The sequence below is a fragment of the Hyaena hyaena genome, unplaced genomic scaffold, assembly GCF_003009895.1.
Source record: "Hyaena hyaena isolate Hyena2069 unplaced genomic scaffold, ASM300989v1 scaffold_734, whole genome shotgun sequence".
In the NCBI taxonomy this organism is placed as follows: domain Eukaryota; kingdom Metazoa; phylum Chordata; class Mammalia; order Carnivora; family Hyaenidae; genus Hyaena; species Hyaena hyaena.
Genome location: NW_024081365.1, coordinates 736,920 through 807,748, shown reverse-complemented (window position 1 = coordinate 807,748; position 70,829 = coordinate 736,920). Strand labels below are relative to the sequence as shown.

General features: G+C 45.3%; 3 protein-coding genes across 4 annotated transcripts in view; all 3 read left to right on the top strand.

Annotated features, from left to right (window-relative positions):
- Positions 1-16,005: 16,005 nt before the first annotated feature.
- Positions 16,006-33,778, top strand: GHITM (growth hormone inducible transmembrane protein). 2 transcript variants are annotated; one of them, XM_039218062.1, is made up of 9 exons: positions 16,006-16,118; positions 17,425-17,589; positions 18,565-18,664; positions 20,140-20,251; positions 21,820-21,961; positions 23,573-23,681; positions 29,540-29,728; positions 30,827-30,998; positions 32,335-33,778. In XM_039218062.1, the coding sequence occupies exons 2-9, from the start codon at positions 17,461-17,463 to the stop codon at positions 32,417-32,419; spliced, it is 1,038 nt and encodes a 345-aa protein (XP_039073993.1). In that variant the 5' UTR covers positions 16,006-16,118; positions 17,425-17,460; the 3' UTR covers positions 32,420-33,778. The 2 variants fall into 2 exon arrangements, with proteins under 2 accessions (XP_039073993.1, XP_039073994.1); XM_039218063.1 differs by lacking the exon at positions 16,006-16,118 and adding an exon at positions 16,171-16,536.
- A 9,002-nt stretch (positions 33,779-42,780) lies between these two features.
- CUNH10orf99 (chromosome unknown C10orf99 homolog) lies at positions 42,781-49,679 on the top strand. Its single transcript, XM_039218061.1, has 3 exons — positions 42,781-42,850; positions 44,520-44,609; positions 49,594-49,679. The coding sequence occupies exons 1-3, from the start codon at positions 42,781-42,783 to the stop codon at positions 49,677-49,679; spliced, it is 246 nt and encodes an 81-aa protein (XP_039073992.1).
- A 7,782-nt stretch (positions 49,680-57,461) lies between these two features.
- Positions 57,462-70,829, top strand: part of CDHR1 (cadherin related family member 1) — a 21,156-nt gene continuing 7,788 nt past the window's right edge. Inside the window, exons 1-12 of the mRNA XM_039218070.1 lie at positions 57,462-57,516; positions 58,116-58,211; positions 59,156-59,301; positions 60,274-60,324; positions 61,742-61,831; positions 63,022-63,108; positions 64,275-64,391; positions 65,692-65,835; positions 67,656-67,734; positions 69,093-69,193; positions 70,096-70,299; positions 70,792-70,829. The exon at positions 70,792-70,829 is cut by the window's right edge and continues 115 nt beyond it. Coding sequence (XP_039074001.1) covers positions 57,462-57,516; positions 58,116-58,211; positions 59,156-59,301; positions 60,274-60,324; positions 61,742-61,831; positions 63,022-63,108; positions 64,275-64,391; positions 65,692-65,835; positions 67,656-67,734; positions 69,093-69,193; positions 70,096-70,299; positions 70,792-70,829 — 1,208 coding nt within the window. The remainder of the gene's footprint in view (positions 57,517-58,115; positions 58,212-59,155; positions 59,302-60,273; positions 60,325-61,741; positions 61,832-63,021; positions 63,109-64,274; positions 64,392-65,691; positions 65,836-67,655; positions 67,735-69,092; positions 69,194-70,095; positions 70,300-70,791) is intronic.

Below are 70,829 nucleotides of genomic sequence, written 5' to 3'. Positions count from 1 at the left end.
TGGCAGTCATCACAGAGCCCGACGCGGGGCTCGAACCCACGAACCGCGAGATCATGACCTAAGCGAAAGTCGGACGCTTAACCGACTAAGCCACCCAGGCGCCCCGATTAACCATTTAATTTTAAATAATATAGTAGTCTTCCACTTATTCTATCAGCTTGAGTTGGTTCACTCTTTCCTTTGCAAAATGAGAATATTAATGCCTCATTCATCCCTTCAACTTGCCTCCTTTGACCTTCAGCAACTGCGCTTTTCCAGTACAAGGCTGTCATCATTTATATTCTCTGTCACGACCACAGTCAAGTCTTTTATTCTTTGTATTTATGTTGACTTTAAGAGCTAAAAAACCAATAAACAGCATTTACATTAATATGACTCTAAATATTTTTTTACTGCAAGGCCAAGTATAACGCTAGGATTATGTTTTCTTTTTTACAAGCCCAATGTCACACCACCTGGGGCCATGGAGAGGAGAATGATCCTTGCATCAAGGTGAAATGGGTTCTCTTATATGCTATCAATTGTGTTTAAAATCAATCTTTGCATATTTTATTAAAATTAGGATCACCACAGCTTGTGACCTTATTGTGATTTTGTTTTGGGAGGGAGTCTTAAATTGCCTTTTTTGGAGCCTTCTGCACTCCTGTTTTAAACTGAAATGTTTGTCTCCAGGCCTGTGGCATAGCTCTTATCCTGAATTTGCCTTCACTGCCCTCTTGGACTGGAACCAGTGCTCCCTCTTGCCCTCTGATGGGATTTCTCTCAAGTCCCTCCATTGTTTTCCTAGAGTATATCATCATGAAACTTCTTAAGAAGTGCAATAGGGAAACTGAAGGATACCATAATAATTTGCTTTTCTACTCCTTTTCCTGATTCTATTCTTGCTGGGACAATCTCTTGCACTTTATGTATACAAATAGTGTATGTCCTTCTTGTAAGGAGCAAAGACTTAATGATTTCTTTGGAGTCTTCCAGCACAATAGATAACAGCTAAGAAATGACCAGATAAAGATGCCCAGGTGAAGCAATCCCATTAGTATTCCAAACCACCAGCACTAGACATCTCAACACCAAGATCCCCTGGCTTTAAGGAGTAAGTGACTTGTAGATGACACCTAGACCTTTGCTCTTGTTCTGAACAGTTTCTGGATGCCTGAAAGACACATACTTCAGACCACAATCCTTACTAAAAACCCCAAACCCCAAGCAAAGACAAGACTCATTCTACATTTCTTTCCAAGTCCCCCAGATGCTCTGTCTGTATCTGTAGTCTCCCTATACTTTCAATAAACTCTGCTTTCACTTCTTCCCAGCTCAAATATGATTTCTATCCTGTGAAAGCCAAGGACCCTCTCAACTAGTCCTGCAAGATTCTCCTCTGGGTCCTGGGACCTGGCCTGCCTACGTCAGAAGGAAGGTGATAAGCTTTCTGAATCTATGAACTCCAAAAATGTCTTTATCTTGTTACATACATTACTCAGATTCCCAACAGGAAAAATGAAACTACTACATGCACTAGAAGCATAAGGGCAGTAGGAATTGTACCCTGGTTTCTTCATTCCTTCTGTGCCCTCACTGCTTGAAACCAACCAGAAGCCAATGAAATAGGAGCCTGGAAAATCCATCCTACAAAGCCAGTCCCTTGCAATATAGAGCAGAGCGGAGCAGAGCAAAGGTCAGGAATCCATCCTAGAACAAACTCCTGCCCTCACTCACACTTGATTTGTTTCCTTCCTTGTTATAAAATTCTAGGTCCTCAGTCCTATTCCTTCAGAGCTTTGAAAATGTTACTGCATTGCCATCCAGCATTCAATGTTGTGGATAAGAAGTCTGATTCTTCCATTTTGTGTGGCTTGTCTTCTCTCCTTCCCATCAAGCCACCAGAGAAAGTACAAGTCTCAAGCTTCCTATTCAAAGTAAGATACTCCCCTCAACATCTTTCTCTTCTCCTCTCCCCTCAGCCTTCCAGCCTGCCATACTACTTTGCCTCCAGAACAAAGAGAGCTTGGGGAATAATTCAAATTCCTGGCATTTAGTCCCTGGGATGCCCCAGAAGGATGCATTCTCTTGCCCATACTCCACCAACCCACTCATGACCATGTGAGAGCTTCCTCGTAGGTGTTCAACAAATAAATGAAACTCTCTGGAAATAAGAGACCCTCAGGAATCTCACTTCTCTTCCTTGTTTATCCAGGTGCCATCAGAAACTGAAACCCCCCAGGTTCTCCATCAACATATCCCTGTAATCACCAGGGCCACCTAAATATGATCCTATTTCCTACCATTCCCAATCCTTCTATCATGACCACTGGAATTCATGATGCATAGCCTGTAAAATTCCTTCCTCCTTCTGAAACCCCAGCAACATGTAAATGTAGGCATCAGGCATTACCTCCTTAGATCTCTCACTTACTACCCTATCTCCTACCTAGTACCATCACTCTCCTTAATTTGTTAATGACTCTAATATCTGCTGTTTTAGCATCTTTTTCCTGTTATAACAAATTACCACAAATCCATTGGCTTAAAATGTCAGAAATTTCTTATCTTACAGTTCTAGAGTCTAAAATAATTTCAGCAGGGCTATGTTCCTTCTAGAGGTACTACCTTCCAGAGGGGAAAATTTGTTTCCAGGCCTTTTTCTAACATCTAGAAGCTACCCACATCCTTGGCCCATGACCTCACATCACTTCAAACACTGCGTCCATCATCACATCTCCTGATTCTATCGCCTGACTCTTATAAGGACACTAGTGATTAAATTGTCCCTCCCCCTGTAATCCAAGATAAACTCCTCGTCTGAAGAGCTTTCACTTACTCACACATGCAAAGTCTCTTTTGCCATATATGGTAACATCACTCACAATTCCAGAGATGAGAAACTGGGTGTTTCAGGGAGACATTATTGTGCTTACTACACTACCTTCCCTTCCACCCCTGCTCCTATCACCATTCTTGGAGCATCTTCATCCATTGGAATATCCAGGCAACACCTGGACCTCTCAGCTCCTTGTCACTTTAATCATCTTTTTTTCTGCCATACCTCAGTCACCTGTCACATGCTCATACTCATGACCTTGCCATTACCAATAACCCACTTCCTCCAAAATCTGCATTTCCAATCTTTTTTACTATAATCTTATTCCGTTGAAATTGCCAACTCTAACCACTATTCAAACTCAAAAACTTCCAAGCCATTAACCATAGCAGTTTCTTAGTGCCTCTCATTTTTCTCTCTTATCTGTTCTGACCCAGCCTAGATCCTATGGTCCATCATTACAATCCCTCCCTTGAAGTCTCTTAACGTGTTTGCCATTTTCACCCTCCTATACACTCACCTGAAAAAGCCCATCCCCTGGTTAAATCCAATCAAATGATTTAAATTCTTCTAGAGGTAGGATAACAGGGGAAAGGGCAGGGTCAAGCCTCTGATACTATCTTACAAGACTACACAATAAAATAAATATAAAAGGACCAGCAACTAATAATGTCTGCCCACAATAGAATTCAATAGGCCACCACTGTTATTAAACTATTCTTTGGGCCTACTTTCTGTATTATTGATAAAACAGTATGATGTTGGGGCACCTGGGTGGCTCAGTCAGTTAAGGGTCCACCTCTTGATTTTGGCTCATGTTATGATCTCACCAGTGTGAGAATGAGCCCTGCATAGGGATCCACTCTTAGTGTGGAGCCTCCTTGTGATTCTCTCTCTCCTTCCCTCTCTGCCACTTCCCCACTCCCCCATGCACTTGCTGTCTCTCAAAATAAGTAAATAAGTATTTAAAAGACTGTAATATATAGTATGTATATAATATATTCACATATATTATACATAATATATATGCACACATATATTATATATATATTATATATAATCTTAATAGCTAACAAACTATCTCACCATCTTTATCCTTTTTTAGAAGATCCATGTGGACACCACACATGTGGGTTTCTGATCATATAGCCCAGTACTGAAATATTTGGATCACAGTGCTTTATTATAAGCATGCCACCCTTTCAGTAAACCTAAATAAGTCCTAAAATGGGATTTTTTTTACCTGAAAATATTTTCTTTGTTTTTTCAAAGCCATCAGTGTGTTTGATGCTTAAAACTGACATATAAAATGACATAAAATGAGTGCTTTCTGCCCACAAGCATTTACGCACTAAAAAGACAAGCAAGGCAAAATGTAAAACACAGAAGATAAAAATGAAAATAGTGTTGGGTCTGCTATTTGACAAGAACAGTTTAAGATGTGGCAGGTGAGCTTCATCAGAGACTAATACAAAGTAATTCACATAGAAAAAGATGTATATAATCTATATTTAGAGAATAATGAGCTCAGAACCATCTGTTATAAACCAGTAAAGAAGACATTATAAACTACTAAAATGAGACACTAATCCGAAGTGCTACAGAGGTGGGAGGAGGAGACTAAGACATTTTAAAAAGCAAGTTATAAATAGAATGTAAAGATATCCTAAACCACAGAGTATATGTAATGTATAAAGACCTATTTGGTTCACCTCAAGAAAGATAATTGGAGCTAAAAAAAAAAAAAAAAACCCTACAGAGTGATATCTAAAAACCATAAAGTGAGACTCTCAGTGTTTAACTCTTAATAGCAGTAATAAAAATAATAAAGAGTCATTGTGCATCTATTCAGTTCAGAAACTTCATGTTACATCACTCGATCCTCGTGGGAACCCCATGAGACACATGTTACCATCTGCATCTTGTAGGTGATGTGTTCGGCTGATAGGGCTGCCATTAACAAACGACCACAGACTAGGGAGTGTAAACAACAGAAACTGACTTTCCTACAGTTCTGGAGGCTGGAAGTCCAAGACAAGGAGCCAGAAGGGCGGGTGTCAGGGGAGACCTCTCTTCCTGGCTTATAGATAGCTGCCTTCCCACTGTGTCCTCAGATGAGAATGAATAAAAGTGTCTATTCCTCTTCTCTTATGGACATTAGTCCTATCAGATTAAGGCCACACACTTATGTTAAGACCTCATTTAACATACCTTCATAAAGGCCTTATCTCTAAAGGGGTTAGAGCTTCAACATATGATTTTGGGAGGGTGCAAGTCAGCCTATAACAGATGAGAAAGTCAGGAGCCATTCTCCACCCTTCTCTACCCGACCATGAGCCCTGGAAGGCTAACCTCTGGGATTGCATTGTCCCTGCTCCCTCTGGCTTAGAGCTGGGTTCAGCCATTGGGAGGCACCAGCAGGTAATGAGAGGGTGCCAGGTTGGAGTATTTAACCCCCTGGCTCCTGCCCTGCCATGCTATGGGTTTAATGGTAGTCACAACTCCTGTTTGGTGATCCGTCCCCTATAGCAGCAGTTCTTGCCCCATCCACTATGATCATTTCCTCCCCCTTATCCCTCCAGACCCAAGGTGATAACAGCTTCCCACTGCTGATAATTCCAGTGTGCTTTACTATCCCCATGTGTATGTTATCCCAGTACACACATTTGCAAATAGTGACTTCATTAGACTCTCTTCAATTGTCTCTTTAATGTGCCATCTGTCTCCTACTGGATGCTAATACAGTAAGTGGTACCCAGGAGACAGACTCTCAAAACATGATTCTGAAATCGCTCACATATTTGATGAAAGCACAGATAACCTCTTTTTTTCAGTCATGAGGTAACATCACAATTATTCAAATTAGTGCTGGTAGTGGCAAGGGATGGAGTATGAGTCCAGGGACAGGAGTTGAGAGATAGATATGGTATTTAGTTGCTAAGACAAAAATGTGGCATTTGTTTGTTAAGGTACGTGAGGTCATTATAAATATTGTGGGGGCAGCTGGCTATTTCTGACCATCCTACACAGAGAAGGGGATACTGAAACTTTGAAATCCAAACTCAAGTAATGGGTGTAAAATCAAAATACTACTATGAAAGGAATCTCTAATCTCCTGTAACCACAGAACAGATGTAGTTGAGGATCAAATCCAGGGACCTATTGGAAGGATTATGAAGTTGCAGCATGAATTAACTGGGAAAAACCTACCAAGTCCCTCACACTCAGGTAAGGGCATTGGTGCAGAGAGAATGGTGTGGCAACATTGGGCCAGACACTAATGAGACTGAGAATTTTGAACCCCCAAGTGCCCCTTAATCTTTTTCACTGGTAGCAGTAGACACACACACACACACACACACACACACACACACACACACACATACACCACCTGTCCCTCATTTAAGGAAACCAGCCTTTGCATCACTTAAAAAAAAATAAGATTCAACAACTATACCTAAAGCACTTGACTCACTAGAGATACAGAACCTCATCACCCATGCTACCCCTTATTGGCTCTGGTCCTAAGAGTTAGATTTCAGCATAGTCCAGACACAGCAGTATAAATTGTGCTCCTAGAGAGACATATTACATACCAAAGGAGTGGTGGGATCTCACCAATTGGTGTCATCAGGAGCCTGGTTAGCATGTATAGAAGTGGACATCAAGGGTATTACACTAATGAAAATAAAACATGTGGTTTGATTTTCAATATGGATGCACTTTCCTAAAATTTGGGGTTTGAATGTATTAGTGTAAGGTTATGAAAGTGCCTGTATAGTTTTCTAGTTGGTTGACGCTTAGACGCAACAACAGCCTATAGCTTATAAGTATGAGATGCCAAAATTTCTCTGGCATACTGTAGAACAATGATTTTTAAATTTTAGCATGAATTAATAGAGATCTGGTTAAACAGTTTCCTGGGCCTCTGACCTGCAAATTCTGATCCAATAGGTTGAGAGTAGCCTTGAATTTCATTTTTAATGAGCTCATGGTTGATGTCACTGCTGCCAGCATTGGGACCCGGGACTACACTTTGAGAAACACTACTATAAAGGAATCTGAAGATTCTGGGGGAAAAACAACACTGGAGTAGATCTATTATGCGCAGCTGCTGCACCACCCCTTAGCCATACTCACTGAGCATGCACTGGCAACAGGATAACCAACATCCTTACAGTTTCCATGGTGCCTGACCTCTGTAGGTTGGAGATGACAATTTTGAGATGCCAACATGGAATTGTGCTCCCTGGTCTCAATGGGAATAATGAGATCCCAGTGCACCAGAGGCCAGATTTTGATTCTTAAAATCAAATGATAGGAATGATTACTATAATAAACCTCAAAGACAGAAGAGTAGTCAGAGTATTTTGCCCCAGGTGCACATATGACTAACTAAATGGACCACTCAGTCCTGGGGAATGAGATAAATAAGTAGCCTAATGAAGTGCTGTTCCATAATATGTAAATAGAAAGTTTCTTGGTCTGATAAGCAGACGCCATATTTAAGTTGCCATCACGGAGATTCAAGGATTCCTATGTAATTTCCAGACTAAAACTAGTAAACAGATTCAAAATCTTTGTTTGAGATAGAGACTGGGTCCCTCTAAAGAAACATCTTAAAAGAGCCGTGAACATGGACTATGACTTTCCTTCCATGTCTTCTATGACCACTTGCTAGAGAAACAAAAATACCCAGCCATTCTGAAGGTTATTATACTGCCTCTGAAGTGTCAATAATCCCTGAAGAATCACAACATTGTTGTCATCCACTCTTAAGCAAGAAGACTTATGGAGGTCAGGAGTCTCTCGGTGAGTCCAGTCCATCTATAGACAAATTCTGTGGTTATTGCCCAAGAGCCAGAACATACAGTGAAGAGATTACTTATAACTAGAAGAATCTCCACATTGCTTTCCTGATCATGCAAATTTATGGAAGAAAGGGTCAAGTGGAAACCTCTGGAATATTCTTTGCCAAAATAGTAAACATGAATCGATATGCATTCCCAAAGAAATGCAAAGATTAATGTCACTTCCAAAGATTTGAAAGATGGAAGTGTATATGGGGCGCCTGGGTGGCTCAGTCTGTTAAGCATCCAACTCTTGACTTGGGCTCAGGTCATGATCTCACAGTTTCATGAGTTTGAGACCCACATCGGGCTCTGCACTGACAGTATGGAGCCTGCTTGGGATTCTTTCTCCCTCTCTCTCTGCCACTCCCCTGGTTGCTCTCTATCTCTCTCTCCCAAAATAAGTAAAAAATTAAATTTAAAAAGTAAGTAAATAGAAAGATGAAAGTATGGTAATTTCTTCACATCTCTATTTAACCTGCCAAGATGGCTGGTGCAAAAGTCTTCTAGGTCTTGGAGATGACTGTTAATTATCATAAATTTAATGAGGTGGTGATGTCAAGTGCAAGTGAGGTTCCATATAGGGTATCTTTTTTTTAATTTTTAATCCCCATATAGCTAGCATACAATGTTTTATTATTTTTAGGTGTACAATACAGTGATTCAACAATTCCATACATCACCCAGTGCTCATCATGACAAGTGCACTCTTCAATCCCCATCACCTATTTCCCCCATGCCCCCATCCACTTTCCTTCTGGTAACCATTGGCTTGGTCTCTAGAGTTAAGAGTCTGTTTCTTGGTTTGCATCTCTCTTTTTTGTCTCCTTTGCTTATTCGTTTTGTTTCTTAAATTCCACACATGAGTGAAATCCTATGGTATTTGACTTTCTCTGACTTTTGTCTTAGTATTATACTGTCTAGCTCCACCAAATATAATATCTTTACTAGACCAAACACCAAACACCCTGGTCCCTGGTATGTAACAATTAATGTAGGAAATATTTCCTTTTCTATTTCCATCAACAAAGATCACAAACAAAATTTGCCTTTACTTGATAGGGTGATTAGTCCATCTCAGACCTCACTCAGTAGTATGACAATTTGACTGCTTACTTCTAATATACTCCAGAGCTGCACTGTCCAAATGGCAACTATTAGCCACCTGTGGTTGAGCACTTGATATGTGGCTATTCTGAATGGAGATGTGCTATAAGTATAAAATACACACTAGATTTCAAAGACTTAGTACCAAAAAATGTAAACTATGTCATTAATAATTTTGCATCCTGTATGTTGAAATGATAATATTTTGGATATGTTTGGTTAAATAAGGTTATAAAAATTAATTTTACATGTCTCTTTTTACTTTTTTAATGTGGCTACTAGAAAAATTACAATAACGTATGTGGTTCATAGTATATTTCTAGGCATCTGGGTGGCTCAGTGGGTTGAGCATCTGATTCTTGATTTTGACTCATGTCATGTCCCAGGGTCATAGGATCAAGCCCCACATTGGGCTCCATGCTGAGTGTGAAACCTGCTTGGGATTCTCTCTCTCCCTTTGCCCCTCCCTGGCTCATTCTCTCTCTCTCAAATAAAAAAGAATTAAAAAAAAAAACACACCAGTATATTTCTACTGGGCAGCACTAGGTCATTGAACCTGGTGAACAGAGAGGAGCAAGTACCCAAGATGCCTTAGAAAGATATATGGATGCCAGAGAATAAGAAATAGAACCTGTAAAAGTACAGTGGCTACCATATTGGTCATTTCTAGGAGTCCCAGAGGTTGACTAGGGCTTCAGATTTACATTCTAGAATGAAAGACAAGTTACTGCACCTTCTCCTACCCATTACAAAGAAGCACAACACTTGGTGGGCCTCTGAAATTTGGAGGTAACATATCTTATTTAGATATGTTGCTCATGAGAATATTTAGGTGTATGTTATCTGTAGTTTCCCCTTATAATCCCTTTAACTTCTTCAACATTCCCATTTTTATTTCTGATATTGAAAATTTGGGTCTACTCTGTTTTCTTGGACAGTATGGATAATGCTTTATCAATTTTATTGATCTTTTCTTAAAATCAACTTCCTATTTTATTGATTTTCTCTATTGTTTTCTGGTTTCAATGCCACTGATTTCTGCTCTTTATAATTGCCTTCTCTCTGTTTTTGGGGGGGTTTAATTGCTCATCTTTTACTAATTTCTTAAAGTGGGAGCTCTGATTATGGAGTTGAGACATTTCTTCTCTTCTAATGTAAGTACTCAGTGCCATAAAACTCTCTGAAGCATTGCCTTAGCTGCTCCACGCAAATTTTCTTTTTTTAAAGATATTTATTTATTTTAAAGTAATCTCCACACCCAAACTGGGGCTCAAACTAAAAACCCCAACATCAAGAGTTGCATGCTCTTCTAGCTGAGCCAGCCAGGCACCCCTGCATCACACAAATATTCTACGTTGTATTTTTATTTTAATTCAGTTTAAAAAATATTTTCTATAGTTCTTTAAGGATTCTTCTTTATTCATGTATTATTTAGAGATGTATTATTTAATTTTCAAATATTTGAATATTTCTGTATACACTTCCGTTATTGGTTCCTCACTGAATTCTATTATGGTCAAAGAATATACTTCATATGATTTTAACTCATCTAACTTTGTTAAGATTGTTTTATAGCTTACAACAGGGTCCGTATCTTGGTGAATCTTCCACGTACACTCGAGAGGAATGTGTATTTTGCTATTCTTGGGTGGAGTGTTCTGTAAGCATCAATTAGATTAAATTGATTTTTAATCAGTTAAATTGATTAAATTGTTCAGGTCCTGTAACTTCTCTTGATTTTCTGTCTGTGTCTTCTGTCACTTACTGAAGGGAAAACTTGATGTTTCCAAGTATAACTGAGGATTTGTCTTTTTCAGCTTCCAGTCATATCACTTTTTGCTGCATGTATTTTGAATCTCTGTTTTGTAATAGGGGCACACACATTCAGAAGCCTTATGCCTTTTTGATGAATTTAACCTTTCATCATTATGTAATTATCGTCCATTATCCCTGGTAATTTTCTTTGTTCTGAAGTCTACTTTGTCTAAAATTAAAATAGTTACTTCAGCTTTCTTTTGCTTAATGATTGCAAGGTATTTCTTTTCCCATCATTATTTGTTTAATCTACATTATTTTATTTTAAATAGGTTCCTTCTACATGGCATGGAGTGGGGTCTTCTTTCTTTAAAATCCAACCTGAAAATCTGTATCTTTAATTAGTATATTTAGACCATTTATATCCAGGTTAATAATTGATATGGTTGTATTTAGATCTCTTTTTAATTTGCTGTTTGTTCATCTGTTTTTTTGTTCCTCCATTCCCCCTTCCTTGCCTTCTTTTGAAATATTTGACTTTCTTTTGACATTCCATTTTAATTTATTTCTTGACTCTTCAGCTATATATCCTTATGTGATTTGTTGGTATTGTTTTAGTTTTGTTTTCATTTTTGTTTTGGTGTGGTCACTCTAGGGTTTATAATATATACATACCAAACTTTCATAATTGACTCAAACTTAATATTTACCACTTCAAGCAAAATTAAGAAGACTTGCCACACTATAGATTTCTTGATATAACCCCTTTATGTTAGTATTGTTGTGAATTGTGATTTATAATAAGAAACATACATTTGGTGGCACACAGTTCCTAAAACCCTTGGAATTTCCCAAGTGATAAAGAAACAATAAAGGTGAAAGGGATGCCTTTGTTGTTCATAACAAGCACCTTTCAACTACACCTGAGTTCCCGTTAATGAGGTGGTTTTTAGAAAGCCCCTAGATAACTAAGCCTGGGCGCTGGTTGCCAGGAGAACCAACCATGTGGGTTTTAACAAAGGGTTAAAATTTTCAGCCTAAGCCTCCCACCCCTGTCCTCCAGCGGAGGGTACAGGGGCCAGAGGTTGAATCTATCATCTATGTCCAATGATTTAATCAACCATGCTTATGTAATGAAGCCTCCATAAAAACCCAAAAGGGCAGAGTTTAGGGAGCTTCTCAGTTGGTGAACACGTGGACGTGCCAAAAGGGAAGCACACCCAGAGAAAGCATGGAAATTCCATGCCCCTTCTCTCATTCCTTCCCTTATGCATCTCTTCGGTCTAGCTGTTCCTGAGTTATATCCTTTTACAATGAGACAGTAATACAGTAATTACACTGTTCTCCTGAGTTCCATAAGCCACCCTAGCAGATTAATCAAACCTGAGGAGGAGGTTATGGGAACCTCCAGTTTACATGTTTAATGACTTTCCAATGTTTGACTTGAGTCACTGTGACACAGCAATACTTCCTGCCCTTGGATTCTGTGACATGTCTCCCCACTGAGAATGCTTGTTCTAGACCCAGATCTACCATTACCTTGTTACGTTTTCTTAAACCATTGTCATTTGAGTCTTAGTGCCTTTTTTGCAACCTGACCAGAAAGTGTGAGATTATTCTCAAGACTCCTCCAATGTTCCGCCCTTTACCAGATACTATGCATTAACGAACTTGCTCTTTTGGCATTCACATATAACATTTGGTTGCATCTCTGTGAGGGGTTTACATTGAAAAATTCCTCGTAAAATAAGTACAAAAATGAACTACATTTTTTCCTTAATCTGTTATCAATATTGCTTTTGAGCCCCCAGTCAGCCTAAAGTGGATAGCTTCATTTATTCCATTCTGGCAAGCTCAGGACAGTCTGACAATCTATCAGTCATATTTAAGACTTCTCACAATCAGTTGCCTTGTGGTTCAAAGCCCTGTGTCCTCTTCTGTGCCCCCCCACCCCTACCCCGGCTTAGAAACATTACATAAAACAAGAGGAAACAAGTGTGGCCTGCTTTCTCTTCCTCCACTCTACTTTCTGGTCAATGTCCCAGGTCCCAGGTAGTGCCTTCAGCAGGACCCAGAGGAGGACGCAGTTCCTTCTTGACAATAACTTCATTCTTCTTCAGTTGAGGTTGGCACTGTTTGGTCTCTCACCCAGGAGTCAGATCCTGGCTCTGCTGTTTAGCACACATCATGGCCTGTTGGTGTCCATTTGAGTGTCTTACCCATGCATATTTCTGGTGACTCCCTCACTACTGGGCAATGTCTTGAAGGGTGCAATTGAGCTGGCTGACACTCACAACTATATTCTTAGGTTTTTCCAGGTCTCAGAGGTTCTAGGAATCTCCGACACAGCAAATTTTAAATGCAAGGAAAAACAAGGAGGGGAAGATATTGACTCCTTCCCATTTGCTTTATTTTATGCCACTTAATAAATACCAGCTAACAGCTGGTCCCCCATGTTCACAAACATCTCCAACCTTTCAGGAAGGAGCACCTTCCCTTTTTTGGGAGACACAGTGAGCACATAAGACCCCATTGAGGAGAACAGCGGTAAAGCCCTCCCAAACTCCCTTTTCAACTCTGTTTCATCAATCCCATATCTTCTTTTTTTTTTTAATTTTTTAAATGTTTTATTTATTTCCAGGAGAGAGAGAGAGAGAGAGAGAGAGAGAGAGACAGCGTGAGCAGGGGAGGGTCAGAGAGAGAGGGAGTCACAGACTGAAACAGGCTCCAGGCTCTGAGCTGGCAGTCAGCACAGAGCCCGACGCGGGGCTCGAACACGAACCGCGAGATCATGACCTAAGCGAAAGTCGGACGCTTAACCGACTAAGCCACCCAGGCGCCCCATCAATCCCATATCTTCTGATGGAAAAGTTTAGTGAGGCAAGGCAGGGGAATTTATTTTAACTAAACAGAAATAAAATAATGTTCTTTAGTCCTTGGCGCTGATTTCGCTCATCTATAACCCAGCACTTTTCACTTAGTGAGCAGGCAGATAAAGAACCAGTCATCAGCCTTTAATAAACATTGTGGTGGACATACAGCATTAGGAGTCATGATTCATGTCTTTTTGTTTTTCTGTCCTATGCTCCAAGGCCTTAGAAGCAGAGCACTTACAATTTAACACTTCATACTGATGCCAGCAGGTCAGGTCCAGGGACCCAGAGGGAGAGGGGGTCCTGCAGAACCAGCCAAGAGGATCCTTGGCTTTGTATAGGATGGAAATAAAATGTGAGCCAGCAGGAAGTGAGAGCAGTGTTTAGGGAAGATATAGAGAGCAGATATAGATGGAGTGTCTAAGAGACTCCGAAAGGAAAGGAACATGAGTCTCGTCTTTGTTCCAGGTCTTGGAGTTTTCACTGAGGATGATGGTCTGGCATACATGTCCCCTCAGGCATCCAGGAACTGGTTAGAACAAAGAAAAAGGCCCAAGATTTATTCCTTGGAGCCAGGGGGCCTTGGCATCTAGGTGTCTAGTGCCAGTGGTTTGGAATGTGCTTTTTCCATTCACTCTGACCTGATCCTTCCTTAGATATTATCTATTCTAAAGAAATTATTAACTCTTTGTCCCTTACAAGAAGGACATTATGAGGCATGTGAGGTAAGGGTGCAGGTTCTAGCAAGACCAGAAGCAGGGGAAGGAGCAAAAAACAGACTTTCATGGAGTCCTTCAGTTTCCCTGTCTCAATACTGACTTTTATTTACCTACTTCCTCCACATCTGTAACTCTTTCTGTATCCTACCTCTAAATTAATGGTGTAATTATCCACCCAGTTTCACTCAATTCAGAACACTGGCATTAACCTGGGTGCCTCCCTCATCTTTATCAGCTATATTCAATCTGTCATTAAATCCTGTAAATTCCTCCTTAGTCATATATCTCTGTCATAAACCCCTTCTCTGTCCCTCTACTATCTTAATCCCAGCCTTCAACACCTTTTGCTTAAAGAATTGCAATAAATTCCTAATTAGTTTCCAGTCAATGAAATCTCTCCCTACCCTACACTGAGCATATCTTTCCAATGATGTGACCAATTAACTCTCTTTTTTCAAAACATTTGACACCTCTGGAAACAATGCAAGTCCCATAGTGGACAGAATATGCAATCAGAAATTTATTTCCTTCGCAGATCACAAGCTTTCATTAATAAGAATCTTATAAATCACTTAAAAAGGCATGTTGTTTATTCAGGTACCGTGCTATGAATCCTTTCCCTTTGCTGATAACAGAAGCTTGTTGGGAGAAAAAATACGTACTAAGGGAGCTAAACAAAGAATCCATTTGCTAGCTAATCAAATTGGGTGAAGATCTAAAGATTAAATTGATCTTGCTTGACCCGTTCACTATCGTGACAGATTTCTCTACAGTATTTTCCTGCCATTTCCAGAGTGAAGAAAAATTGTGTGCTGCCAAACCATTTTATTAACCACATAAAATGTAAACCTTTGTTTGTCAAGATTCACATGGTTAGTGGATTATCATAAATCACAATTAACAATGGCTTAGAATATAAGGCTCATGAATTTTACACGTTGTTAATCATTTTTACCTAAAATAGCACCCCTCCAAGGCTTCATTTTTCTCCATAGTACCTACCACCAAACATTTTCTCTATTTTTTTGTCGCCACCAGGAAGTAAATGCCTTAAGGGCAAGGACTTTGTTTTGCCCAAATAACAGTATTAGTTGTGTTTTGCTCATTTGTAAATATCCCTTGTTCAGTGCTTGGTACAAAGTGAGCCTCAGCAAATATTTGTGTAATGGATAAAAGGAAGTGAAAGAAAAACAAAACCTCTGTCGTGTAGCGGAGAAATGGCTTTTCACTTCACAAATTACGAGTAATGAACACAGTTTAACAGTCCTCAGGACAAGGTAAGAGATGGAGGCTATTATTAGCCCTGTTCTACACGTAGGTATACACTGCGCTTGAAAATGTGCCGTGGGGAGGTCACAGAGCAGAGGTAGGAAAAAAACCTGCGGAAATCTAGCCCGGTGACCTTGGATGATTTATACCCTCTCCTAGATTCAGGAGCCAATTTTAGGTGTCAGATCCAAGAAACCGATTTGCTCCCCTTTGTAACTACCACGTTTGGTACGGTATTCATCTCGAGACACATTCTTGAGAAGGCGAAAGAAAAGCGACATGAGGAAAGAAAGGGGCGACGGAACAATTTTTAATTCTCACACAATTCTTTTTCAATTTTTACGTAACTTTTGTAACTATCACTAAGGAAAGTGTTGAGACAAATAAGAAGACTAGCTCCGCCGTCCACAGCTAACAAGCAAAACGACTTCGCTGCCCACACCCAAAATGGACGCTGACTGTGACGCCCCCAACAATTCTCTACTGGCCCCGCCCCTCTAGCTCGGAACCCCTCCTCCGTACCGTGCCCGCCCTTCCGTCAGGGATCCGCTCGTGATTGGGTGCCCCTAGTGTTTGGCGCGTCTCCGGATGTTGCGTCACGCAGGAAGTAGGGGAGAGTGCGCGCGCACAGACAGTAAGGAGCGGGCGAGAGGCGAGGGAGGTGTGCGCGTTTGCGTTTCGCCGGCCCGGAAGGGTAACTGCGCGGTTGAGGTGACCGGGGACTGAGGTATGGCTACTCCGGGCCAACTGTGGCAGCGCAGATCCACTGTAATGACGGCCAGCCTGGCGGGGCGTCTGGGTGCATCCGAGGAGAGCTGAAGGCGGCGTCGGCGGCGCTGGCTGCGTCACAGCCTGGCGGCGCGTTGGAGTCCCCGTTCTGTGGGTGAACGGGGCTGACGGCTGCAGGGCCTCGCCCCCGCTGGCCTCTGCTGCCTGGGCCGCGCGGTGCTGAATCACCCTGCGGCCGAGCCGCACGGACACCGCTCTCTCAGATAAGGGGGCGCTTTAAGGGTTGTGCGTTGACTCTGGGAGACTGCAGGCTTGCTGCCGAGTTCCAAACCGAATTTCGTCTAGAGAGCTTGGGTGAACTTTCTCGGGACCAGGCGCTCGAGGGCATCAACACTTACGGAAGCGTTTAGGGTTGGGTCGGTGATACCTTATCTATAGTTAAGTCACAGGAGTCTCTCAGGGCAAACTGTTTTGAGGCCGTTTCTAGCTTGTGGCAGAAGCAGGATTTTAACGTTGTTCTGTGACGCGACGTGGTGGCCACTCGGCTGGGACTCTTTCCCAGACCCTGTGCCGATGACTGAGGGAAACAGCAACAACATACTGAGATGATGTAACGACGTGAAAGTACTAGAAGGACTCGGTATTTTCCCGGTGTTGCACACCCCCTTACAGATTCAGTGGCAAAGCTGGGTCCCATTCTTGGAGATTGAGTATTAGGACCAGAGTTAAGACCCAGGATCTACGTTTTAAGATACATCCCAGGTGGTTTCAGTACCTTGAATATTTTTATCACATTTTGAAGTAATGTTTGGCGTGTTCACCAAAAATTTATGAGTCATTACTGTTGACGTCTTGATGCCTTACAGTGCAGTATAACCTTGAAGAGTTAATTCATCTCTTCCTTGGATGACATTTTTCTTTTGCTCAGAACTTGTACAGCTTTGCTATAAATTTTCCCATTGAATGCTGGTATAAATCTTAAAACCACATCCATAAAAGCCATCACACATCCTGTAATCGTGTTAAGAAATTAACATTCACTTTGCGTTAGATACATAACTTATACAGTCTTACACCCTATTCAAACTGGGATTTAATTCTCTTTTGGTGATCCATCCCATACCGGATTCTCTGGGATAGATTTCTTGAAATAACAAAGAATACGCAGAGAATTCATCATTACCATTTAAAGCGGTCATGATTCCATTTTTCTCCTAAAATATGATTGGCCCTTTCATATTTCAGTACTTCTATGTTATTCCCTCACTTAGCTAATGGGTTCTCTTTTGTCTGTGTCTAACTAGCATTTCCAATCTGCTTGGTAAACCTGGTGCACCACCATGCTGGCCGCACGACTTGTGTGTCTCCGGACACTACCTTCCAGAGTTTTCCAACCAGCTTTCACCAAGGCCTCCCCTGTTGTGAAGAATTCCATCGCGAAGCATCAATGGCTCTTAACACCCAGCAGGGTAAAGATAATCTGAATGCTTTTATGTTGTATCTCTTTGTGCCCTAGGACCTTTTTTTTTTTTTTTTTTGACAGTATGAAGTTCATCTACCATTAGTGATGCACTGAAACAGTTAGCCCTGATAATGCCCCAAATCAACTCTTTCTCCCCATTAGTTTTGTACCGTTTTGTTACTCCTTACCATGTGTGAAAGACCTCTTAGAATTTTCTCTTACAGCTTTTGAAGTTTCATTTAGAGAATTTAGAGTGATTTGTGAAAGATTGAAAGCTCTATGGCACAAGAGATTGTGGAGGCTGTAGTTAAAAGCTGAAGAGCCCAGGAGTATTACTAGTTGGCCAGTAGTAGCTAAAAATGTTACTAAAAATGTCATTTCAGCTTTTGATTAGAGAGTGGTAAAATCCTTTAGGTTAGAGTCCTTTTATAATAGATTTATCCTTCATCATTCAAATTAGAAGTATATATTTTGAAATGTGAGGTAGATAAGGAAACATATACAACCTAAAAGAGACAGCTGTTTTCCTCTTAACTGTCCCTGTTGAAAAGAGCTAAAATAGAGGTAGCAGTCATCCCTCCCTTTGGTTTTGTGTTCAGCAAAGGTAACTTTCTTGAGCCTCATTCCCCAGATTTTAAAAAATGCAGCTAATACATATTGAATGCAAATTTTTTTAAAGTTAGTGCTTGAAATATAATTCTAGAGATACATATCTGTAGTTTATGAAATAAACAATTATTCTGAAACTTTAAAACTAAAGTTGTAAACTAAGACATGGATTGCTTCAAAGATAGACCACAGGTAGGGTCTATTGCATTTAATTTTATAGATTGGCTAACATACCTTTATACTGAAAGTACATACATAGAAAGTACCAAATTAGTATGGAATTTTCTAATGCAGTGAGATTTCATTTTATTTTATTTGGTAACATTCTGTTTTGGTGTGTTTCTACTGTGTGTCTTTTTTTCGTGTATATCAGGAATATGCCACCAAGACCAGAGTTGGGATCCGGCGTGGGAAAACTGGCCAAGAACTTAAGGAGGCAGCACTGGAACCATCAATGGAAAAAATATTCAAAAGTAGGCAGTAGTCTAGTTTTTGAACTGGAGTATGAGAATACATTTTTAAGTCCACGAACAGCCTCTTAAACATATATACAGATTTATGTGTATGAGCATTTTCTGGGAAGAAAGGCAATCAGTTATTGTTCAGGATCTTATGACCCAAAAAAGATTAATATTTCACACTGAGTCCATTGGTTTCTATTCATATTTCTTCTAGAGAAAATGTTACCTTAAACATTTTTTAAAAAGGATTGATAGTTAATATGCTATGGTACAAAAATATATAATCTGTTAAGGAAGTTCATTTGAAGTTGCATAGAATCTTCATTCAAGTATATTATATTTGTGTATGTTTCAAGTCGAGAAAATCACTAAACCAGATACTAATAAAAGCCTAGATGTTCAAGAAGAGTCCTCTTAATTGATTATTCATATATGGCCTCCCTAGAAACCAAACCTAACAGTCAGTTTGGATTTCAGCTTTGCAAGTTTAACCACATTGTTAATCTACCGACATATAGTCAAAGAATATTCTTGCTTATTAACAACTTTACAAAATGTCAATATATTATAATGGGAAAGAGCTGTAATCAGTGTCTTTAGGGCATTTCTTTCTGATGAGTAAGTTTGTCATGAAAATCAAATTATATGAATCCTACAGCTACAGCATAGTAAAAATATTCTTAATGAATTTATACTTAAGGCGGTGAGATGCTCTTTATGAGTACCTTCAGCCAATTATGATAAGCTGTTTATTTCTCTTGCTCTTACTTTAGAGCACCCTCTCCCTTGATTCTGCTGCATAAACACTGATTACATTTTTTGGTTCCTTTTTCTTTCTCTGTTACACATCATCCTTGTGAATAGCACTTTAGACACAGTGTGGTATGACTATTAACATTTTTTTTTTTTAATTTTTAAAAAATTTATTTCTGAGACAGCGTGAGCAGAGGAGGGCCAGGGAAAGAGGGAGACACAGAATCTGAAGCAGGCTCCAGGCTCTGAGCTAGCTGTCAGCACAGAGCCCGACTCAGGGCTCGAACCCACAAACTGTGAGATCATGACCTGAGCCAAAGTCGGACGCTCAACCGACTGAGCCACCCAGGCCTCTTAACGTTTCTTTTTCATCTTTCTAAGAATATCTTGAGAACATACCCCAGATTCTTATGAGTAAAATACTATGCATTACAGAAGTATTCCCATATCCACAGGTATACTGCCTCCTTAAAGTTCATTGGAGTGAAATTAAAGGCCAGTCAATCTGATCTTTTTGTATTATTACATGTAGGTTTTAGCATTGTCCTTTTTCACTGGTCCCCTAATTTTAAGGCCATTTCTATGCCTCCATATGTTCTAATTATGGTTGTTACAAAGGAGTATGGTATATAGTTTGATTTTCCTCCTATAAATATTAGAAAGGGCTTACAATCCCACAGTTTAATTTAGTCAAGATATGACTATTAATGTGCAGTACCTTCTGTGCTCTGCAGTTGATCAGATGGGAAGATGGTTTATTGCTGGAGGGGCTGCTGTTGGTCTTGGAGCGTTGTGCTACTATGGCTTGGGAATGTCTAATGAGATTGGAGCTATTGAAAAGGCTGTGTAAGTAAATTGTTCCCAAACATTCTAATCTTAGAGGTTCCAATTTGGTTTTCATCCTTCTCTTTTGCCACTTTTGGAATGTTTTATATCTGATCTTCCAACTGTGAATGAAATGAATAAAAATAAAATCTTTTGGGATCTGTTCAGACTTCAGTCAAAATCTTTTGCCAAGGTTATGTGTGTTTAGGCAAGGAGATTTTGTGTTTCTTTGTGTGCCAAGTGCTTATGTTTTATGTTTCTTAAGCTATTTATTTTGAGAGATGATGAGAGTCCAAGTTGGGAAAGGTCTGAAAGAGAGGGAGAGAGAATTCCAGCACAGAGGCCGAAGTGGGGCTCCATCTCACGAATCGTGACCTTAGCCAAAATCAAAAGTCTGAGCCACCCGGGCCCCAAAGTTCTTATGTTTTATATCACTTAATTTTCATGATAGCTCTAATTTATGCATCATTATTTCCATGATAAATGAAGTGAATAAGATTAGAGCAGTAAATTCTGCACAGCAAAGGCAACAATCCATAAAACAGGCAACCGATGGAATGGGAAAAGATAGTTGCAAATGACATATCAGATAAAGGGCTAGTATCCAAAATCTATAAGGAACTCACCAAACTCCACACCCGAAAAACGAACAACCCAGTAAAGAAATGGGCAGAAGATACAAACAGACCCTTCTCCAAAGAGGACATCCAGATGGCAAACAGACACATGAAAGGATGCTCAGCATCCTTCCTCATCAGGAAAATACACATCAAAATCACACTGAGGTACCACCTCACGCTGGTCAGAGTGGCTAAAATGAGCAAATCAGAGGACTCTAGAGGCTGGTGAGGATGTGGAGAAACGGGCACCCTCCTACACTGTTGGTGGGAATGTAAACTGGTGCAGCCCCTCTGGAAAACAGTGTGGAGGTTCCTCAAAAAATTAACAATAGAACTCCCCTATGACCCAGCAATAGCACTGCTAGGAGTTTACCCATGGGATACAGGAGTGCTGATGCAGGGGGCACATGTACCCCAATGTTCATTGCAGCACTCAACAATAGTCACAACATGGAAACAGCCTAAGTGTCCATCAACAGACGAATGGATCAAAAAGATGTGGTTTATCTATACGATGGAATACTATATGGCAATGAGAAAGAATGAAATCTGGCCATGTGTAGCAACATGGATGGAACTTGAGGGTGTTAATGCTGAGTGAAATAAGGCAGAGAAGGACAGATCCATATGTTTGCACATATAGGAAGATTAGGAACTTAACGGAGGACTGTAGGGGGTGGGGGGAATAGTGGGGGAGAGGGAGGGAGGCAAACCATGAGAGACTCTTGAATGCTGAGTACAAACTGAGGACTGATGGGGTAGGGGGAGGGGAAGGAGGGTGATGGGCATGGAGGAGGGCACTTGTGGGGATGAGCACTGGGTGTTATGGAAACCAACTTGACAATAAACTATTAAAAAAAAGATTAGAGCAGTAAATTGATATTTCCTAAAGTGTCCCAGCAAATAAGTGATTGAACCAAAATTTATATCCATGTTTCTATAAATAAAACCATGTTGTGTTTCTTACAGAATTTGGCCTCAGTATGTGAAAGATAGAATTCATTCTACCTATATGTACTTAGCAGGAAGTATTGGTTTAACAGCTTTATCCGCCCTGGCACTGAGCAGAACTCCTGTGCTCATGAACTTCATGATGAGAGGCTCTTGGGTGGTAAGTCAACTTATTTTTGTTTTCCATTTCCACTAAATACCAAAAGATTAGGCAAAAAATGTTGATGGAGTGGGGTGGATTAAATGGAAAGAATCCCTTACTATATTGACAAGTTGTTCAAATCTGTGAATTAATAGTGCAGCTGAGACAAAGTAGGAAGTACATTCTGAGGTAAATCAGCTATCATTCTTTTTTGAGTATGTATTTAAATTCTGGCAAAGGGATTGAAAACCAAACATACAGGAATATCCTACTTACCTAGCGGCAGATATCAAACAGCTTGTATTTTGTTGAAAAAAGAAAAAAAGATGGGTCAAATGCAAAGCCATCTTAAAAGTCAGAAAATATTTATCGCTAACATTTTGAACTTTTCTGACCCTCTGTTGGGTTTTACACAACATTCAGTGAGTGTTTCTTGAGCACTTGTTTTGCTGGATACAAAAAAAGAAAAAATCATTTCAAAAGTGGTAGCTATTTTTCTAATGTCTGGTTGAAGAGATGATCTTGAGTAAGTGGTAAAGGATGTGCAAGGAAAAGTAGACAAAGTGTAAAATCAGTTGAAAGACTGTTTTTGTCTTGGACTAGTAGGGAAGTTCCATGAAAGACACATTGATTTCATCAGAACTGTTGGAGGCTACCATTTTTTATTTAGGAGAGAACAAAGGTAGTCTAGGTTTACAGAACAGCTTGAGCAAAAGGAAAAAGGTAGTCATTAAAACCGGCTTCACAATAGTACCAGAGTGCTCGTGCTCACTCGCTCTCTCTCTCTCTCTCTCTCAAACGTTAAAAAGAAAACATCAGAGTGGACTTCAAGTATTTGAGGTCTAGATGTGAAGAAGACACAATCAGACAGGTTTTGGTTGCTACATGAGGAAAATGCATGAGCAGTCAGAGGCAATTTCAGGTACTGGAACAGCAGAAAATATGAGTTCTAAGAACTCAAATGGAAGAGACAAGAAGCAAGCATACCAGCTGGGCTTTTAAAGTTCTGAAATAAAGGATTATGAGAATGTGAGCTATGAGTTTGAGACTGGAAGGGAACTGGGGATGGGACAGTTCATATCATACAGATTTCCAAATCTGTGATGTTTTCACTGTACTTTCTAAAGGATTCATAAATAGGTTTTGTTAGGCCTCTGTCTAGGAAGAATAAAAGTTCTAAAAGATGATGGTATCAATCAAAGCTCAGTGTACTCACTTGGAGGTATCTGCAAAACTTTGTGTGACAGTAGGGGGCACTCTTGTCTCCTCCTAGGATCGGTTCATTATCCTTAAACTTTTTTTTTTTTTTTTTTAATTTTTTAATGTTCATTTATTTTTGAGAGTGACAGTGCAAGTGGGGGAGAGCAGAGAGAGAGGGAGACACAGAATCTGAAGCAAGCTCCAGGCTCTGAGCTGTCAGCACAGAGCCCTACATGGGGCTCAAATCCACAAACTGAGATTATGACGTGAGCTGAAGTTGGATGCTTAACCGATTAAGCCACCCAGGTGCCCCTATCCTTAATCTTTTTAAACAAAGTTTATTGGAGGGACTAGCTTAACTTGGAACTTAAGGGTTTTTCCTTTGTTCTTGTATATAAGGATTGGTTTTTCTTAATATGTGTATTTCAGACAATTGGTGCAACCCTTGCAGCCATGATCGGAGCTGGAATGCTGGTACAATCAATACCATATGACCAGAGCCCAGGCCCAAAGCATCTTGCTTGGTTACTACATTCTGGTATGTTCCAGTTTTAAATTTTTATTAAACAACCTTCACTATCTTTTTGGTGGTTCTTTATAATTGTGAATGACTTGTGCATAATTTAATAAAGACTCATGTTTAGAAAATACTTAACAGTTTTTTGTACTTAATACTGGTGATATTATTGCCAGATCTCTACTTTGAAAAGTTATGATTCAGATAACTAAGATCATGGAAATCCCCAATATTACGCTTGACCTCCTGTGACAGTCTAATCTATGTAGAGATATCCTTATGTATTTTGTCTAATACTGGAAGCGTTTCAAACCTGATACATATTACTTGAGAATTGTTCTTGCGTATCTTGAGAAAAATTTTAAAATGAGGTTGGAGAAGGAAAGGCGAGGTAAGTCACAAGAAAGAATAGGAATACAGGATTTTGTAATGGAGCATTGGAAGAAAGAAAACAGTAAAAAAGATCTTCGGAAATGCACTTTGTCTCTGATGCGGTTAACTGGGTCATTATTTATTTATTTATTTATTTATTTATTTTTTTTAATGTTTTTTATTTATTTCTAGGAGAGAGAGAGAGACAGCGTGAGCAGGGGAGGGTCAGAGAGAGAGGGAGTCACAGACTGAAACAGGCTCCAGGCTCTGAGCTGGCAGTCAGCACAGAGCCCGACGCGGGGCTCGAACCCACGAACCGCGAGATCATGACCTAAGCGAAAGTCGGACGCTTAACCGACTAAGCCACCCAGGCGCCCCTGGGTCATTATTTAGATAGGTCTGAGCACAGAGTTACTGTGAACAGGGCAAAGACTGTCCACCCCCTGGTATTGCAGGACAGGTTTCATATCCTTTTAGGTATGTTCTGACCTCTCCCTCCATTATGGAGACACAGATATTTTAAAGTTTAGATAAAGTGTTTTCCGTATCTTTGGGTTGACTAAAGAATGAACTAGATCGTCTTTAAAGTGCTTCTTAGATACATGTTCTCTACTGCAAACCAATGCAAATTTTATTTTTTCTATATGTTTTTTTAAGTATAGACATTAAACAATGTTATAGTAGTTGCAGGTGTACAACATGATGATTCCAGTTCTCTGTACATTATGCTATACTCCCCACAGTGTAGCTACCATCTGTCATCATTCAGCACTATTACAGTGTCACTGACTATATTCCCTTGCTGTGCCTTTTACTCCTGTGACTTACTCGGTAACTGGAAGCCGGTATCTCCCACTCACTTTCATCCATTTTGCCCTTCCTGCAGCCTCTCCTCTGGCAACGGTCCGTTCTCCTTTAATGGATCTGGTTCTGCTTTTATTTTTTTATTCACTTAAGACAAATTTTATGAGCATTTCCTTGAAACTTCCATGGAAACAGGCTCTGAAATGTTTCTAACATGGGTTAGTAAGTGGAAATTGGATTTTTGGGACCCAGTATGACAAATTTCTGGTCCAAACTATGTCATTTGTATTCTTATGTGCTGTTTTTATTTTGGTAAACATAAGACAGCATAGCTTCGCTTTGGTTTTCAACTCTCTTCCATTAGGTCTGAGGTTATTCAACCATTGATAATCTCTATGGAGTTTTATAAGTTAAATCCCTTGTGATTGAGGGAGATAGTCCATTATCTTCTAGTACTAATAAGCTGCTTTAAAAATATTTTTATCTAAAATATAATACATCTACTTCTATAAACTTTATTGTCTCTTGAGTGCTATCTGTAAATATTTAAGGCTTACTCAGCTTTGGGACAACTGCATATCACAATAGTATACAGAGCTTTTTGGGTTTTTTGAAGTATGAAGTGTGTATCCTTTCATTAAAACTCCTCTGAGTTTAGTATTTACATTACATTTATAATTCTCTGGATTGTGGTATCTTGTCCAGTGAATGGAGTTTTGCACACGTTTCCGATTTTAGACACTTGAGTTCCTTGAGAAAACAGATTCAGTGTTTTTATCTCTGGTAAATGATAGATACTTAATGACTTTTTGAATTAAAATAGTCATGTAGTTTCAATTTGAGCTTAAAATTAAGGGCTTTCTATCTGGGTTGCTTAGAAAAACTTTTAATCTGATATTATTGTAGTATATAAATTACATGAATGAGGTATTTTATGTGTTGGAGGGGGCCTCCAAGACTACCCATTTATTCAGTATTTTTTTTAGGAGTCATAGGACTCAGCATAAGTTGTACTCAGAGCTAAAGACAACAAAAGAACACATGACAGAATCTGGAGAAAGCCATCCATAGGTTTTCAGTGCTCCCTCCTTCCTTTGAGGGGACACAGCAAGGATGTGTAAAGTGCAGTAACGTGCAGTATTTCTGCCCAGGGAAGCACATTAGAGACTTGGTGCCCATGGGCTTTATTAAGGGCTAATCATGTAGGCACCCTCCTAACAACTACCAAAATACAAATTTCCAGAAGGAAAACAGACTTTCAGCATAACTCATTGTTTGCACAAGTAGTCTAACCCTGTCAGAGAATGCTTCAAGTGCCAAATTCTTAAATATCAGCCAAGGATCAGCCCTGCATACAAGTCTACATGAAGATAACCTTAGGCCTTCCATGTTAAACCTTCCCTACACAACATGAATGCCAATTTTTGTTTTATACTTGATACATATTTATGTATTTTAAGCTGTGCAGGAAGGCATTAGTATTTCTGTTTTGTGGATGAGGAAGTTGAAGCTATTTGAGGTCCACATGCCAAAAAGTGTTTTATTTCTTCAAGTCTAGCCCTCTATCTACTTTTTTTTTTTTTTTTAAGTTTATTTATTTTGACAGCACATGAGCAGGGGAGGGCTAGAGAGAGAGGGAGAGAGAAAGGATCTGGAACGAACTCAGTGCTGATAACAGAAACCCTGATGTGGGGCTCAAACACATGAACTATGAAATCTTGACCTGAGCTGAAGTCCGACATTTAATCAGCTGAGCCACCCAGGCACCCCATGTCCACTCTTTCATAAAACTGGAATGATTGAGATGAGACCTGAAGAAAGCTTGGATGACCCAAAGTCAACCCCTCACAGAATGAAAGGGACATCAGAGTTGGCTTTTGGCTAATTTTAACATACCAGTGCATTCCATTTTCATTTTTCATCCAGATGTTTAGCACTGTGTGGATACAGTCTTAATCCAGTCTATTGATACTAGGCAGGGATTACTGAAATGATCATTGGAAAATTATTCTAATTGTGTTTTCCCCCCAGCTTTATCAGGATATAATTGGCACATAACTGTAAATTTTCAGATGTACAACTGGTTGATTTGATACATTTATGTATTGCATAATGATTACCATCATACCATAAGTTAACACCTCCATCCCATATATACCATTTCTTTTTTGTGGTGAGAGAACATTTAAGATCTGGTCTCTTAACAGCATTCAGGTAGGTGATAGAGTAATAGCTGTAATTTTCATGTTGTACATTAGGTACCCAAATTTTTCTTACAACTGGAAGTTTGTACCCTTTGACCAGTATCACCCCTTTTCCCCTACCCTGTTACCCCTGGTAACCACCACTCTACACTCCTGTTTCTCTGAGTTTGACTTTATTTTATATTGCACATAGAAGTGAGACCATATGGTATTTGTTCTTAGTTCACTTAGTATCATGTTCTCAGGGTCTATTCATGTTGTCAGAAATGGCAAGATACCATTTTTACAGCTGAATACTACTCCATTGTGTATGTATACCACATCATCTTTATCTGTTCACCCTTTGAAGGACAATATGGTTTTTTTTGCATCTTGGGGATTCTAAGTAATGCTGCAGTGAACATGCGAGTACAGACATCTGCATGAGATCCTGATTTCACTTCCTTTGGTTATAAATCCAGAAGTGGGATTGCTGATTCACATGATAGTTATAGTTTTAACTTTTTAAGGAACCTCCATACTTCTTTTCCATAGTGGCTATAGCAGTTCGGTGAATGCTAGTTTTTGTTCACACTAATAATGTTGAGCTGTCTTTGTTAGTTTTGTGATTGATATGTCCTTAAGCAGCAGACATCTATTACTTTTTATAATTTTTATGAGAAAGTATCATTGAAAAAATCTCCAAATAAACGTAAAAGTTTTGCTAATGCTACAGGAAGGCTGGACCACAGCTGTCCATCAGATAACCAGGCCTTAGAGAAGAGACTCACCAAAGAGCCAGACGGTGGGGAACAGACCTTTGGAGGGACCTCCCTAGAGCTGACAAAATGTCCTGGAGGACCAGACCCCCAAAGGCCTGAAACTTAGGGGCTACTATTCTGAAAAGGCCAAGAATCAGGTGCCCACACTCAGAGGACCCAGATATTGAAGATAAGTCTCCCAGAGGGCTAGAACACACAAGCCTTGCCAAAGAGCTAGGCCACGAGACTTGGATCTCTCAGAGGACCATGGCATCTAGGATGAGACCTTGGCACAGCATGGTGGCCAGGATCTCTGGAAGACTAAGCCACCAGGGGCCAGACCCCCAGTGATAAAAGGTCCAGAGATAGAACCTCCAGTGAACCTAACCATGCAGAATGGAAAAACCAAAGAAGCGTGTAATGGCCATCGAGGCCACCGGAGAAACTGTCGTTGACAGGTCAGCCCACACAGGAGAAGACCACTGGAGAGCCAGGCCATGGAAAACAGGACCACCAGGCTAGACCCTGGGGACTCCAGGCAGGATCAGGTTCCACAGGGGAGTGCTGTAAAAGTATGGTGAGGGAGGCACAGCCTCATTCTTGCTTGCTGGTACCAGCTCTACCTCCTGCTCCTGGCTGTTGGTGGCCAGTGGGGTCAAAAGAACCTGGAGCAAAGAGCTGGCACCAGTATAGGGAAATGAAGAGGAAGGACACTTTTTCATCCTCCACCTGTGCCTTAATCCAAATTTTGGGACAGGGAGTTACCTGGGGCAAGTAAAGTGGAGAGCATGATGGAGAATAAGGGTTTTTTGTCGGCTCTGCAAAAAAAAATATATATATATATATATTTTATATATATTTATTTTTTTTACTAAAAATTTTGCTGTTAGTGGCAAAACTTATGGGAATCCTAAAAAAATGTCATAGAGGAATTTTTATTCAGTATCTTTCTTACAGCAAAAGATATTTTTAATTGTTCATTATCATGGGATAATATCTAATTACTTGATCTAGAAATGTTACTTTCACAGAAGGAACACACTGCTGAAATTTTAATTTCTGAGTTAAACTCTGCACATTTACTGTGTAAGAAGAGGGTAACTTGTTCTACTGAGCACTGAAATAATGCCTTATCTGAGATTTATTTTTTTTAATTAAGGAGTTCTGTTCACCTTTGCTGGTTAAATTATTGGTGCCTTTCACTGTAATTTTTCTGAACTTGTTTATAAATATCTGACAACTAAAATTACTGTTTACAAACTGAGATAACCTTCCCTATTACACAAGGAAACAGCAGTGTCTATCCTTGAAGTTCCTGCATCTTAAGATTAGCGTCATTGTATGCGTTCTCTCGTTTTACTTTATTCCCTTTTGGCAGCAGCAGGTTTGACCTTGAGTTACTCATTTTAAGCATTTTTGTCTCAATTCTTTCATATACGAATGTTGTTATGAACAGTACCAGTAGGCTCACATAAAGATAATGAACAACATAGAATTTGATAAAGTTATTAAAGCTCCAAATTTATGTGTGTGGTTTTGAGTTGAGACTGTTTAACTAGGCATAGTGTTGTGATTTTGAATTTAGACAGCCACAGTTTTGGGGTGTGGAATTTGGGGATAGTATCGCCTAATTAAGGGAGAGACATTGTAGTCCTGTTGTTTAACAGTAAGGTACATGATGTTCAGATGGCGTGTTAGAAGTGGCATTTTCTTTCCGGTTATTATTTAGTCAATACTTAACTACTTGCTCTTTCTCCAGGTGTGATGGGTGCAGTGGTGGCTCCATTGACGATATTAGGGGGGCCTCTTCTCATCAGAGCTGCATGGTACACGGCAGGCATCGTGGGAGGCCTCTCCACTGTGGCCATGTGCGCACCTAGTGAGAAGTTTCTGAACATGGGAGCGCCCCTGGGAGTGGGCCTGGGTGTCGTCTTTGTATCATCACTGGGTGAGCCTCTGTGCTTTGACTTCTTGGTATCCTAAAACCATTGATGTCCTATCCTAATGGAGGGAACTTATTGAGAGTTATTTTTAAAAAAATTTTTAGGGGCGCCTGAGTGGCTTAGTCGGTTAAGCGTCCAACTTTCGCTTAGGTCATGATCTCGCGGTTCGTGGGTTCGAGCCCCGCGTCGGGCTCTGTGCTGACTGCCAGCTCAGAGCCTGGAGCCTATTTCAGAGTCTGTGACTCCCTCTCTCTGACTCTTCCCTGCTCACACTGTCTTTCTCTCTCCTAGAAAGAAATTAAAAAAAAATATTAAAAAAAATTTTTTTTAATGTTTGTTTATTTTTGAGACAGCATGAGTGGGGGGAGGGGCAAAGAGAGAGGGAGACACACAATCTGAAGCAGGCTTCAGGCTCTGAGCTGTCAGCACAGAGCCCAACCGACACAAAGCTCAAACTCGTCAACTGCGAGGTCATGACCTGAGCCGAAGTCAGACGCTCAACTAACTGAGCCACCCAGGCCCAAGAGTTACTTTTAAAAGTTTAAAAAGAGAAACACTTTTAGACGGTATGTTTTTATTTAGCATCATGGTAAACTATTATTTTTGGTTTTACAAAATGTACCTAAAATAGGAAAGTTGGTCTGGAGAACATGAAAATTTCTCTTGATGCAAGAATTTTTCGGGGCTCCTGGGTGGCTTGGTCGGTTAAGCATCCGACTTTCGCTTAGGTCATGATCTCGCGGTTCGTGGGTTCGAGCCCCTCTTCGGGCTTTGTTTTTTTTTTTTTCTTAGTTTTTTGTTTTTTTTTCAGTCTGTTTCTCCCTCTCTCTCTGACCCTCCCCTGTTCACGCTGTCTCTCTCTCTCTCCTAGAAATAAAAAAAAAAACATTAAAAAAAAAAAAAAAAGAATTTTTCTGTAATGTGGGCCAGTGACCCATTACAGGAATAAGTATCATGGATTTGGAGCTGGATATGCATAAAATTACTCAGTGCATATAGTCAGTCCTTTTCCTATCTGTGCAGGACACTACACTTTTTTTTAAAGAAATGTCAATCATATATCGAGTTAGAAAAGAGTTCTTTTTTGCTTTTTTTCCTCCTAGGATCTATGTTTCTTCCACCCACCACTGTGGCTGGTGCCACTCTGTACTCAGTGGCAATTTATGGTGGACTAGTTCTTTTCAGCATGTTTCTTCTGTATGATACACAGAAAGTAATCAAGCGTGCAGAAATAGTGCCACCGTATGGAGTCCAAAAATATGATCCCATCAATTCGTAAGTAGTCTTCAGTGTCTTGTCCTTGTCACATAGGACATTTGTGTATGGTCTGTTTTATGGTCGTACTAGTTTTCTAGGGCTGTTGTAACAAATATTACAAACCAAATGGTTCAAACCATAGAAATTTACACTCTTGTAGTTCTGCAGGCCAGAAGTCTGAAATCAAGATGTCATCAGGGTTGATGCCTTCTGAGGGCTCTAAGAGAGTCATCCATCCTCTCTTCTAGATTCCAGTTTTGGCCAGCAATCCTCAGCATTCCTGGGCTTGTAGATACATCACTGCAGTCTCTCCCTCTGTCTTCACATGGCATTCTTCCTGAATATCTGTCTCCTCTTATAGGACACCAGTCATTTTGGGTGGAAGCCCACCCCATTCCAGTATTAACCTCATCTTCTCTCCTCTCTTGATTACATTTGCAAAGACCCTATTTCCAAGTAAGGGCACATTTACAGTACAGGGATTAGGATGTCAGCGTATCTTTTGAATTGAACCCACAGTAATGGTATCTTTTGAATTGAACCCACAGTAATGGGTTTGTCAAATTTTACAGTTTCTGTTGCTCTTTAGTCTATTTTATCTCTTTAGTAAACTATGTATCCACAGAACATTTGATTATATCGTAACTAAGTTTAATACTTAGGTATTCATTTAAGTTCAAATATTTACCTATTTTTGTTAATTAGCTTTGTGGTGCAATTGTTTTATAATAACACTTTTTTTTCCCTTTTCTTGGCCTCTCCACCAAAGTAGGTTATTTTATTTAAACAACTTTGTTAAGTTTCATGTTGTCTATCACATTTTTCAAAGTAATTTGTTTTTTGTTTCTTTCAAACTAAAATTTAGTGGTTTTTTAAAAAAATGCTTCTATAACACAGATTTGTAACAGTTTTCTTTGGTTGGTGGTGGGGGGTTGCCTTGAGGGGGCATACTATATTTGAAAATGCCAGACTTGTGTCTAACACATTTTTGTGAAGGTGTTACTTTAGTTTTGTTTTAATTATTTCATGGTCTCCCAGAGAGTTTTTGCAAGATATGATACTCATAAGAGAGGACCAGAGGGTAGAATGATGATTTTTAAAGCTGCCTTTTAGCATTTCAGAGATTAATCTTCCAAAGAACATCTTGACTGTTGTCTGAGCCTTCCTTAGTTGGCATATTCTTTTTTTGATTTCCATTGCATATGCCGTACCTATGACAGGTAGTATCAGGTAGTATTGCTTTTTCTTTTCTAGATTAAGAAATAGTTCTTTTATGGTTGTTATTAGAATTACATCATCTGTAAAAAAAAAAAAAATTACATCATCTGTAATAGGCTGTAATTTTCTTTTCCAGGATGCTGAGAATCTACATGGATACGTTAAATATATTTATGCGAGTTGCCAGTATTCTAGCAACTGGAGGCAACAGGAAGAAGTGAAGTGACTCAGCTTCTGACCTCCCCAGTACCTTGGGTATCTTGCTGGTTTAATAGGGGCAGGTGACCACTAAATAGTTTGTACAAGCAGCTTTCATTGATGTGTAGAAGATAAGACTTGTCAGCAGGTTTCAGATGTTACAGTGATGTGATGTTTCAGGTCTGCTTTTTCTTCTGAAGAATAAATTCAGTTGCTCTCTTCCAACTAAGCACACACATTTCCAATTCTCAAGTGTGAGTAATTCTAAAAAGTTTTAATGAATGTGAAAACTAAGGTTTGTGTTGTGAGGATTTAACTGTTCTGTTTTAAAATTTATTTAAGTGAAAATTAGCAAACTTTGTTTTGCTGCATATTTTTTGAAATGCAGAAATATTAACAAGTAATGTCGTAAGTGACATAGAGGTTTGGTAAAGGGACCAAAGAGAGGCAAAGGATCACCTTCAGTCTTTCTTTGAATACTTAGCACTTTTGTCATTGGTGGTGAGCCAGTGAGTGGGGTCTGGCTCTTTGGAAACAAACAAACCATTACTGTTTTCACATTCATCTGTTGAACTTATCAAAAGCATTGAGCATAAACAAAGATATAGGTGATTCATTCTCCCAATGTTCTTTCTTTCTTAGTGATATCTTTACAATGTAGAAGTGGTTGTGTTTGGCTTTTCATTGTTTGACATTGTTAGGACAGTCCAGAATGTTAATCATGTGGAGAATTCCTGATACGTAGCTATATATGTTTCAGTATTACCTTTAAACCTTATAGAGCAAAATATCCTTAAAACTCCTCTCAGGATAAAACATTCAAAGCATGAGAACTGTTGGATTTTAAAATATACAAACATGGCATTCCTAATTGCTAAAAATTTTTTTGCGTATTTATTGAAATGTTTAAGAGAATACATGCTTGCCTTTCTTGACCTCTTCAGGCTTTAAAGCTTTTATCAGAAAAACCTGTTTGTGGCTTGCATAAGATTATGAAAGCAGTTTCCCCCCCAAGACTTGGTTTCTTGCATTCCTCTCAGACTAAGCACTAAAAATTCAGGAGGGCATATAGCTAGTCTTTCTTCATCAACTGTATAAATCAAAACTATGATGGGCAAAGTGCTTCATTAGAGTTTGCCCCAGCAGAGTTTTCCTTCTCTCCTGCATGGACGATAAGTTGACTCTATTGTGGTATTTGTAAGTTTTTTGATACAGAAGAGTTATTTTTGGAAGTTCATAATGAATGAAATAAGTGTGTATGATTATTGAAATGATTGGTGTTTTTGACAAATATTTATTACAGTAATCCAGAAGTAACTATTCTGACCACCTCAAATTACATAGAATGCTTATTTCTGAAGTAATAAAGATTCCAGACAGGTGGTGATTGGTCTGTAATTTTTCTAGCTGAACCATATACATACTATTTGAGTAGAGGACTTATTTCATGCACTATCTTACTGACCCTAGTATGTAGAGTACAGTGTGATTATGACCACAACACTTATAGCCACACTGCCTTTATTTTAACCCCCCACCTCTTCCTCTTATTTCTTATGTGACCTTGGGCAAATTACTTACTCTCTCTGTTTCAGTTTTCTTATCTCTAAAATGAAGATGGTTTAACAGAACCTCTCTCCTAGGATTGAGGTAAAATGTGTGGGCATTTGGCACTATATATGCTTCTGCTGCTGGTTAAGGGGGTCAGGGTAGGGGTTGTCCTGAGAAAAATCTTAAGTGCCAGACTTCTGTTTCTTTCCCTTTTTTATTTTAGTCTCTGTACAATGTCCATGTGATCTTAAAGGTCTTGCTATTTTCAGTCACATTTTAGAATCCAAAGTTTACATCCCTATGTTTGGATGGTATCACACAAAACAAAATGCTATCATTTCAACAGTGGGTATCGGGCAGAAACTTATTTAGAAAAATAAGGTGTGTGGGTTTTATGTTTAGTCTTTGTTTTTAATTTATTTTATTTTTTAGTTATGCCACTTTTTCTGACTTTGCTAAGACAAGGAAGACTGCAGTATAAAAAGTGAGTTCTATAAAATGTGAATACTTATAAAATAAAAATATTATAATTTAAAGCGATTAAAAAAAAAAATCACTAGTTGCTAGGCTCCATTAACATGCCATCAGGGTCTTTACTTCACATCCCTCACAGGGAAGAGTGAAGACCTGCACATGGATAGGCTTTAGGCAAAAAAGAAAAATACCTGTTCTAAAACACCCCTGAAGTGTTAGAGGATAATTGAGGTATATATTTGAAAATAATCACAGTGGAGGTGGCTCAGTTGGTTAAACATCCCGAGTCTTGATTTTGACTCAGACCATGATCTCACAGTGCAAGAAATAGCATGGAGCCTGCCTTGGATTCTCTCTCTCTCTTCTCTGCCCCTCCTCCCTCCAAATAAATAAAAAAGTAATCATCATCACAGAGTGCCTGAGTGGCTCAAGTGTGTTAAGCATCTGACATCAGCTCATGTCATGATCTCATTGTTTGTGAGTTTGAGTCCTGTATCATCAGGTGGGCTTGAGCCCCCCTTCTTTCTCTCTGTCTTCCCCTTCCCCTCCCTCTCCCCTCCTCCTTGGTCACTTGCACCCTTTCTCAAAACAAATAATAAATAAAGGCCCTTTTGGTTTGCTTAGAACGGTATCATAAACATTCAGTCAGAAAACAGGACTGTGGTGGGGCACCTGGTTAGCTCAATTGATTACGCATCTGACTCTCGATTTCAGCTCAGGTCATGATGTCACAGTTCATGAGCCTTATACTGACAGCATGGAGCCTGCTTGGAATTCCCTCTCTTGTCTACCCCTCTCCAACTTGGACACTCATGCTGCACTCTCTGTTTCAAAATACTAAAAGCAACAATGACAACAACAACAACATGGGTGTGGCAGGTACCATGCTGCCTGAACCCAGGGAAAACAATCATGGTCCATTAGGATGAGGATTCTAAGAAGTGAACAAAGTTTTACGTTTCTAAGGTGTGCCAGAAGGAATTCTTCCAAGACTAAACAATTGTTTCAGCCCACGGTAAAGGCAGTGAGGCTGTTTGACACAGCCTGAGTATGGTGGAGGAAGAGCAGGGAAGCATGGCAAGAAACAGGTCTCTTGAAGCCTGATTTCCCACTTAACAACAGGTGCATGTTCTGAGCTAGGACCTTGAACCCTTGAATGTTTTATGTGTACTTGAAAATATTAGAATGTGGGAAGAAAGGCAGGCATATTTCCTTTAAAATTGTTCATCTGGACAGAGGGTGTGTGTCCATGTTTGTGTCATTCCAGTACCTTGGGAGGGTCCGATATGCTGTTAATTGCCAGTGATTTAATTGTTTACTTATTGTATGCTAAGTCCTTTGCATAAATCAGAACATTATTTTGAGCTAGATACTTGGCTATCCCCATTTTGCTGAGGAGTAACCTGAAGCCCACAAAAGTACGATGTTTGCGTAAGGTCATATAGCTGAAAAGAAGGGGTAGAGCCGAACATCTTAGTCAGTCAAGCTGGAAAGTTCGATGGATACCCCAGAGCTGAAATCCTATTTGAGAATCAGATGTGCTTTACAAATTAAATAGGTTGAGATTTTGCTAAAAATGCCTAAGAGTGTTAAGAATTTTAATGTTTATCAAAAAAGATTGGGTCCAATATCTGAAGAATAAATGGCAATCATGTTTTTCTTCCCCAGATCCTGTTTCTTACATCTATGTAGTACCAGAAACTCCTTTTCTCAATTGCTTGGTCAAACGATTTTTTTAAGGTCAATACGATCAGCAAGATGGAGTCCTCCCTAAATACACTCAGTTTAGCTAGCAGTCAGAATGGAAGCCATTTTCCAGGAAAAGATGAAAGCTATGACTTGGAAGACCTGACCTTTTATGAAGGAGTTCAGGAAGCTGGAGAAAGTTCCCCCAGTATTAACACTTGAAAACTAAGGAGCATATTGTGCCAGAAGCAAAGATGAAATCAATTAGAGGAGGAAGAGGGATTATGTGGGCCATTCTAGCCAGTTAGTCTGAGAGCCGCTTTGCACGGCCTCTCCCCTTCTGCCTCAGTATTTTATTCGGCCTCATTCAGTGCTTCCTCACTGGTGGGGTGTCAGTTCTCCTAAGGGGCCACTGAGTCTCAGGTGATGGGGGTCTGTATCAGCCTCATTGGATCTAGAAATAGAGAATTGATATTTTCTAGCAGGACCAAATTGACACTCATGCTCACACATGAGCGCACAAGTTTAGGAACAGGTTTTGGAAATTTAAGACAAATGCTTTCCACTGAGTGCTTTGTAGAAGTTGCCTGGTCACATAGATGAGACACATGTATGCCCTAGAGTGGTTTTACATAGCATCACCTAGCTTCATGAAACAAGGTTCATGTGATAATTTCATAGGAAGGGTGTTCTATGTCTTAATTTTTATTTGCTCATTAGTCATGTTATCTCAATTCCAAGAGGCGTTTTACATTTCATTTCTAAATTTCATGGGTTTTTTGGAAAACTAAATTATTTTAAAATCAGTGGAATTTTAGAATTAAGCGTATGTTTTTTTCCAGTAGGTTTTCCCATTTCTAATAATTCATTGTCCTGTAAGAACAGGTAACTGAAGGATTATCTTTCCATAATTGTAGCAACTTTTACTGATGATTTAGAGGGAATCTTCCACAAGAGGATACAAACTAGCCCCACCCAGTTATGTAAGTCATACAGGTTGAATGGACTGATTTCCCAGCAATGCAGAAATGATTCCAAAGCAGGAGGACCAATGAGAATTGAGAAAGCATTAGTGGTTTGATGTGCTCTGACTTCATAAAGGAGAGTAAGGGATTTGATAGATTTGTTCAAATTGCTACTCTGAAGGAATTAACTCCGCACCAACCGTGGGGCGAAACAAAGATGAATGAGAAACTTTCTGCCTTGGCGTTGTAGCTGGGCTTGAAAATCTGATGGACAGAAGCAGTGGGTAGTAGCCAGGAGAGATCCGATAGTGAGAGAAGGCCACTGCGCCTGCTGACCTTTGAGCAGTGGATGTTGGAGGCAGAAGGTCTCCAGTGGGGAATTCACGGCCCAAACACGTCACTTTTCTAAGACATTAAGTCAACAGAGCCCTCCATTAGGTTCCATGTACTTAAAATGTGAGAAATAGCAACAAACAAATGACCCAAGGTAATTGTGAAGTCATTATCTAGAAACTACAAAAGCATTATCCAGACTAATTGCTACAGGAGTTCAGAGAAAAGGGGGCAGTTGTGTGAGTGCCCACAGGAATGTAGGGGTCCACACACACCAGCACAGAGCGTTGGTGCCTGGAGGAGGCCCTTCGCTTCCGAGGGAAGGGTGATGTTTGCGCAGCCCCGTCATGCAGCATCATGGGAGAGAATTGATATTGAATTGACAAATGCTTCCCTACTTACTGGGAACCCAGCCTTCTCTGCTCGCATACCAAACATGTTTGTGACTCTACAAACCCCTTACCGAACTGGGTGCCTCAGAAAAGATGACAGTATGATCACCTTCATTTAAGTAGAAGAGTCATGTACAAAGAAGTTGGAGAAATCATGACAAGATTTTCACTTTTGTTAATTCTGAGTAGGAAAATAATGGCATTTGGTAGGAAAATGGGGTATTCTGTATCTTTGTCAATATATTAGAGCTGCCCCTAAGCAATTTTTTTTTTCAAAAGGAAAGCACATATGGAAAGTACATTGGAACACCTTAAAAGCTTTTTGGATTTTAGGCACTTAATGGAAAGACCCAGAAAGCAGAACACCTCTCCACCCTGTGGCCTTTGGCACATCTTTCAGATGAGCTGGACGCAGAGCCTTCAAGGTCCCTGTGGCCCTGACATGCTGCGTCTGCAACAACAGGCTTGAAGCTGGTGCCAGGATGACAGGGCTCCGGCTGCACCTCGCACATCCATCCTGCCCCGGTGGTGCTAGATTGGAGGTGAGAATACAGAAAGGTGACACCTCTCTTCTGGGAAGCCTGCTGCCAAACCTGCAAGGCGCAGAACAGATGCTGACAAACAGGATCCATCCCAGTTCCATGGTTCTCCAGCTCTAAGCGCTGACAAAAGTGGAAACCTTAGCATTGCCCTTCCTCCCCACTGCCCAATTCCTCTCCTGGTCCTCACCGTCTTGGTCAAACTTCACGTTTGTAATGGTCCTGCTCTCAGTCATTTAGATCTGAATTTCAGTGTTCTTTTTTTTTTCCTTAATTTTTCCTGAATTGAAGCAAGAAAAGACCACCATTGTTCTGCATAAAAAAAGCATCATACGTCCTTGAACACAAGTGGGAAGCTGGTATTGTTTTGGAGACCGGATGCTGTTGACAAAGGGAAAGAAGCTAGGCACCTGCCTTCTGGCTACGGTCCACCTACTCTAACAATTATTTTCATGTAGCACAACATTTTAGAATTACCCCTCATCCAAAGAATCCGTTTCTCTTCAGCTACTCTTTTACTAAGGAACAGAGCTGAGCAATTTGTCCAGGTTCGCACAGGCTAAACGTGGCAGAGCTCTGGTTAGAGCCTGGACCCCACGGCTCTAGAGTATAAGGATAGTAGGAAGACAAATTGCGGACAAGGGTCCTGAGGGCTGCCCCACCAGGCTGAAACCACAGGGTGGGTATGAGGTGATGGGGGCAAAAGGCCCACAACAACAGAGACACAGAGACAGGAAAGCAGCCAAACCCATCAGGTGGTGGCCTCACAGATCTTCCAGTACCCATGTGAGTGGAAACGGGATAAAAAAAAAAAAAAAAAGGCACACAGGTGCCTCCTTTGTGGTGTGGAGAAGGTGGCGTTCCAGCATGACTCCCATGGAGGAGCCCCAGGCCTACTGGCAGCCGCTGTGGTGAGGCAGGGTAGCCCACCCTAGAGAAGAGAGCACAGTGGGGGGATGCACAGCGTCGGTGAGAACCCAGGGGACCAGTGAGGGCAGAGGTAGAAGGAGCACTCCCTGGATTTACCAGTCTTCTTCCAGTTGCAAGAGGCAGTGAGTTGGAGGCTTATGAGGACGTTTGGATTAATTGTAAAAAAAAAAAAAGCTACTGGTTTATTGCACAATTTGGGGGTGGCAGGTAAGCCAAATAGTGTGGGTTATTTTCTTTTTTTATATATATATTTTTTTAATTTATTTCTAGGAGAGAGAGAGAGAGACAGCATGAGCAGGGGAGGGTCAGAGAGAGAGGAAGTCACAGACTGAAACAGGCTCCAGGCTCTGAGCTGGCAGTCAGCGCAGAGCCCGACGCGGGGCTCGAACCCACGAACCGCGAGATCATGACCTAAGCGAAAGTCGGACGCTTAACCGACTAAGCCACCCAGGCGCCCCTTCCCCCCCCAGTGTGGGTTATTTTCAACTACTCATGAGCTCTCATGGAACCAACGTTAGGGGAAAAAAAACCTCAGCTTTGGGATCAGGCCGAGCTGCTTCCAGGTGAGAAGTTGCCATGAGTGTTTTCGTGAGGGGAAAGAAAACCTCGATTTTTTGCAAGATGAAAGTTAATGCCTGCCTCTCGGGCTGGTGGGCGGGAGGATTAAATAAAGACAGCTGAGGGATCACTCCAGGGTCTGGCTCCTCCCTTTATTGTAAACTGATTTGCAATTTGCTAGGCAAATAAAAGGAGGGAGAGTCATTTCTGACCAATCACAGGATTCATAAAACACCTTTGGGGAAAAAAGTGGCCGCCAAGAGTAAAGGGTGGGACACAGGCCAAAAATGTTCTACCCGTAAAGGGTGAGGACGCTTCAGGCATTTTCCTAATTGGCCTTAGAAATCACAAATTTGACTGGAAAATTTTTTCTTCCTTGTAAATTTACTTGCATGTTGGAGATTTCTCAGGAAGGCTTCCAAGTGTTTCCAAATCATCTTTACATGATTTATTGAAAGCCTCAAGTCTTACTACTTTTTGTACCCAAACTGCTTATGTTTAAAACTAACAGGTGTTCCTGTTAAAATGCTTCTCATTTTCACTTCTCACAACCCAACATGAAATTTCAAATATTCTAAAGAGCCAGAGGTGTTTCTTCCTTTTTTAAATTAAGAAGTTGACAACTACCTTTGAAATGTTAAAAAAAAAAAAAAAAAAAAAAAAGGCAGGTGAAAATTTGTGTGCTGTGATGCTCTCTGGGGAGTGGAGTTTTGAGGGAAACTGATACTTTATGCCCGGTGTTACTCAAGTTAGTCCGGGCATAGATTGCTTCAGTAATTTTTCATAAGTGTTCAAAAAGCAGGGTGGAATTCTGACATCTGAATCTTTTCTTCCCGTTTAAACATACATTCCCAGGGACACCTGCAACATCTGTGAGTCCTATGTGTGAGTGGCTAAGGACCAGAGGCCTAGAAATAGCTGTGCAGCAGTTACCCTTCCAGCTCTGCTCTGTAGTGAGAAAAAAGGTTGAGAACGTAACCTCTATTTCTGACTCCGTGGCTGAGTGGCAGAGGGTCCTGAGCAACCCAGACAAATCTCCCTCTTCGCTAGCCTGAGAGTCTAATTTCTCCACCATTGCTCAGCAGTTAGAGTTCAGATTTGGCCTAGTCCCTGTTCCCTTTTGGCAGAGAGTTTGCTCTTTTCTCTTCTGAAGACAGTTTGCCAAAAGCAAACCGGAACCATGCCAATGCAAAGACAACAGGTAACGGGTGAGTGGTAGCCAAAGGTAAGCTGTTGACCATCTCACTGGTGACCCCCCCAAATGACCTCAAATAAAAATAAATGAAACAGTGGCATTAGTCCTTGATGTGGACCATGGGTGCAATCCTAATTATAGGAAGCATCATTAGGAAACTGCTGATTTTAAGGACCTGTAACATGCTGTCTGAGAACAGTGTGCAGGCTGTCCAATGCAGCCTGAAGACAAGTCCTGTCCTCTTCCTGGCCCTTTCCAAGAGTGGCTTCTCCAGAGTCCCTCCTAAGGCAGCCGAAGTTGTCCCTGGGAGCGCCCCCCCCCCCCCCACCTCCCCGGAGTCTTCCTGACCACACCCTCTGCTATGGCCACTGCATGCTTAGCACAGCCTTCAGGATTCAGAACACAGCTTTGGAAAGGGAATCAGGCAGGGGCTGGGCAGGTGACTAACATGATACAACATAAACCCAGTTCTTAAGCCCAGCGGCCCAACCAGTTTCTTTGTGTGGTTTGCTTTTACAGTTTTTGTAAATGCATAAAAGCTGACTTTAAAAAGATATCCCCAACCACGGGTTTGCTCACCATGCTGTCTGAACACTTGGTCTAAATTGTATCTCTAATCTCTAGCAAGAGAAGGGCCAGTGGAGTGCACTGTTGGCCAGTCTCAGGCAGCAGGGAATGTCTGAATTGACTGCCGGAAGCCAGCAAGATCCTGGAGGAGCTGAACCAGATACTGGCATCTTCCCATGTGCCCTTTGAAGCTGGAAACCAGATAGGCAGTTGGCTAGAAGGGGACACTCATGAAGGCAAAAATGGCCATGATACCACAAGGGCAAAGTCAAATTCTGAGTATCTGCGTGGCTTGCCTCTACCAACAGAAGCTCCCTGAGGCCAGGCCCAGTGTCTTTCATGTCTCCTGGGGCAAGTGCATGGCCTAGCCCACAGAATATGTTCAGTGAGTAGGTGACCAGCGGCCTACTGCACCCACTGGCGGACTCTTCCCTATGGCCACCCTTGTAAGATGTTTGCTTCCTTCACACATTTGCTCAGGCTGATCCTATACCTGAAGTGCCCTTTCATTTCATCATACACATCCAATCAAGGTGCATCTGCAGCCCCAGCTACTTAACAGTTATATCAATATCCACTGTGTCACACATGGCCTCTCAACATGCCCTCGCTCACACTTGTGCCCATTTCACAGATGGGAAGCAGACTTAGAAGCATTCAATGGCAAGTTCCAAGGTCACACTGCTGATATGTCCTGTGGAAAGCAAGAACTCAAACCCACGTCATCTGATTCCAGGCTCTCTGCTCCCTACATTTCTCCAATTGCTTAGAAGTCCTCCCTGAGGCTTTGCAAAGAGTTTTATGGTCCTCCTGCCACATATTAGGAATGAGTGGGAAGATCTGTGTGATGGAATTATTACTGACACTAAAAGTTAACGTTCAACACCAGGAAGTGGCCCTTCCCTGACAGGGGTTTGCCAGTCTGACCACTGAGGCCAGCTCTGGGAGCTCCCAGGGCTGGGCATTTATAGCTGTGTGTTACAGTTCACTAAATACTCTCAACTTCTCAAAAGCTGGTTTTTTTCCTCTTGGGAGCGGCTGGCTCTACCTTTTATGAGAATTGCAAAGCTGCTGGTGCCCTGCCCATTGGGAAACACCTCATTCTGTCACTCTATAAATGTCTGAGGTGGCCCCAAGGGAGGACTTGTGTGGCACAGCTGTCTCCCCAGGACGTGAAGTTCCCACCACCCCACCATGAAGTTGCTAGTCCTCTCCAGATTGCTCTGCATCTTGCTCCTCTGCTTCTCCATCTTCTCCGTGGAAGGTAGGGCTGTTCCCCGCCACCCCAACATGCCAGCTCCTGAGCAGGGAGTGCAGGGCCTGGGAAGGTCGGAGTCAGAAAATGGAGGGCAGGGCCCCAGCAGGCAGTCCTGGGCTGTGCCTGGAAAGACAGGCTCTCACTCCTGAATCTGTAGCACTTCTGTGCACAGTGGCAGCACCAAGGAGTGGCCTTGGAATTTAGACCTCACAGTCTCCACAGCCCCTGCTCCCCCAAACCCACACACCAGCTACGTGAAGGGGATGTGTTTACCATGCAAACATGCAACCTCCTGGCAGGATTGGTTCTTGCACCTAAATCCTACCTAGCTAGAAATTCTAGAGCCACTCCCCTGTATTGTATCATGCCTGCAGTATGGTAAAATTTGCGTTGAGTGAATGAATACCCTCATTGTTAGACTGTCTGAGTCTGAACATCCCAGCAAACAGTTGCAGCAGATGAGATGAGTGTTGTGTGGTGGTGGTGAGGGGGGACGTGTTTGTATGTGTTTGGAAAGGGGGAGATGTTCCCCTGCACCTCTGTGGATATGAATATTTAGGGCTCCTGTCTTTCTTCTTTCATTCGGGTAGCTCTTTTGAGCTTTTTCTCTTGCCTAACTCTCTAGACACGGCCTACTTTTATTATTTTTTAAAGCAATTATGGTTATTTTAATATTTATTGGAGTTGGGAGTATAGACATATAGATGGGGGAGAAAAACACCCATACCTTTGTTTATGACTCAAGAATCGTCATGATCCACGTTTTATTTCTTTTCAATATTGCAGACAAGCATTTTTGGTAATTGATATATCTCTATATGTTCAACATTGTATCTTTCTAAAATCACTGTATTATCATATAATCAAAAATACTGACTATTGAAATTATTCTAGAAGCATTGACACCAGAATATCAACAGCAATCATCTCTGAGCAGTAGGATGATAGGAAGTATTTGTTTTCTGACGTTTCTGCAGTGAACATTGCTGCATGTGTAATACAGAAAACAGTGATTAGAATTCCTCATGACCACAGTCCAAAGCAGTGCAATTTATCAGACCCCTAATTTGGGGGCATGTTAGATGTTGCCACTGTTACCTTACTGACAATTCAATGAATATGAATACCTTTCTCCATAAAGTTTCTAACACATTTAGGAGTACTTCCGGCATATTCTCCAAATAGTGTTATTTAAGTAATATTTTTAGGTATAACTTGCCATCAAGTGAATGTGCTATGATGAATTTCATGCTTAGACATTTAGATGGTTCATAACTTTGCAGTAGTTTAAGTATGTGGTAAAAGCATATGTGTATCTAAAATATTCCTTGTATTTGAGATTATTTTCTTAGGCTGCATTGCCAAAGGGAGAATACTAGGTCCAAAGGGCGTAGACACTTGGACTGAGGCTGCCGTGTTTTGGACAGGGATGTGAGGAAGACAGTATCTACCCACAATGACTTTGTTATTTCTGAAAAATAAAATCACCTCCAGGCCCACCCATTCCCCAGGCACTCCCACAGCCTGGCTCTTCCCGAGTTTCCTTGAATAAATATTCCTGACCTTTGTACCTTAAGAGCGGAGGCTCACTCAAGTCATTGGTACACAGATCCAACCTCATGGTGTCCCGAAACACACTAAGGAAGGGTCTCCGCCCCTCTGTGTCTACCCTCAGGGACAAGGCATTCTAGGCACCTTACCAAGCCCTGGAAAGGCAAGCTCTGCTGTTCTCGCGTTCCTAGCCCTGTCCTGAAGGCCCAGAAAGGTAAGCACCCTTGTCTGGATGGTAAGAAGAGGCTCTGGGGAGGCCGTGGGACAGGCCGTAAATGTGGATCTGCCCTCACCTGTGCCTGGCACGGAGGAGCCACAGCAGATGGGATCTTGGCCTCATGGAGCTTCCAATCTAGTGCAGGAAAACGACCCCCAAAATTACTCATTTTGAACTGGATACGTTCTGTCAAGAGAAGAACAGGATGCAACTAGAAAACGGCACGGGGAACAGCCCCCACTCTGGCTGGGAGGCATCAGAGGAGGCCACATTTGAGACCTGAAGAAAGGCAGGGAGACAGAGGGGAGGATTCAGGCTGGGAAAGCATCGGGCATGGAGGCCTGAGGTGGGCAAGAGGGAACCATGGAAGACAGAGAGGCTGGTGGGTAGGGAGGTGCTCACGGAAGCTACTACCCAAGGTAGGGCTGGCCTTGTGAACTTCCACATGAGGAAAGGGGGCCAGCGGGCGGATGGGACTCACAGGCGCAGAGAGTCCCAGAGATGCAGGCTGGCAGCATGAGTCCCAGGAGCCAGGCTGGAGGTGCAGGGCCAGGGTGAGGCCTGGAGGAAGAAGACTGCCCTTTCCCACAAGGCCTGGGGGGCTCCTGGCTGGTAAGAGAGGCTGCAGGGGCCCGGCTCCCAGGATGAGGGCTAGCTGCTGCATGGCCACCTGGCCTAGGTGTGAAGTTAGCACTAGCAGGCTTCTGCGGCCTTGGGTAGGACGACCCCACAGCCTGCGGCAGGCAGAGCCCCCAGGGAAAGCTGCAGAGCCTAGAGCCAGCCAGGCCTGACACTAATCCAGGGCTCCTGCCCCCCACTCTCCACAGCTAAGGCCCTTCCCAGGCCCCAGTCCTTCTGGGTCCTCTGGGACCATGGCCCAGGGAGCCCATGACCAGAGGCAAATCCTGCAACCCATCCCCCAACACCACTAACTACCAAGAGTTCTGTGCATGAACGAATGGGGAGCTTGGGTATGAAGGAGAGGGAGGGAGACAGCACTACTTAGCCTAGGGCCACCTCTCTGGAGAGGCTGACAGCCCCTCCCTCGACTGGCATCACATCCAGCTGCAGTAAAAATAAAAATAACCCGTTCTCACACACTGAAGCCAAGTGTGAAGCACCCGCCCGGGAAAGGTGAGAGGAAGTGTGCTCTCTGGCTGACTGCAGCTCTGCTCTCCTCTGAGGCCCCAGCCTGGTGAAGGAGGAGGAGTATTTCCATAAAAGAAATAAGGCAAAGCCTAGGGAAGGGAGAGGTAGAGTCCCTTCCTGCCGCGTGAGTCCATCCCCAAACCCCTCCCCAGGATGGATGCACTCACGGGAAGTAAAAAGACGTTAAGGATGTGCATGCACACACACGCACACATGCACACACAGATCCTAGGAAACAGCCAGGTTAACTCCTCGTGCCCAGTACAAGGGCAGCTGTTTTGTAAGTCACTCAACACTTTAGAATAATCGAGGTGCACAGATTCCATGTTGACTCTGGGTTCCTTTCAATGTACATACATGTTTTTAATTCCATTGCAGAAATTTGCAAACAACTTGGAACAAAAAGAGAAAAAAAACCTTTTTATTGGGTCCTTTTTATACAATCTCATTTAAATCTTTGGAACCACATCAGGGAAGCATTGTCACCATTTTACAGATTGGGAAACTGACGCTCAGAAAGAACCTGAGGCAGAGTCGGGAGCCCAGATCTGTTCTACCTCTTTCCACTACAACAAACTGCCTCCTCCTTAGAGAGCAGGTGCCCCGCAGCACGCTGATGAAGACACGCGCATTTCTAAGACCTCAGACTCCCCCAGAGCAAGGCACCATCTGGGTTGGAATCCCAGCTCCACCGCCTGCTAGCTGTGTGCCCTTGAGCAGGTTGCTCCGCTCCTCTCAGCCTCAGTCTTCTCACCTGTGAAAGGGACGATCATAGACTCTACCTTGCCAGGCCATGGTAAAGAGTCAGCAAAGTCATGACTATCAGCCAGACATTACCCCCATAAACATGCCTGCTGAGGAAGTCAGAGCCTTGCCAGGGCTCCTGAAGCAGGAGACCAGCGATTTCAACACTGAAAACCAAGGCCCGCGTCTTCTTACCCAGGCTTAGTGGTTCCGCCCGCCATTTTCCAGCCCGACCCTGGGGCTGTGTCATCGACAGCAGAGGTGCTGGGTGTGCCAAACTCTGGGAATGTGGCCTCTGTACTTTGGTCCCCTGACATGCACGAGTGTCTGCACACCTGTCCAGAGAGAGTAACTAAGGGTGACTGGAGGGTGTCCCTGAGCTGACAACACACCACCAGTTATGACACACACATGCCAGCGTGAGGACCCTGCAGCGTCAAGTGTCTTTCCCGAGCTTTGCTTCCTACCTAAGTGCAGCGCCCTTGGGGATGACAGGACGTGGCAGACACAGGACTCTGGGTCAGTTCGCCAAAACCATCACCAAAAGTCAATGGGCTGAATTTACCACATTTACTATTTTGCTAAACAAAGCTTTCTCCTAAGTATATGAAAAGCTTATATCAATCTGTATAGCAGCATGTCGTAGCAACATTTTTTAATGGCGTGTTCAATTTGTTAATTCTGTTAGCGCTGGACAGGCATCAGGCTTAGGCTGGGAGCAGAATAACGGACCCCACCTGGGACCTCTGTCAGGGCTCCCTCCTTCCAGGTGTCCTGAGGTTTTCAGTGAGGAGGGTCCTGGGCAAGACTGGGGAGGTCTTGCGTGAAGACCCCTGGAGCCTGGCAGTGTGCCTGCCCCTCCCACAGGCTGCCTGGGACCTGAGAGCTCTGGGTCACCCTCCCTGTTTTGAAGACAAGCAAAATTACCTGACCCACAGTGGGAGGTGGGGTGAAAGGGGCCCAGAGAGATTCCTCCCCCATGCCATGGGGCTGTCCTTGCCTCCAGAAGAGGGCCCAGTCTACAGAGACAAAGACTACCCACTGAGGGCCACCAGTGTGGTTACTTGGGGTTTTTGGCAACTTCGCAGAACCTGGGTTGACACAAGGGCCAGTACAATGGACCCTGGAAGGAAGAGGTGATGAGGGTGCCCCACCCATCCTGTCGAGTGGACCAATCAGAAGGTCTCGTATCAGTAGCCTTTCTCCTCGAGGTTATATCCGTTAGCCATAGCTGCATAACAAAACACTCCCAATGTCGGTGGTGGCCCAACCTACACGTATTTCTTATTTTCCATGAATCTACAGGCCAGCTGAACATTTCAACTGATAGCTGGGCTCATGTATTCTTCCAAGGGTTGGATACACCATTCTGCTATCTTGGCTGGGCTCTCTCACAGGTTTGGGGGCCAGTGGTCTGTAAGTACAGCAGGGTCTCAGTCGGGCAACCGGACCTTCTTCCACATGGTCTCTCATCTTCCAACAGGCTAGCCCAAACTTCTTCACAGAAGCTGCATGGTTCCCTCTATGTGAGTGAAAGCACCTCAGGACCTCAGAACTGGCCCGCCATTATCTGCACTGCATTGTTGGCCAAAGCACATCACCGGGGCAGCCCCGACTGAAGGGACAGAGAAATAGACCCCATATTTTGGTGGGAGGAGCTACAAAGTCACACTGCAAAAACAGGGTGGAGAATTGTGACTCTATTTTCAATCAGTCAGGATTTATTGTAGGAGCCAGAGAAGAGAGCCTTGGGGATATGAGCGGGGTGGACAGGGAGTGCAAGCTGTGTTTAGGAAAACGTGGTCCTCCATCAGAAATGCTAGTGAAAAATTCTCACTAGCCATGATATTACTAGAAAAGAGTACTTTACCCTTTATATTACTATGACTATTACTATTGGAAGAGGAAAGCACTTTCAAATAGGAAGCAAAAATACATAGACAGCTATACCAATATTAGCACTTATTTATGATTGAGACATGAGGCTATGGATAAATTATGATAATTAAATTTATTGCTATAGCTGGTAGTTATATAGCAATTATTGTCTAACACTTACATCTGCTAACTCATTTAATCCTCACAATCGTAAGAGTTAGATACTATTACTATCCCCATTTTTACAGATGAGGTGCCAAAGCACAGAGAGGTTAAGTAGCTTGGTGAAGGTCACACAGCTAGTAAGTAAATGGTAGAGCTGGGCTTTGAATCCAAATACTCTGGCTCCAGATTCTATGTTCTTAACTATCACACCACCCTGCATATAGTAATAATCTGGAAGCAGAAGGAGAAAAAAAATAGTCTCATTGCAACAATTTAGTAATCTTCACATTCATTTGTGTTTCTTCTATTTTTTTTCAAGCAACCATGTTTATCCAGTTTTATTTTTATTGTACCTTATTTTTTCACTTTTAAAATTAATGTTACATTGTGAGTGTTTTTCTTCCTCTTGCTACAGTCTTCATAATCACAGGATTTTATCACCATTAAACATTTCCATCATGAGGAGATACCATTACTAACTTACTGTTTCTCTACCATAGAACATTCAGATTGTTTCCAGAAATTGTTTTTCTGGTATCAAAAACAAAACTATGAAGAATAGTTTAATGCGTGCCGGTTACATTTTCTGGTGGATTATTCCTCCCGTAAACAGGACTGGTTTGTCAAGGTGCAAACAGAGCTTTGAGACACACATTGCCTGCCACATGCAGTCCGGGAGGAGCTAGCCCGAGGGGTCCAAGGACCCTCCTACTGCGACCATCAAAAGCAGGCCACCCAGACCCTTCAACTTTAGTGGACTCTTGTTGACAGAGCCAGTTTAGCACATAAGCCGCCTTCCCTCCATCTTCTGCCAGCAAATCAGATTTCTCCCTGATAGGACTGAAATGACCTGAGCTGGTCACATTTGCCATGAAAGGCCCCTTCTGGGTCTCCAGGAAGAAGATAAGATCTGATTCTTGCCTTGATTTTTGAAAACACTGTGTGCTTAGAAATGAACCTTAATTGTGATCTCCCTTTCTCCTCCCCCACTCTGCCTGCCTCTCTGGCTCTTGTCTTGTCGTCCCTGCCCACTGCTCCTTCCCAGGGCACCATGCGAGGATCTGCAGACAGTGCAAGGTCAAGCCAGCTTCCCGCACTTGGGTAGTACCCGGGGCTCTCCCACAAGTGTAATGCTGCTCGAACAAGGCTGCACGCAGGTGAGAGCCTCATGCCCAGTGCCTGAGGCACCCAAAGTCTCAGGTTCTCCCAGGACGCTCCTCCTGAAGCTGCGGCTGATGGCAAAGATGCCAAGGGCCTTGGCCCATGGAAGCCTCTGCCCATGAACCATAAGCCTCTTCTCTTAAAGACACAATACTCCTTCCCAGCTATGTTGGATTGTGCTCATGCTGCCTTTCAGAAAAGCGTGAACCAGAATTTTCTGAAAACCACAACATGGATACAAAGATCAAAACTCAGGAATGCCTGTCTTGCTGTGTGGCCTTGGACAAGTAACTTTGCCTCTCTGGATTCATGCTGGCTTCAGAGATATAAAGTTCAGAGAACAAAAAACCCTCTAAGGAAGACCATCAGTCACTGGCACCAGTGGGTTTCACTATCCTTTTCAAATCCCCTGGCAGTGAGCTGGGATGTTGGGGGGCTTCACTTTGGTCAGCAAAGGCCCTGAAAAAGTTCTGGAATTCCAGATGCTAGTCCCAATCATGCTACCCACTCTCAGAGTTATTCAGGCTCAGTCCACCTGGTCTCAGTCCCTTCCTGGCCTCTACAGTGCTGACAGTCGATTCCACTGTGACTTGTGACAGCTATAAATCCAGACAATTCTGAGCCTGCTGGAGTGCAGGTAACAGGACCCCAAGAGCAACAACCAAGACTGTAGAGGCTCAGGTATCTAGAGATACACACAGCCCCTAACCGTCCCACATCCGATGGCCTCTGAAGGAACCCTTCTGAGCAACCCTCACTCTGATGTGAGTCTGCTGGAAAGAATATTCAAACAACAACAACAACAAACAAATAATAAACAAACAAACAAAATGTATGTGCAACATCCTTGTTTAAGAAAGTCAGTGATGGGGGGCGCCCGGGTGCCTCATATGGTTAAGCGTCCAACTTGGGCTCAGGTCATGATCTTGCTGTTTGTGAGTTCGAGCCCCACATTGAGCTCTCTGCTATGCACCAGAGCCTGCTTCGGATCTGCTGTCTGCCCCTCAACCCCTCTTTCTTTCTCGCTCTCAAAAATAAATAAACATTTAAAACAACAACAAGAAAGTCAGTGATTGGCGTGCCTGGGGTGGCTCAGTTGGTTAAGCATCCGACTCTTGGTTTCAGCTCAGGTCATGATCTAACAGTTCATGAGATTGAGCCCAGAATCGGGGCTGTCAGTGTGCAGCCTGCTTGGGATTCTCTCTCTCCCTCTCTCTCTCTGCCCCTCCCCTGTTCGCATGCACTCTTTTTCTCAAAATAAATAAACAAGAAAGAAAGGAAGGAAGGAAGGAAGGAAGGAAGGAAGGAAGGAAGGAAGGAAGAAAGAAAGAAAGAAAAAGAAAGAAAGAAAGAAAGAAAGAAAGAAAGAAAGAAAGAAAGAAAGAAAGAAAGAAAGAAAGAAAGAAAGAAAGAAGAGGGAGGGAGGGAGAGAGGGAGGGAGGGAAGGGAGGGAAGGGGGGAAGGAAGGAAATCTGTGAATAGGCTCTGAGCCACAGCTTTCTTTCTGCTAGAGGAAACCTTTGCCCCAAAGACTCTCCTGAAGGCCACTCTTTCATCACAGTAAAATCTAACAGGGAGAAGGGAGAATGATGACTATTGACAATAGCAAGGTTCTTAGTCTGACACACCGGGACTCACATCCCAGGCCTGTCCAGGATTGTCTGTGTGACCTGGGCAAGTCGGGTCCCTTTTCTGTAAAATGGGGAGCCCAGGAACCATTCAGAGGACCGACCTGAGGCTCCAGTGCCCAGATGGATGTAAAGTGCCCACAGAGAGCCTGACACAAAGAGGAACATGGTTCAGGGAAATCACTGCCTTCCCTGCCCTCCCCTGGGGACTATGCTTCTGCCCACAATGAGCTGAGGCTGTGGCTCACAAGGAACAGATGGCCAGGCCTAAGAGGCTTATCTCTGGGGTAAAGCTCCCTTCTAATCTGGTCCTCCCAGGAAGGTGAGAAGCCCCTCCCCATGCCGCCCCACAGCCCATGTCTGAAAGCGGTAGGCCCACCACTTGTGGGAATTGATGGGCGGAAGTTCTCAGTCACAGGGCTCTGGGGACAGACGTCCCCAGAGTCCTTACCTTGTTCTAGGCCAGACCTTTCAATGCTATTCAGAGGCTGCATTCGTGGGCTGACTCATGCACTCACTCACTCGTTCTCAGGGTAGGCAATGGTCCCACTGTGCCAGGTTCTCAGGCTCAGATATGAACAAATGCAGTCCTGCAGGGCTGAGAAGTACCAGGGTGTGAGCACCAAGGCATAAACAGAGGGCCGGGTACAGGAGAAGGTGGAAAAAGAAGAGCTGATGCTTGGGCTGAATTATGGCAGTGTTCCAGCTAGAGAAGGGATATGTGTGTGAGCATGCAAGCACGTGTGTGTGTGTGTGTGTGTGTGTGTGTGTGTGTGTTTGGATGTAGAAGAGGAGCACCAGAGGCCAGGCAGAAGACTTGAGGGTCTGAGGAGAATTCACAGCAACTGGAGGGAATGCAGGCAGGCAAAGCTATTAGGAGGAGATGGAATGAGCTGGAACTAAGGCAGAGCCGTGGGCAAGGCACAGAAGAAGAGGAATTTGAGGGGTTCCTGAGCAGCAGTGGAGTGGCCTTGTAGGCTCGGGAGCTGGGGCAATGGAGACCAGTTCACGGTGAACATTCCTGTGCCGTGTCAGACCCTCACCAGGAACGCCCTTGGCAAGGTGAACCACTCAGCTACTAGGAGTGTGACAGCGGACTGTTCCACACCCTTGTTTCCACCTTCTCCTTTCCATCACCACCGCCACCCCCCGCCCCTGAGTACACATACAAGCAGAAAAGGTAAAGAAAACACTTGCATATATAACTAAACATGTGTACTTGAAAGTCAACCAGGAAAAACAATTCAGAGGCCATGTGTCCGGCCCCTGAACCAAGTCTAGACTTAGGCTCAAGAAAGCACAAGCCCCAGGAGCCTCAGCTTCTCTGTCAGATAGGAAAGACCAGTCACTTAATGTACACAAATAAAAGGACATAGCAGGCTGTTGACAAAAGGAGGCATCTGGCTCTGTGGGGCAGGAATGCAGTGCCCACAGCTCTGAGCCACTGGTGTGCAGGAGACCAGCCTTGGGTAGAAAGGACAGTGACCCCACAGGACCTTTCAGGACACCAGCCCCTCCGAGCAGCCCAGACCAAAGGTAGGAGGTGGGAGGCACAAAAGGGGCCTGAGGACTCTGTTCCCGTCCCTCCCCTCCTTCACCACCGCCCCTCCCCCACCCCCTCCCCATCTCTCCTTCCTATGGAAAGTAAGGGAAAGCTTGCAACACATTCCCAGAGATGCCAGTGCAGAGCTAGAGGCTGGCCAAAGGCCAAATCTTTCCTTCCCACTCACCTGTGGGATGTCACCTCCAGAAGTTGCAACAAGAAATTTTAAATTTGGTGGAAGAACTTCACTCTCAAAGAGTAGACTGAGCCTACAGGGAAAGTCTGATGAATAAGGTGATTCAAGGCTATTGGGGATCCCATGAGGATTCCAAACATCCAGAAGTGACTTCAGTCTATAAAACTTTAATTCTTATTTTGCCCTTACTTGACCCCCTAAGAACCTAGACTGATTGACAGCCTACACTAGTGTCATTAGAGAAAGTGTGCGGTCCCCATGGCAACTAAAGGGGCCCACGCTCTGACTAGGTGGGACACGTGGTGTAGTTGAGAGTGCACAAGCTTCACAGATTTGGGTTCAAGTGAGGGTTCTGTCATATGCCCACTGTGTGACATCAGGGAGGTGAGGGGACCTCTCAGAGCCCCAGATTCCCCACCTGTAAAATGAGGCTGTCACAGAGAGCTGTTAGGGAGACTACATGAGACAATGAGAAGTGCCTGGCTCTGAAATAGAAGCCAAATGGTGGTCACAGATCTGCTTCCAGCAAACTAGACAGATCCAGGCCTCTCCCCACTCCCCACCCCCATTCAAGATTAGGTCCCGCTGGACCCATTTCATCTTCAGCTATCATCAAGCCTCTAGTTGGGAACCACATGCACTTTACAGCCCTGTGTGCTCACCCATTCTGCTGATTCATCTCCAAGCTTATTTTCGGGTAAACTGTCCTGGGTAGACCATTCTCTGGAGCCTCGCAGGGGCCGTGCCCTAGCTGGCTAGTGTTCACACAGGATCCCACATGTGACTCCCCTGATGGGCTCCCCATCCATTTCCCCTGCATTGGAAGCATCATAAAACTTCCAGGGTGTGAATGTGTGAATGGCTCTAGTCTGCTCTCCCCAGCAGTGGCTGGACCTTGCCTGTTTACCAACAGCCTCATAACAGGTGGACAGGTCCAGAGGCAATGGGCAGACTTGTTACCAGCAGCCCCATCTCTGGAAACGGTCTTTGACTCATGTGTCGTTTAATCTGTCAAACTGCACTGCCCCTGAGGATTTGCAAAGTGTGAACCAGAAGGTGGGAGGTGTCAAGTTACAAGATATCAGAACAGAAAAAAAAGGCTCTTTCCACATCAAAACACAGCCATTTTGTTTGTTCAACTCAATGTTTAAATACATTGTGGACATGAACACGTACATAAGTGCAGCAGTCCTCACCACTCCCTGTTGTCTTTCACTCAGCCATTTCACACATTTCAGCCTCCTGCTGGGCTCAGCAGGCATTTCAGCTTATATCGCTGGGCTACTTCATACTATTAACTTAAGGATGGATGGAGGAGGGAGCATGTCAAGGCACGTGGAGGATTAGTTGTTGACTACATCCAGGACTTATGTAAAACTTATGTATCATCAGGTACATCAGATATGTATTATCCATTCATTCATTCATTCAGCTCATCAACAACTGCCCATTGAGGACCTTCTGTGTGACTGGCCCTGTGTAGAGACTGAAGAAAACTATGCATGAAATGGTCTCTTCCCTAGATGGTTCACAGCACTCTGGGGGAGACACCAAAGTAGACAGATTTTAGTACTAAAGTCTTTTAAGGATCCTGTCAAGGTTCCAGGTAGGGACCAATTCTGCCTGGGGGCAGAAGATGTGGCGGGGGGAGGGGCAGAAAATCATTCTGGAGGAGAAGATATTCTTTGCTGTTTCCCCTACCTAGACTCAGCTATGAGGAACATGTGGAAGACAAGGTGACGTGTGTCCGGGGCTGCCCAGGGTCTGCAGGTGAAAGCCAACCCCTCTGTCTCACAGCAGGTGAGCCCTTCCCAGCTATGATAAACTGAGCCTTCCACATAGCCTCCCATTCCTCTGCACTAAAGGTCAAGATCAGAGTCCATGGTGAGGACCTCCATGAGGAACTGCTCTTTTCTCAGTTTCTCAAATGCTTTAAGGACAGGGGCAGATTTAATGTGACCAGCCTGTCCCAGTTCATCCCAGATCTTCCTAGTTTTAGCACTGAATGTCCCACATCCCTGGAAAACCCCTCAGTCCCAGGCAAACCAGGATAGCTAGTCATTCTAGCAGATCGGAGTCTGTACAACTGAAAGGGGGGGTGGCCTCTTTAGGGGAAAAAAGTATATTAAACTACAAATACAAAATTAAAGCAATGGAAGGGACACACGTGTGTGGGCAAGGGGCCCAGGAGCTGAAGCTTCAGTAGCTGCATGGTCCTCTTCCTCTGTTACAGAATGTTTTCGCCTTTCTGGAGCCAGCTGAAACTGGATGTGACTCTAGGCTCTGTCCTTCACTGGCTGGGTGAGGTTGGGCAAGTGATTTACCCTCTCTGTGCTTTACTTCTTCCTTTCCAAAGCAGGGACAATCACATCAGAAGTTGTGCTGGTTATACAAGGTAATATGGGTGACCACACAAACACACACACACACACACACACACACACACACACACACGACATGTGGGGGGACTCCTTCACTATCCCTGTCTGGTACAAGTCTGTTGACTGAGTGAACTAAGGAAAGAGAAGTCAAGGCACCAGAACCATGCAATGAGGCTACAGGCAGACAGGACACAGGGAAAGCTGGCTTTTCTCAGCACACTGGCAAGATGCTTGCCCTCGGGAAACCCTGGCTCGGCTCCAGCACACTGGGTGATCTACAGAAAGCCCCAGTCTCCTCATCTCTATGTTGGACTTGTGGAATGGCCCGCCTTGGCCTTGTCCTAGCATTTTGAGACAGAGAGATGCAGAAATATCTGTGTAATTCAAAGTGCATTTTCCAGCCAAGGGCCAAGCCCGAGGGGATTCAACAAGAAGGGTTCTGGTCAACTGGGCCTGAAAATAGCCCAATACTCTGGGACTACTGATTCATCTTTTTGACCTGAATCCCTAACTCTTGCTAACAGTAGATCGAGGATGTCTGGCCTTGGAGGTGGGGGTGTTCTGCTCCTATGAAGGCCCTTGGGGAGGAATATCAAGACCCTAGCCATGGAGGCCTCACCAGGAAGTACACAAAGGGGTCTCCTCTTTCTATGGACGCATCCCTCCAAGGCCATCCTAGTGAGTGACAAAGTTTGGGCCTAAAGTGACCTCCCTGTACACCCCATGAGCAGAAGGGGGACAGGCTGCTTCTCTAATCAAACTCCATTGTCAGAGCAAGAGGATGAGGGTCCAGCCCAGGGATATCTCCCAACAAGAAGGCTCCTGAGCTTACCTGCTTTTCCTACTTATCAGCACCCAGGACTCTCATACCAGTGCCCTGGCTTTGCCTAAATGTCCTTCAAGGACACAGGGCTCATTGTTCCTGGGGCAGCCCATACCTGTGCTGGTCAGCTCTGTTAGCAAGTCTGTCCAGGATGGGGCTTGATCCTGTCTCTAAGCTGTTCACCCTTCCTTACAAGGCTTGAGCGGATCTCCTGCCTCTCCATGGTCACCCACTGGGCACTGGGGACAGAGAGTGAGGCCAGCCTGCTACCTGGCAACTTCTGCCTTCCACTTAGTGGAGACTTGCATGCCCTCTCTGCTGTTTACTCCCACCAGTGATGACGCTAGTGACCCCACCTGCTGGGACAGCTGGCCCGGCCTGGGGGAGAGGACTGGAAAGATTTGAAATCCCAGAGAGGTGGGCCTGATAACCCCTCCCCATAGGCTCCTCTCCCTACCTCCATCCTCCTCTTTGTTTGTTCATCTCACCCCCACCACAAGTCTTCAGAGGCGCCATTGCCTAGAGGGCAACCCCGCCCCCAGCCCATCCAACCCCTTTTATCCCCAGCTCTTTCTTCCTCTAGGGAGGGGGTCCTCTGGTCCCAGGCTGGGCCATTCCCTGCCTGCCGCTGTTCCTCAGCCTGGAACGTTCAGGCTCAGAGAGTGGCAAACCCCCTCAAAGTCACAGTGGAAGTTCATGAAAAGGGAAAACTCCAGCAGAACCCATGCCCTCCAGAACTTGGGGACCGGGAGAAGCCCCAGCTTCCAGTGCCCTGCTCAGGACCATCTAGGGGAAGACACCTGGCCCCGTCCCCAGGACTTCCAGCTGCAGGGTTGGGGACCCCGTGGCGCCTGCGCCCCAAACCCGGGCGAGGGGGGCGGGGTAGGAAGAGGAGCTCGCAGTGACCCCTCCCGGCCCGCCGGCGGCTGGGAATAGGTACTCAGAATCAGAGCGCACTAATTGGTGTCTTCTGGCGGCCGGCGGGAGCGCTCCAGCTGCGCGGAGCCGAGCGGTGTCATCCGCTTAGCGCCCTCGCGCCACCCGGCGCGCCCGCCCCGCGCCCCTCCCGCCGCCGCCCCCGCCGCCCCCGCCGCCGTCTCTGCGCTCCGCGGCCCGGGGCATGCTCCGCGCTCCCGCGCCCGGCCCGGCTGCGGCTAGCGACACTCTCCGCCGGCGGAGACATGCGGCGCGGCCCGCGCGCCGCCCTGGCGCTGGGGCTGCTGCGCCTCTGCCTGGGTGAGTGAGCTCGGGGCCCCGCGCCCGGGGTACGGGGCGAGGCGCGGGTACCGGCACTGCCCGGGTGGGCGCCGAGACCGAGCTCCGGGCCGCTCACTTCCGCAGTGGGACTCCGGGCGCGGGACCCGGCAGGGTGGGGTGATCCTTCCAGCCGCCCGACTCGCTAGGTCCTCTGGAGAACTCAGACTTGGGGCCGAGACACCCCCCACCCCCACCCCCGCCAGCTGCCCTCGGCTTTTTTTTTTTTTTTCCTCAGAAGCAGGTGGGAGGTTTGACGGCTTCTCTGAAGGCTGCTGGGGCAGGGGGGGTGTCCCAGCTCCTAGTGTGACCTTGGCCAGGAAACCGTTCCTCTCTGGGCGCGGGCTCCCAATCGGTCCCTTGATGGGTGGGGATGGGCCGCTGCCTGGGTTCTAAGTCCCGGAGAGGGTGCGCGTCCTTAGCAAGCCAGAGCAAAGCCTGCGCGTGAGGGAGGCAGTCTGTCGGTGTGCTGGGACCGGGGGAGAGACTACCAGCCTGCCCAGACTGGGACCAGGCGTGTGACCACACTGTTGCGGAGCCGCCCTTTCGCGTGACTGTTCTCCTGTCTGTTGTCTTCCTAGCCCAGGCCAATTTTGCCCCGCACTTCTTCGACAACGGGGTGGGCAGCACCAGCGGAAACATGGCCCTCTTCAGCCTCCCGGAGGACACCCCTGTCGGTGAGGAGCCCTGGCACCAGCCCCTGAGCCCCTGTTGGTCTCCCAGAGGGTGGTCCGCGTTCCCCTGGACATAGCGACTGAACCCGTGACTCCTCTGAGCCTATGGAGACACCCCGTGCCAGGCTGTGGGCCCTCCTGGGGCGCCCTGTTTGTGCTCTGAATTCCCCAGGGCAGCTGCAGGAAAGGAGGTCACGGCTGTCATGGAGACCTAAGCCAGGCCGGTCCTAGAGACCCGGCTGCAGGCCCAGAGGCCTAGAGACTGCCCCAGACAGCAGGCAGTAGTTGGGAGCCTGATGATAAGCCCTGGGGTGGACTCACTCTGTGACCTTGAGCAAATATACTAACTTTGCAGAGCCTCAGTTCTTCAGGATTTAAAGAGGCCTAAGAACATCCAGCTTGTTGGGATGCATGGGGAAAGGAGAAAAGGGGAAAGAAGATTCTCCCTTCTGTCTGTCTGGGCTGGGAACTCTGAGCCAAAGGATAGCAGTGTAAAAGAGGCACCTACTCAGAAATCCCTGAAGAGCTAGTCCAGGCGTGGGGGCAGAGTGCTGCACAGTCCTGCCTTAACGGCTTCTCCCTTTTCTCCCATCGGCCATACCCAGGGAACCCCAATCTTGGCTGCTGGCCCAGTCACCAGTACCAGGCAGATGCCATGGAGTTGGGCACAGCAGACCCGAGGCTCCTGTGTAATCTGTATTATAGATTACAGTCTGCACAGTGGCCGGTACTAACATCTCACCCACAGTTAGGAAGCATTATCATAAAGAGTGGGAAGCAGCCCCCAGGTGTGAGGCCTGCAGCGAATGCTCACGTCAGGGCGGTCCCTGTGGCACTGAATTGAATATCCACTTTAGAACCAGTTGAATCTTTGCTTCTGAATAGATGCCACTTGTAGGAAGAGTTGGGTCCCAGATTCTAGTCTCCCCTTCTGTGTCTCCTTCCAGGTTCTCATGTATACACCCTAAATGGGACAGACCCTGAGGGAGACCCCGTCTCCTACCACATCAGCTTTGACCCCAGCGCTAGAAGCGTCTTTTCTGTTGACCCCAATTTTGGAAATATCACCTTGGTCGAAGAGCTGGACAGAGAGGTATGGGGAGGTGTGAGAAGTGCTGCCTGCCAGGTATGCAGACAAACCTCTGTGGGCTAGAAGGTTCCCTTGAGATCATTCCTGGAGAGGCCTTATAAGCCACAGAAAACTGACCACAGATCAGGGCTGGAAAGAGTGTTTTGTTTTTTAATGTAAGCTCTATGCCCAACATGGGGCTTGAACTCATGACCCTGATGTCAAGAGTCGCATGCTCTACTAACTAAGCCAGCCTGGAAAGAGTGGTTTAGAGAATGGGTCTGAGTTTGGTAAAACTCTATCCCTCCATCCCTTTGCGCCTTTCTGAACCTATAGGACATGGGCTACATTTCTCTTTTGAGACCCCACACCAAGCTGGTGGGTGCAGCTGACCACATAACTGGACCTCCACCATGGGGTTACTGCCGGCTCTGGTCCGATGACAGACTCTGCCAGCCACAGGCCAGGGTAGACAACAGAAAAGTTGGTCTCAGAGACTGCTGTAGGGACACAGAGGTGGAGGTGTGACAGTGCACCCCTCCCTTGCATCCGCGGGGACCTAGTGACCTCAACACTCTTCCTCGCTGAGATCCCACCGTGGACTCGGGAGTGCTTGAGACACTGCAGACCTGGACCGTGGAATACGGAGAGGTGTGGGAGAGATAAGGGGAAAAAAGAAAAGAAAGGGAAAACCCAGCTCTCTGGAGCTTCTAGCCCACTAGGTTAGCATGTGTCCTCAGTCTAGCAGGGGAGCATTCTCTCTTGGTGGCTCAATAATACTGAGGGTTTAGGAGAACCCCTGATGTGCCAAGACCTGAAACAAGGTCTCAGGCATGGCCAGAGGCAGCTTTTGGCCACCCTGACTTGCACCTGACTCCCTTGAAATGCCCAGGTCTGCTCTGGGGGACTCAGGGAGGGCAGGGAGCTCTCCCCCGAGCCTCAGGGTCCCCGGGTACATCAGATTCCCAGACGCTCATCAATCTTTATGCTTTACAGAGAGAGGATGAGATTGAAGCCATCATCAGCATTTCGGACGGCCTGAATCTGGTAGGTGCCCCCGAGCTGGCCCCTGGCAGCACTAGCCCCCTGGGCTTGACCACAATCCCCCCTCCAGCCTCCTAGGGGCTCTCTGGCAAACCCAAGCCCACAAGACAGGGCTACACAGAGTGAGGCCAGTGGGGATGCTCTCCCATCTGCCTCCTCCAACCAGCTCCTGCCGTCACCCAGGATGAACACCTGGGCACGGACTCTCGATTCTCACTCACCTCCTTCCCCACAGCCATCACTTTCGCCCAGCCCTCAGCAGTGCCTGCCAGGATGATCACAGGGGTTCCCCAGCTTCCAGGCTACCTGACCCCTGTCCGTGTCTGAATTTCAGCCAGAGCCATCACTGTGGAATGTTAGACCTAGCCACAGCCCTGCTCGGGAAGCACTTACAGGAGGCCACTGCCCTCAAGATGAAAACCAAGCCTCAGTCTCACGTGCAGGGTTTCTCCATCGGACACCCGTCTGCCTCGCCCACCTTCTCTCCCACGTTCACCCTCCCAACCATCTAGCCTTGAAAGCTGCTTATATGCTCTGAACTCACCATACATTTCACTCCTCTTTGCCTTTGCATGTGTTGTTCCTTCTTCCTGGCATACTCTTCCACCCCTTTCCCTCTCACCTGACAAACTGCTGCAGAGCTTAAATCTCGCTCCTGCTGAAGTGAAGCGAAGCCTCCCTGTTGTCTCCCAACGCAGGCTGGGCTAGATGCCCTCTTCTCAGGGCCTCTGGGGACAGCCTTCTATACCACGCGCCCACAACCCCACAAAAAGGGGTGCATTTACTTAGGCCATGGTGTACATGGTGCCCCCAGAGACGTGTAATGCATGGGCCCTGCCTACGGTACCTGGGATGCCGCTGTCATCACCCTGCACAAGATCACCACCTTTCTTTTATATATGGATTTTGCCCTGCCATCACATCCTGCAAAACACACACTGTCCGATTGCATCTTCTGTCTCAGGGATGGAACACAGTGCTTGGGACCAAGTGGTTGCTTAGTAATATTTGTTACAAGAATGAATGAAAGCGGTGGGGTGCCTGGGTGGCTTAGTCGGTTAAGTCCGACTTTCACTTAGGTCATGATCTCGCGGTTCGTGGGTTCGAGCCCCGCGTCGGGCTCTGTGCTGACTGGTAGCTCAGAGCCTGGAGCCTATTTCAAAGTCTGTATCTCCCTATCTCTCTGACCCTCCCCTGCTCACGCTGTCTCTCTCTCTCTCCTAGAAACAAATAAAAAAAAATATTAAAAAAAAAAAAGAATGAATAAAAGCAGGAAGGAAGGGGGGGGAAGGGAGAAGGGGAGGTGAAGAAGGAGAGACACTGGGCAGAGACATACACATGGGGCCTTAGAGGCCACCATCCCTTTATTGCCCAGAAAGTCTCAACTGCCCCAATTCCTGTCTCCCTTGCCTCTTCTCAGGTGGCAGAAAAAGTCACCATCCTGGTGACCGATGCCAATGACGAGGCCCCCAGTTTCATCCAGGAGCCCTACATTGTCCAGGTCCCTGAGGTAAGCAAGGAGCCCCGAGGCAAGGCCAATACACTCCCACCCCAGATCCGTGGCCTGTCCTTTGGGCTGCCCTGTGACCTGACCAAGGGGACCCGGCCCCAGAGTGAGAGCACCCATCGCTCCCTATCCTCTGGAGAACCCTTCCCTGACATGCTCCCCCACCTCTGTTGCCATCCCCTCCCACGTTTATTTTTATCCCAAGGAATGTCCATTAATCATTTTCCATTATAATCATAACATACGTTTATTGTAGAAATGTGAATATGTAGAAAAGTGGAAAACAAAGTCTCAGAAATCATCCTCAATCCCTCCACCGTGAGACAACATTGTTAAATTTTGGTGTAGCTCTTTCTAGTCATTTTGTGCTTATTGGATTTATTTTGTTTGTTTTATTTACGTCTCTGTGACTCTATTAAACATACGCTTTCTGTATTCTATTTTTCGCTTAATTTACAACATAAGCATTTCCTCAGTAATTGTAAAGTTTAGGCAACTATCATTTTAATAGTTTCCATTGAGGGCATATTCCATCATTTACCAAAGTATTCCTTTATGTTTGAATATTTAAGATGCTTTAAAGTTTTGCTGTTATAAGAAACATCAAATTCTAAACATAAAACTTCCATATAGTTAATTAGAATGATTCCCTTAAGACATAGTCCAAGATTTGAAAGGACAAGGTTGAAGCAGGAGAGGCTGGGAGGTGCTTCCAGATTGCCTTTCCAGAACGGCACGTATCTGCTGTCTCCCCTAGGGTGTGGGAGAGGGTTTGTCTCCCCACAGCCCTCGTCAACACCGGTGATTCTCCAATTTTTGTAATGTTTGCTAATTCAGTAGAAGGAAGATATTTCATTTTGGCTCTAAATGATATATACGTGATCCCTGGTAATGCTGAATGTGTCTGTTTATGACCCATTTCCCCATTTCATATTTAAACCCTTTGTCTGTTTGGAGTCTTAGTTTTGGAGGATGTCTGTTTGCTCCTCCTCTCCCCTTCCTTCTTTCCTGCACTCACTTAGACTTTGGCCTGTCTCCTCCATAGGTGCTCGCTGGTTAATCATCATGTTTTCACCTCTTTTTAGCCCTTCATGCTCTGACTCCACCTTTCCATGGCTCCTTTACCCCCAGTCCCCTGAGCAGTCTGTCACTGCCCCTGGACTGACCCTCTCCCTATGGCTATGACCCCTCAGGACATACCCACTGGGAGCAGCATCGTTAAGGTCCATGCGATAGACAAGGATACAGGTTCTGGAGGGAGTGTCACCTACTTCTTGCAGGTAAGCAGGGGCATACTGGTCATAACCAGAGGCCTGGACTAGAGGGGACACCTGGATGGCCACCGCCTCCATCTCTAGCATCTCCACTATTCCCAAAGATTGTCGGAGATGTCACAGCAGACTCACAGGGACATGAGAGGGGCCTGAGTGGGAGCTGTCTCCCCCTGACCAGCCCACCCGGGCCCACTCTGAGTTCCCCTGCCACCCTCTCCCTGGATCTCCGGGACCCTCAGCTTTCCACCCTCAGTCCCTTCCCCAGGAGAGGGCCTGGGCACACTGCACCCACACGAGGCAGAAGAAACCTGCCTGGGCCTAGAACTGTGGAGAGGAAAAGGGCAAAAGGGGGATCTGTCAGGAGAAGCAGAGCTGTGACCCCTGCCACCCCACCCCTACCCATCTCCCCCACCCCGCCAAAGGCAGAGACCCCTTCCTGAACCTCTTCCTCCTCCCTGGGCTCCGCCTTCCACAAAGCTGCTGCTTCTGTAACTGTTCCTCTTCTTTCCACATTTAGTCACTTGCTCTCACAATTGTCCAGGCAGTACAGCTTGGTGGGTAACAACTCGGGTTCTGGAATAATCTGCTGGAGAGATCCCACTGCCTCTTTATGGGCCCTTCAGCCCCTTAATCTAACCCTCCCAATTCACTTTTCTCCCGTGTAGAATGGGAAAGATGAAAGCACATCTTCATGGGTCCTTGTGTGGATGAAATACATGCACAGCTCTGACAAATAGCCTGTGACACAGAGGAACCCTTTTTCAGATTGAGGGTCATCTCCTGTCCCCACCCACCCCCCGCCCCCTGCTAAGCTGCCTGGAACTGGCCCACTGGCACTTATTTGCTGGGGTTGGAAGATCCTGAAGGCTCTCTCCATCACGGTGGTCTCTGAGCCCCACTCCCTCTAGGTTACAGCACTCTGCTGGCCATTTCGACCTGCTGGAACCTCCAGGCAGAGCCGAGCTAGATGCTGAGCAGCAAGAAGTGCTAAGGAAGGATGCTGAGGGGCAGGACTAAGGGGGACCTGAGGGGCTAGAAGGTTAACCTCAGCCCCAAGGCCAGAGTTCCTGTGACGAAGGCCAGCGAAGACACCCTTTCAGTAAAGCAAAACGGGCATTTCTGGGCCTGCCTGGGTGCCTCTCCGAGGACCAGCCAGCCCCTCACTCTTACAGAATATGCACGCCACCAAATTTGCCATGGATGGCCACAGCGGTGTGCTGCGCCTCCGGCCTGGGGCCACCCTGGACTACGAGAAGGCCCAGACCCATTTTGTCACCGTGGTTGCCAAGGTAACAGGGAGGCCTGGGGAGCATCCCGTCCTTCTTCAACCTTTGTCAGGGGAAGCGTCCCTTGGATTGGAAGAGTTGGGTCCTGTGAGGGAGCGGAGGCAGTTTGGAGGGCTGAAGGTAGGATCGCGATGGGGTAGGGGTGTGGCTGCTCAGAACCTCTGTTGAGTGGACCCACCCAGACATGGACATAGTCTCCAGGGAGGCTGGAATCTGCAAGTTGGAGAGGGCATATTCCCTCTTGGGAGAGGGTGTATGCTCCATCAGGACTCACAAGACATGTTCCCCTCTGGAGGACCACATGGCCGTGGCCTGGAGACCCATGCCCCCTCCCACCTCCCGTGACCTGGCCTCCAGGCACCTCCCTCTCTCTGCCTGGGCTTGCTCTCCTCCCACGTTTCTTTTTGTGTGATGCTCAATGAGCCTCGGTTTCCTCATCTGCCCACCCACGAGGAGTAACTGAGTTCCTCCTATTTCTAAAGTGCATGGTGTGGAACCTGCAAGTCGGCAGGTGCTCAACCAAGGTGGCTGCTCCGTCCCCTGAGGGCAGGAAACCCCAGCTGTCCCTCTAGACCCAGCATTTTCTTTTCCAGGAAAAGAAAGGCCCTTGCTGGTCACACATTGGCTACAGGCCATCCCACTCCAGCCTGCACCACCTGTCCGAAGCTCCATCGAGGGCTGGGCTCCCTGGGCACACACCATCACGTAGATCCTTAGGTGTTTGAGGCTTGATTCCTATTGGGAGGGGGAATTTGGCTCTGATCCCCCTCCTCTTCTGCCATTTGTCGGACATGATTACCCTGGAGAGAGAGCTAACTCTCTTTTCCAATGGAACATTTTTGGGTGCCTAGTGTATGCTAGGCACTGACTAAAGACCTCCATGCATCATCTCATTTAAATAACCCTGGGGCGCCTGGGTGGCTCAGTCGGCTAAGCGTCCGACTTTGGTTCAGGTCATGATCTCACGGTTTGTGGGTTCAAGCCCCGCGTCGAGCTCTGTGCTGACAGCTAGCTCAGAGCCTGGAGCCTGTTTCAGTCTGTGTCTCCCTCTCTCTCTGACCCTCCCCTGCTCACACTGTCTCTCTCTCTCTCTCTCTCTCTCTCAGAAATAAATAAAACATTAAAAAAATTTTTTTAAATAAATAAATAAATAACCCTTATGAGGGGAGAATTATCTCCAGGTGATACAGAAGCAAACAGAAATCAGAGGGGGCAGCTGGTCTTGAGGCCAGTAAGTGACAGAAACCAGATTCTACCAGGGGTCCAGAGCCCAACCTCTCTTCACTCTCTGCTTCTTCCCCAGGATGGCGGAGGGAGACTCCGAGGGGCTGATGTCGTGTTCTCAGCCACCACTACGGTCACAGTCAATGTGGAGGACGTGCAGGACATGGCCCCTGTCTTCGTGGGCACACCCTACTATGGCTATGTGTATGAGGACACCCTTCCGGTGGGTGGCTGTCCCCTCATCCCAGTGTCCCCCCCAGATGCCACTACCCCTGGGTCCCCTGTGGCTTGGCCCTGGGTCCCCCTCTTCACATGGCTGGCTCTGGGTCGGCTCAGGCTCAGCCCATGAACATGTCCTTTTGCCTGTGGAAGTGTAGGGGGGAAGAAGCAGGTGCGGCGTGTAGCACCTGCCAGATACCAAGACTGTGACAGGCATTTCTTCACTCATTCAAACTTACTCCAACCCAGCTGTAAAGATACGGCCCCTCAAAGGCCTGAGAAGAGAGGCTGACAGGTGGCCCATGGCGGTGGTTTGGGTGAGGCTTATCTACACCTTGTGGGGGTTATGGGGGGTGAGATTCCTTTATGCCTCCCCAATTCTAAGCCCATAGCCTGAGGTCCCTTAGACCAGTAGTTCTCCCACAGTTTGCTGCTGAGCTGCCACAACCCTTGTCAAATGTCATCCACAGGCCTGGCTTGCCCTGCGGGCCTGGCTTCAAGGCCCGTCTCAGCTTCCTCCCTGTCAGTGTAGTCTTTGTTCCTGGTGTTTTGGCTACTATGCTTATCTTCGGGTCTCTCAGGAAAGGCATTTCTTGGGACTGGCATCTGATGCCCGGCCTCCCCTCCACCCCTGAGCCCTCACCAGCCCCCCAGCACCCAGCCCATCTCCCCACTGTGCCCTTAGCCCTCTGCCTGAAACGTGCCCACAGGCCCGATGCTCCCCGCCTTTCTCGGGTCAGCCCGGGCGCTGCTTTCCCTGACATCTTTGGTTGGGATGGGGGCTCCCCTTCTCTGTTCCCACCCGATGCACACCCCTCCTTGGGGTACATGCATGTATTTATGTGCCTCCTCAGCTCAGCCAGACCGTGAGCTACCTGTAGGCGGAGACCAGGCTGGAGCCAAACCTCACACAGCAGCTGCTCAAGGACTCTGGAACTGAACTGCATTCTGAATTTTTCCTTCCCAGGCTCTGAGTATTCTAGGCTCTATGAGACAATGCAGACGCTCACTGAGGACCACTCACGTGCTGGCCCCAAGCTAAGATACGCTTCTCCAGAAGCTGGCAGCCGTGTGGCAGAGAGGAGCACAGAGTGGAGGGAGGCAGGCCGAGCTCCTCTAGGGGGCGCCGAAGACGGTCCAGGGGGAGGCCAGCTGGCCTGCCAGGATCTAAGGGGGAACAGTGTTGCTCAGGGACAGCAGGCGGCATGTGGCAGTCAGGAAGCAGCCATGGGTGTGGATGGGCCGAGGAGAAGTGCCTGAGGAGGAGGCTTAGAAGGGGCGGCTGGCTGAGGTGGAACAGCCTGGTTAGTTGTGGCATCCCTGCTCAAACCTGCCAAAGGGCACCCCAGCCAGGGCCGCAGGAGAACATCCTGGTTCCCGGGCTTTGCATTAGACCCCTCTGCGCCTGGCCCCTCCCTCACCTGTCTCTGACCTCTCCCCCCGTATACCTCTGCAAGCAAAAGGTGGACAAGGCAGCGGGGGTGAGGCTCGAGGGTAGGACAGTAGAGGCCAGAGCTGAGTGTGGTGTGTGGGAAAGGAGGGTTGTGAGGAGGAGGCCCACTCAGGAGGCCTGAGTGTCCCTGGGCAGCCATGCGCTAACCCTCTGTGTTGGGGAGATGCGGGGCTCAGGCTGTCTGTCCCTCCAGCCTGGGGAGGCCAGTGGGTACTGTGATCTCCCTGCACAGCAGGCGTGGGGCCATACAGAGGCCTAGCCCTTTTCTTGGGTGGCAGTGGGACCTCTCCTCTGATGGGAGCAGGTATCTGGGGAGAGGGGAGCCCCAGCATCACCCATCGGCCTGAGGCAGCTGCTTCTGTTCCCCCAAGGGCTCAGAAGTACTGATGGTGGTTGCCATGGATGGAGACCGGGGCAAACCCAACCAAATTCTTTACAGCCTTTTGAATGGTGAGTCTGGGAGCACTTTGGGGACAGGCCCATCACTGGGCTGTGGCTCCTACACCCTGGGAGACCACAGCGAGCTTCCCAGGCCTCTCTGGTCCCTGTTTCCTCATCTGTAGAACCAGAAGTGCAAGACGCATGAGATGGGCTGGGTCCATCTAGGACGCATCATCCAGGAGGTGATGAGTCTCCTTGGGCTGTCCTCCAGCCCCTCCTCCAGTCCCTGCCTTATCACTCTGTCCAGCAACAGAGAGAAACATGGGGTTGGGTTGGGGGACTGAGAGCAGCATGTGTGGCACCAACTCATGTCCCTTCACCCTAAGCACATGCTGATTTACAAGAGGGAGTGGCAACATTTCTTATGCTTTTTAAGTTACTGTGTTTTTTATTCTCATACTTTAAAACTTCTGGCCTAGAGCATATGGTTGAATTAAAAGAATTAAATGCAATGATGATATGGCATTTCCTACTACTAGCTCTGTATACGGATGAGCAAACAGAGGCTCAGAGAAGCTAAAGGGCCATCCCACATTCCCACTGGACTAGAAGCTAAGTCGTTTGGCTCCAAGTCTGTGGTCTTTGCACAACTGAGCAGCAATGGAGCAGGTCAAGCTGGCTGGGTGGGCTCTGTAGACTCCAGTAGCTGGTCCCCGCAGGGCCAGGCCCCTTGGTGAGATCATCATGCTTGGTGCCTGATCGCAGACATGCGTATGTCTCTGTGTTCTCATTCAGACACCATCGCTTTCCCAACCCTTTCCCCGGGATATGCCTGGTGCACACACTCCCTCCAGCGGCTCAGGCATGCCTGAACATGCCACCATCACATGCAGGCTCCTTGCCCCAGGCACACAGACCCTTGACTGCCTCCTGTCCCATTTCCTCCACTTCTGCAGCCTTTATACAACTACCAAGCACACCCCTCATCCCATCTCCTCTCTCCTCTCCCTCTTCTGGTCCTTCTCCTGTAGCCTCTGGCCTCTTTCATCCCTCCCTCCCTTTCTCTCCTCTCTCTCCTCTTCCTTATCTCCCTTTCTGTGTATCCATTTCTCTCTTTCTCTTTCTATCACAAACACATATATGTGCATACATACATGCACACTCACAACACAGAAGAGAAGAATTCTATGGAACCTGAAACCAGTTTAAGTCCCAGCTGTACACTCGCTGTGTAATCTTAGACAAGTTACTTAGCCTCTCTGAGATTCAGTTTCCTCATTGGCAAAATACAGATGATACAATTACATTCTATAGAGACTTCAGTGAGGTAATGCCTGAGGAGCCCAGGGCAGGCTGCCTGGCATGGCTCCCCTGCGCCTCCCATGGCCGTGTGTGGAACTGCAGGGCACATCTTTCCTCCTTAACAGGGAGTGATGGAGCTTTTGAAATTAATGAGACTTCTGGAGCCATCTACGTCATGCAGAGTCCTGCCCAGCTCCGGAGAGAGGTGTATGAGCTGCATGTACAGGTACTCTCCCTTGAGCTTGGCCTTTCCTCCTGCCCTCCGGCCCTGGAAGGACCCAAAGGTGATGTGACCCAGCATCCCCACCACCACCCCACCCTCCGCCCAGGGAGGAAACTGGATTTTGCTCCAAAGAGCACCTATGTCTCTTTGGAGGCTGTGGAGGAGCGTGGAGGCTGCAGCGGACAGACACAAAGCCTCTGGCAAGGGGAGACATGAATTCACAAGGAAATAGGACTGAATTGGCAATGCCTTGAGTATGGGTAAGACCCAGCAGTTGGAGACTGGTGGAGGGCATCGCTGCTGGGAATGGGGGCAGAGTGCAGGCATTGTGGACCAAGAACCCCCATGAGATGAGGCTGGAGGTGATGTACACATAATATACTGGGGAAGCATCGAGGAGTCATGGGATGGCAGCAAAGAGTGTTTAGGCCATATTTAGGCAGATAAAATAGTTGGATCCCAGGCTGGGGCCAGAGGAGCAAAGGCCCCAGATATGAGATATAGGTTTTTCCCTGGAACAGGGCCCATTTTGTGGGCATGTGGCCTGTGCAGTTACACAGGAACCACTATTAGAAGGGTCCCATGACAGGATGTAGTTCCTAGTGGGCTATTGGCTAGAGGTCACCATTAGCTCCTTGAAACACGAGCGTCCACAACATAGCTACTTGTTTCATCAGTGCCAGCCAGGGAGAGAGTCTGCTAGAAAACAGAAGTTACAATCTTCATGGTCTAATCACTAAGTATAGCTCATCACCTTTGCCATGTGATGTCAGAAGCAAGCTGCTAGGGCAGCCATACTTAATGAGAGGGAATTACACAAAACCATGAATACCTCGAGCTGGGAATCTATAGGACTGTCTCGGAGTTGCCTGCCACACAGCAGTGGCCACCTGTCCCTACCGCAGGTGACTGAGGTCAGCTCTGCAGGGATCCCGGCTGCCCAGGCCATGGTCCCAGTCACCATCAGGATCGTGGACCTCAACAACCATCCGCCTACGTTCTATGGAGAGAGTGGACCCCAGAACAGATTTGAGCTGTCCATGTATGAGCACCCACCTCAGGGAGAGATCCTGCGGGGCCTTAAGATCACTGTCAACGACTCAGACCAGGTGTGTGGTCCTGCCCTCCACCCTGTCTTCCAAGAAGCCCAAGCTGAGAGTGCATCAGCCTTTACTGCTATGTCCTAGGGGCCTGGCAGGTCACAAAATGAATGAAATGATGGTGCAACCAAGAGAGAGATAGGGGAGAGTAGCTAACCAAAGACAGATAGGTTAGCCTAAAGACATTCACAATTGATTAGAAAGTAAAGCCAGTCAAATAAAAGCCCCTCTGCATCTGATCCTGCAGAGAGACATTTGTGAATGCATCCTGTCACCTCCTATGCCCAGCAGAGGGCCAGGCTGTCAGTGTTTGTTACCTTGCTTTGTTCTCATAGCCTGCTAAATCCTTCTGATCCTTAATGGCCTGGCCTATAGAAAGAAATAATAATATTCACCTCCCAGAGCTAAGGGCATATGAAGGTTGCTTGCTTAGCACGACTATCTAATGAGTTTCTATTCTCATTCATCTTCTGTTTCCTCTCTCCAAACCCTGTTGCCCAGGGAGCCAATGCCAAATTCAACCTGCGGCTGGTGGGACC

Excerpts from the sequence above, each read along its gene's own strand:
- GHITM (XM_039218062.1), top strand. The coding sequence starts at position 17,461 with ATGCTGGCCGCACGACTTGTGTGTCTCCGGACACTACCTTCCAGAGTT. Across the intron at positions 17,590-18,564 it reads GGCTCTTAACACCCAGCAGG|GAATATGCCACCAAGACCAG; the intron begins GTAAAGATAATC and ends CGTGTATATCAG. Across the intron at positions 20,252-21,819 it reads GGAGCTATTGAAAAGGCTGT|AATTTGGCCTCAGTATGTGA; the intron begins GTAAGTAAATTG and ends TGTTTCTTACAG.
- CUNH10orf99 (XM_039218061.1), top strand. The coding sequence starts at position 42,781 with ATGAAGTTGCTAGTCCTCTCCAGATTGCTCTGCATCTTGCTCCTCTGC. Across the intron at positions 42,851-44,519 it reads CTCCATCTTCTCCGTGGAAG|GGACAAGGCATTCTAGGCAC; the intron begins GTAGGGCTGTTC and ends GTCTACCCTCAG. Across the intron at positions 44,610-49,593 it reads TGTCCTGAAGGCCCAGAAAG|GGCACCATGCGAGGATCTGC; the intron begins GTAAGCACCCTT and ends GCTCCTTCCCAG.